Consider the following 72,089-nt stretch of genomic DNA (forward strand, 5'->3'; position numbering starts at 1 on the left):
AAATGAATAAAAATACGTGTGGAAATTTAGTAGGTGATAAAGACAGGATTTCAAACCAATGAGGAAAAATAAGAACTTTTAAAAACTTTGGCAGACAACTGGTTACCCATAAGTATAAACATAAAAATGTGTAAATGTTTCATACCATATAACAGAATAAATTCAAAATGGTTTAGATATTTGAATGTAAAACTAAAAGCTACATAAATACTCAAATAAAACATTGATCATTTCCTTTAAATCTTGGAGGTAGAAAAAAGATCTAGTATGACCAAAATCTAGTTCCCCTAAAGAAACATTTGATAAATTTGAGTCACAAGATTTAAAAATTAACTTTGTATGGAAAAAAAATGAATTAAAAAAAGTTTTAAAATGTCAATAGGGGAATAAATATATGCAACATATCAGAAAATGCTATTTCACTAATACATAAAAGGCTATTTCTAAATATTGAGGAGAAAAAAAACCCCAAAAATCTGATAGAAAATGAGCAAAGGATATAAATAGACATTTCACAGGAAAGACATCTAAGTGGGTCACAAATATTTGAAAAAATTCTATTTTATTCACAAAAAGAGAAATTCAGTTAAAACTACATAGAGACACCATTTGTTTCTCATCACACTGGCAAAAAAAAATTAAAATCTTGAAGATATAATATTTGTCAAGGCAGTAGAGTACAGGAACACTCATGCATTGCTGGTGGATTGCAAAATGACACAAGTCCAGCAGCCGAGAAGAATTCCATATGTATTTAAATTCTGACAGGGAATTTCCATTTCTTGGAACCTATCCCAAAGATACCTTGGCAAACCTATGAAAGGATGTGTGCCCAAGGATACGTGTTGCAATTATAGCACTAATTGCAAAAGAATGGAAATCACCCACATGTTCATCATGAATCGAACTGAATATACTATGTTATATCCACCATCTATAATATTCTGTTATATAAAGAAATAAAAGGTAAATTTTATTATACCTTTTATTATACCTTTATTATATTTTCACAAACATATATCATTCTTGGGAAAACAAAAGGCACAAAGAGCAGGTATGATATAGTAATTTTTATGTAAGGGGAAATATAACATAAATATATATTCATATAAATATACATGCATATGTATTTGTTTTTGTTTTTTAAAGGAAACAATGGAAGAATAAACCAAAACTTTATAAAAATGGTTACCTACTAGAGAAGATAGGAAAGAGAGGAAGGGCTAGGGAAGAAATACACACTTCTCTAAATTAATCTGGTTTTATAGCTCACTGTGAAAACATGGGTATATTTTACTAGTTAAATAAAGACAGTTTACATTAAAAAAAAATCTATCTCTGAAAACTGAAAGAAAAAAACCCAAAGCAAGCCCACTTATTTTATGTCTAATTACTCATATATCCAAATAAAAAATAATCATAGTGATTTAAAAAGACAATGTGACTGCACATCTCTGATGAGGTATATCTAAAGGACAGAAAAATACAACAAAGGAGTCATACATTGTACTCAGTAGTCTCATTGTTAGTAATAACATAGATAATGTTATTTTGAAACACACATAGACATAAAAAGTGAGTTAATGTATCAAGAATAGATTTTCAGTGGGAGAGAAAAGAGATACAAATGTAGAAGCAGAGCTTAAAAATTATATAATCTTTCATTTGAACTGGAAATTCTATGCGTTTATTTTTTCTCATTATGGAAAGGAATGCATTGATTCTGGGCTGTTTCTGTGGACAGAGTTAGAGAACTGTGGACTTTTTCAGCGCTCTCAAAGTGCCCACAAGCAAGGATAATATTTGGAAAAAGGCTGGAGTGCATGGATAAAAAGTGTGTTGAATTTTAACAGCTGAAAGTTAACAGCAACGTAAGAGAAGCGTAAAGTAAAAGTGAACACGCTGACACGCGGATGCTGTGGCTGCCTAACCCAACAGGAGACCAGCTTCCATGGTAGCCTGATGGAGGTCTAATGGAAAAGCTGCTATCAGACCATCCGATCACTGCCTCTGGCATTTCTACCTAGTAAGCCGATTTTCTAGCTCGTCTCTAAGAAGACAGTTGCAACTAAAATACTGCATACTTGGACATTTGCATATTGGATATTGCAGATTTGAATGTGCCCTTGTTCATCTTAGCCAAGATATCTATCTGTTCATCAGCCACCGAATAGTTCTTATTTTTTCACTTCACTAGTGTTAGGAAGTATGAAAATGGGCAAGACTGCTTTTACATAGAAGATAGAAGATATATCTTAGAGATGGTTATAATTCAGCAATGCCAAGTTACTAATCATAATCCAGTAGAGTGAGTACTCTCTAAGAGACTGTGCATCTGAATTAAAATGTAATCTCTTGAGCATCAACTGGGTAACTTTTCATTGAGTGCCCACTATCTGCTCAGCACTGCTCAAAGTGATAAAGATTAACTGTAGACAAGATCCCTGCTCTAACAGAGCTGACGTTCTGGTGTGGAGAGACAGAAAATAAGCATGCAACGCATAAATTAACATTTCTAATAAATGCAGGAGAAAATGAAAGCGAGTCACCAGAGTTGGAGAAAGAAGTGTTCATTGGATCCATTGGTCAGGGAAGACCTACCAAGGAGTAAATGACAAGGAACCAACTAAGGATGCATCTGGGAGCAGAAATCATTTTTGGCATGAGTAAATAATCTCTAAGTCTGGAATAAAACATTGGTATTGAGGAACAAAAAGGATAGTGTGATTGAAATGCAGCAAGCAAAAATATTAGTATTAGTAGATGATGTCAAGGAAGGAGGTAGGGGACAGATCCTGTAGGGCCTATAGTTTTGGATTTTGAAGGAAAAACTTTTGGTGGAGTTTAATGATAAAATCAGCATGCTGTGGTCACATTTTTTAAAAATCATCCTGAAGCTTCCAGATTGAACTGCATATAGGAAGACAAGGGTGGCTAACGTAGTGGATGGATTGAGAGCAGACAGTGGTTTGTACTAGAGCAGAGGTGGAGAGAAATGAACAAAGCATACAGGATAGATAGAGATGAAGCATTGGGGAGGGAGGTGAAGAAAAAAAGGAATCAAAACTGAATCCTAAATTAATGCGTCAAACAATTGGGTAAATAGTAGCAGAGAAGTCACGGACTTTCTATACCTTATTTTTTTTTCTTTTTGCAAAAGGAAGTTGAATTACATAACTAAAATGTGTAACTCCAGATCTAGAACTCCACATATAGACAAAGTGATGCCAGTTCCAATTTCAGAGGGAGGTGATAGTAAGGAGAAGTAACAATAAAATCTTTGTTTAAATTCATTGAATAATTTGTGTAAACTCTGTAGTATTTTTTTTTATTTTTTTTCAACGTTTTTTATTTATTTTTGGGACAGAGAGAGACAGAGCATGAACGGGGGAGGGGCAGAGAGAGAGGGAGACACAGAATCGGAAACAGGCTCCAGGCTCCCAGCCATCAGCCCAGAGCCTGACGCGGGGCTCGAACTCACGGACCGCGAGATCGTGACCTGGCTGAAGTCGGACGCTTAACCGACTGCGCCACTCAGGCGCCCCACTCTGTAGTATTTTTAAAGCATTTGCATATTTTAAAAACTCTGGATGTTTGGCAATATGAAGGCCAAAGGGTCTTAGATAAAATGAGTTCATAAAATCTTTTTCTGCCTTAGGACTTTGTTCTTTCTGTTTATTTCATTGGCTAGACATAACACCTGTTTTTTGCATGACTGGGTTCTGTTTGAATGAGTGAATGAATGAATGAATGAGGGAGGAAGGAAGGAAAGAAGGAGGGAAGGAAGGAAGGAAGGAAGGAAGGCAGGCTGGCCAAATATCTAATTTGCTATGGTTTATAAAGTAGGATGATAAGTCAAATGCAGGCTTGATCTAAGAGTCACAGAGATTGGGGATTTTTCTCCCACTTGTCTTCTCTCAATGATTCTTTTACATTTTTTGAGTGGAGGCTCAAATATGTTGTAGAGCATTCATTAAAATATGATCAATTGGAATGAAGGGACTTGTGAGTAAAATGGGCTCAGAAAAAGAAAGGGAAGGGTAGAGAACAGCCATTTCCAGAGGATTAGATACTTGGTCACAGCTTCAGTGGATGTTTGGTCTGTGAGGAAGAGCATTTGTCAATAGTTCTAGAAAAGCAAAGCCTCTCTTCACTGCTTCATAGTCATAACCTCTTGAGGAAATCCCTATCAGATAAAGGATACTCCAAAAGACACCTGGAATTTCCCATCTCCTTTCGTATTATCTACATATCTGAAAAATCTCTGAAACTTAGTAGCTGAGGTTTCCTAACTTCCAAAATTTGGACATGTTTTGATTATTCCCCGGAAGGTAACATTCCTCTTTGATTTATCATAGACATGACATACTTTCTTCATTTCCAGTCCTTGGTCTGGTGGTTGGCTGGTGATTGCAATGCATCATTAAAAATGCAGGAAGTCTCAGGGTACCCGGGTGGCTCAGTTGGGTAAGCATCTGACTTCAGCTCAGGTCTTAGGTCATGATCTCACTCTTCCTGAGTTCGACCCTGCATCAGGCCCTGCTGACAGCTCAGAGCCTAGAGCCTGTTTCATATTCTGTGTCTCCCTTTCTCTCTGTGTCCCTCCCTGACTTGTTCTCGGTCCCTCTGTCTCAAAAATAAATAAGCACTTAAAAAATAATAAAAATTTTAAAAATGCAGGAAGTCTTACTTTGGTTTTCTTCTCTCCGTGTTGTAAGAATTTTTATTTCTTCTTAAAGAGGAAAGAGTTCTCTAGGTGAAGGCCTATATCCACAAGAGATACCCCAACTTAAATCTTGGAAACATCCCAACGTGAACATAAACATCCTTTGCAGATAGCAACATCTAGTGCATGATGAAGGCAGTTAAAGCAAATCTTTTTTTGGCAGCCATATTTCATAATCATCCTGGGATACAACTGCTTACAAAATCGGGAGATTCTATTCTGCAATCCTTCCCAGTACAAATGATGGAGCCATCCACCATATCATAAGGACACGTGAAATATCACAGAAAATCACTTTTTTGGATCCAAAAAGATTTTAAAATCTTTCAATTGCTTTATTTCTATTTAATATATAACCATTCTTATTTTTAACTTTTTCCCAACACATCTGATGAGGTTTGACCTAAAAGAGAGCCTTCCAAAAACTGAGACTTGTTTTCAAATCATAAAAAGTTTATTTATAACTCGAAGACTGGACATATACTATCAAGATCAATGATTACTCATATGACTGGTTTTATATTTTCCACTTCTTACCTTTCACTGTCTCTTTGCCTCATCATAAACTATGCCTGTAACTTAGATACTGCCTTGGACCTTGTAAGAAAGACTATGCTCAGCATTACCTAGCTTAATGAACAATTATTCATTTTTTTTAACAAGATAGAACTGAAGTCAGAGCTATGCAGACCATCACTAGAAAACTCTTCCATTTGAAATTAATCCATTCTTTTAACTTCCATGATTTTCCTTTCTTCTAATTCATACTTTTTATCTAAAAGTATATTGTATTAGTTTTCTATTGCCGCTGCTGTAAAAATTTCACTAATTTGGTGCTTAAAGCTACATAAATCTATTATTTCACATTTCTGTAGATCAGAAGTCCATGTTTGCTTGGCTGGTCTCTCTGCTCTGGGTTTCACAAGACTGAAATCAAAGCGTCAGTCTGTTTTGCTCCAGTTTGGGAATTCTGGAAAAATCTGCCTCCACATTCATGTTGCCAGCAGAATCCAGCTCCTTACGGTTGTATGGAGGTATCACTTCCATGCTCACTGTTGGCTGAGGGCAGCACCTTTTGCTCCTAGAAGGCCCTTGTCAGTCCTTACATGCGGGACCCTATATCTTAGAAACAGCAATAGTGCCTTCTCACACTTGGAATCTCTCTAATTTCCTCTTTTTCTGCAGCTCTTCCTCCTTCCTCTTATGCCACATCTTTTTTACTCAAACCAGAGAAACTTGTCTGCTTTTAAGGTCTCGTGTGACTAGACAGTATGCACCTTGATAATCCGGGATATGCTCTCTATCTTAGGGTCTGTAACTTTTTTTTTTACTTTTTATTTTAGAGAGAGAGAGAGGGAATGCGCATGTGAATAGGGGAGAGGGACAAAGGTGGGGAGAGAGAGAGAGAGAGAGAGAGAGAGAGAGAGAGAGAATGAATCTTAAGCAGGCTTCACACTCAGTGCAGAGCCCAATGCAGGGCTCAATCTCATGACCCTGGGATCATGACCTAAGCCGAAATCAAGAGGCAGATGCTCAACCGACTGAACCACCCAGGCACCCCCAGTCTGTAACTTTATTTACATCTACACAGTTCCTTAACCATGTAAAGCAAGATATTCACAGTTTCTGGAAATTAGGATATGGACATCTTTGGCTAGTCAAGGTAGGGAAAGCATTATTCTGTCTACCACATGTGCCATTTTGGGAAATCCATTCCCATGCACTTACCCCTTTTGTACATTTATCCATCATGGATTAAAGGGACAAGATTCAATTCTGGGTCCTAAATATTCAAGGAGCAGCCAGAGCTTAGAACGTGTTTTAGTTTTAGAAAGAGCTAGAGACAAGGCAGAAATTGAGAGGAGGGAAATTGGGCAGATGCTCAGGATTATGGATGATGGATTTGGCCAATTTGGTCCTAAGATTAAGATGTTACACGGGCTCATCTTCACTGATGCTCGGAATTTCAGTCTGAATGACAGAAAAGGATAGTAGAGAAAGGGCAGCAGGAATGCATCAGATTTTATTTCTAGGGATCACAAGTTCTAAATGGTAATGTCAGTGTGGATGATATGCTTGCTTGAGTCATAACTAGTGCCTGAACTGAAAGGTAACTGAATTAAAGCTATGAGTGGTAGACATCATGGAGTCTATCTCTGAGAACATGAGACTAACTGCATAAGCTAGGGGATTTCTGTCTTTTCCACAGTCCTCTTGCCATCAGCTCTTACCTCATCATATGTTTCCCTGTGAAGTCTTGTTTATTTTATTTTAAATAAAATTTATGGTTGATGAATACTAAACTTGTTTGCACTGGATAGTCTGAAACTTACTTTTTTTACCTACCATCCGTTCCTCTAGAGACATACTTCTCCTTAGAATCATTCTCTTCTTAATTTTTCCCTGAGGAATTTAAAATCTAGCTATCTAAGATCTACAGCACATCTGACTCTGTCTTCACTTCTTCCTAATCTAGGAGATTTGTTCAATGCCTGACACCGTGGGTTCTAGAGAAATAATAAATGACGAGTTGGAAGATCTTTCCCAAAGTGAAATGGTCACAATTCCCTCACAACCAGATCTTCCTTCACAGCTAATGTTTCAGCCCAAAGTAACAGTCCCCTTCTTTCATCAGCCTTCTTGAAGGTACAGTTAGCAAAGATTTCTTACATTTTTTTGTTAGCAGGATGAAAATCCCAGTTGATGCCTCTGAGTCTTCTGTGTGGTGACAACTACATTTTCCCATGCAATGGCCATTTCCCCCATTTCTGATAATATTCATCTTGATTTTCTTCAAAGAAAAATACAGACCTACTCTTAACCTATAGAGTTAGGGCAAGGCTGACCCTACCCTGACCTCACAGTATGAGTATTTGACTGAAGTTGGTCAATCAGAGCCAATGATTCTTAATTCTCTAGTTTAGAAGTACGGGAAACAAAGAAGTTCTCTTTCTGCTGGACTTAAGAATTGTGAAGATATGAACTGGGGGATTAGCACGGGGGAAGGAGAATTTAGGATCTACTCCGTGAGGTAATCACAGTGGAGAATGAACACAGGTTAAGTTCCAGCCATGTAATTTGAGCTCATGGTTTTAGCCAGTCTGCATTTAAATTTTTTAGGTTTGTGAGCCAAAGAATTTTCTTTTATCCTTAAACCAGTTTTAACTGGGTTTCTGTCATTTTCAGCTAAAAGCATCCTGACCAATGCGCAATTATACATCTCATGATACTATATCTTATCCAAACTGTAATTAGATCATTATATTTATATCTGAATGCTCATTTCTACTGCCTGATCAGAAGCATTCTGCGGTCTCCAGCTTTGTTGAAAACACTGCATTAACCTTAACACCCAGCATCAATGCCTGACACATAGAACATCCCCCACCCCACACACATATTTCAAGAATGGATGGGAAATGATGTTTTCTTTCTCTTTTTTTTTCCTCAACTATATTTCTTACAGGTTGTGTTTTAATTGCCTCGATTGTTGCTTCTTACCACAGAGGGATTGAAATGGGAGTTCAAAGGTCACTTGAAGTCAGAGGCAGCTGAAGTGACGGCCATAGTTATTTAAGTCAACGCTGGTTATCTGCCAGCCACACCATCACCTTCATTTAGGCAAGACAACAGAATCAACTCTCAGGAAAGAAAATGAAAAAAAATAGTGATGCTTAAAATATCAGCATAATCCGGAAACTGTGTTCTAAGTCAGTTCAGATACTGCATACAAAACAGAGAGTAGAAAATATCTGGACAATTTGTATTAAAATTTCCCCATCTTTAAGACATTCAGATGGCCAATGGACACATGAAAATATGCTCGACATCACTCATCATCAGAGAAATGCGAATAAAAATTATAATGAGATATCACCTCACGCCTGTCAAAATGGCTAAAATCAAAAACATGAGAAACAACAAGAGTTAGCAAGGATGGGGGAAAAAAGGGACCCTCGTGCACTGTTGGTGGGAAAGCAAACTGGTGCAGCCACTGTGGAGAACAGTGTGGAGATTCCTCAAAATTTAAAAATAGAACTACCTTACAATCCAGTAGTGTGATTAATCCCCAAAATACAAAAACACTAATTCAAAAGGATACATGTAGCCCTATGTTTATAGCAGTGTTTATGATAGCTAAATTATGGAAGCAGCCCAAGTGTCTATTGGTAGATGAACGGATAAAGAATGATAGAAGAATGGAACATTACTCAGCCAGAAAAAAAGAATGAAATCTTGCCATTTGCAATGACATGGATGGAGCTAGAGAGTATAATGCTAAGTGAAACAAGTCAGTCAGAGAAAAACAAATACCATATGATTTCACTCATGTGTGGAATTTAAGAGAAAAACAAATGAGCAAAGGAAAAAGAGGGAGAGAGAGAGAGACCAAGAAACAGTTTCAACTATAGAGAAAAAACTGATGGTGAATGTGGGGCGAGGGGGGGGGCATGAATAGGCGATGGGGATTAAGGAGTACACTTGTCATGATGAGCAACAGGTGATGTATGGAAGTGTTGAGTCACAGTGTCATACACCTGAAGCCAATATAACATTGTATGTTAACTATACTAGAATTAAAACTCAAAAAAAGAGAAATTTCTCCATCTTTGAGAGAAGGATTTTTCAGACAGGTACTGCTTGAGAGCATTCATGCTTTGGTTCACATGCTGAATGCATTGTCTAATAAGTATTCAAATCTCCTTTGTATGTTGATGACAGATTTGCTAAAATGAAACTCTGGAAAGTTATCTTCAAAAAAAAAAAGTATCTGCCCACAACCTCTGCCGTAGAAATAGTAATGAAATCACAGGTTCCTGTTACCTCTTTGGACAGCGATGAGAACTCAGACATTCAAAACAACAGACATTATAAATCAGACATTCAAAAACAACCTACTTGAGATCCTTTATGGATGAACTTCCAAAATCACAACTGCTTATAATTGGAATTTTAAATTCTAAAGAAAAAAAGCTCTATTCCCATCATTAACTCATTAATTAAGCCCCACATTTCTAAAGTCAGCATGTTTTTAATCACTGGATTGTATGCCTTTAATCCTGAAGCACAAAACAGTGCCCAGTACTCACATTTTTGCCAGTAGCCTTTTCTTTAATGTTGGTTTTAATTTTATATGGGCAAAAGACATGTTTGGGGGTATTAACTTCAGGGCTTTAAAAAAAACCAAAATGGTTTATCAAGTTGACAAATTTTTGATTATGACTAATCTTCATAATTTTCCACCTATTTTGGCCACTTAATTCCAAAGACCAATGCAATTAGAAATGGAAGTTTTACTTATCAGATTGAAAGAGGAAGGAGACACCCTCTGGAAGCATTGTGCTAGCTCAGACCACCTCACACGCCCTTCAAAATCTGTCAATGCCCAGCCAATCAGAGCCCTACTGCAATGATTCCATGTGAGGAATGGCCAGTTAAAATCACGCCAGTCTTCTGTATTACATACAGAGTTCTCTTGTCTGCCAACATGAATGGTTGCTATCATTACATCAGCCTCCAGTGACTTCAATACATGAATGGCTAGCTTACGGTCCAAGAGTGGATGGGCTTTTCTGTCTTTTTTCAGAGGCATCTGCCAACCAACGGGAAAAAGAGACAAAGCTATCTTTAAGTATTGTGCCCCATGCAATGAATAGGCAATGTCTAAAAAGCAGCTCAAGATGAGACTGTGAGAACATGAAGGAGACCCACAGACTTCTGAAAACCTCCTTCCAGTAAGAGAGCTCTTCTCATATATAGGAATGAAAGTAAATCAAACTGAAGGCAGAGCTGTGTCTACTTGACTTTGAAGGAGAAGCTTAATAGAAAGGAGTGGTGGAAATAATTCAAGAAGCTATAAGGGCTCGAGGATGCCTGTGATCAGCGAATGGTCCAGTTTTTACTCAAAGTGAGGAGAGGACTCCTGATATATAGCTTTTTTACTTAGAAAGAATACGTGAGCTCCAGTTCTTCCTCAAGCACTCTTTTGTTTCATTTTATTCCATATTTAGTGTTTTTCCACTATCAAAACAATTGTAGCTCATTGCAGATAATTAGACAAATAAAGGAAAGCATAAAGAAGAGGAAACCCATCTATAATCCCAGTGAATGCAGGGAATGATCATTTCTGGCACATTTCTTTCCAGTTCTTTTCCTATTCCTTTATGTTTCTCTAGGTGACATCAGTCTGACAATATGAAAGTTCCTTTATTTTCCCTTTATTTTCTATCTATTTCTATATCCTGTTTTATCTTATTAGCCCTTTTTTCATGACACTAAAAGCACCTTTATAAGCATCATTTCAGTAGTAGAAAAGTAGTACAAACAATTGATAGAATTATGTAGATGTTCTGTAATTTGCTTAGTCACGTCCTTTTTTTACATTTATTTTTATTATTTTTTAATTTTTATTATTTATTTATTCTGAGAGAGAGCGCGTAAGCAGGGGAGGGACAGAGAGAGAGAGAGAGAGAAAGAATCCCAAGTCGGCTCCTCACTGACAGTGCATAGCTGCAGGGCTCGAACTCGCAAACCCATGAGATCATGGCCTGAGCTGAGATCAAGAGTCAGATGCTTAACTGACTGAGCCCCCCAGGTGCCCCTAGTCACATTCTTAGTAATGAACATTTTTTCATCTCCAAACATTCTAAATAATACAAAATATGGCAATAAACATCTTTCCCTAACTCCAACAGACTTTTCTGTGTCACCCGAAGTTCTGATACATCCTTCTAAGGATTATCTGCTTTGCTGACTCCATTGGAGACTCACTGCCATGATGAGCCATAGGCTGGTGGGGGAAGGAAGGGGAATTACATGATATATGTCAGATGTATTTGATTAGGAGAAAAGATGAAATCTACTGATCTCTTCAAAATGAGGAGCCCTAACAGTGCCTTTTTCTTTTTAATGTTTTATTTTTGAGAGAAGGAGCACAAACAGGGGAGGGGCAAAGACAGAGAGGTAGACACAGAGTCTGAAGCAGGCTCCAGGCTCCAAGGTGTCAGTGCAGAACCTGACGTGGGGCTCAAACCCACAAACTGTGAGATCATGACCTGAGCCAAAGTTGGACACTTAACCCAGGTGCCCCATCCTGTTTCTTAAGCAATGGAAGTATAGTTAAAACTAGCTTATAGCCTTTGAAAAAGTATATCATCGTTGAGGCGTATATATTAAAAGTTTGTTTGAAATAAAATCAGATTTATTCCTCTGGATTCAAAGACTGAAGACACTAAAATATTTCAAAATATTTAAAACATTAAACATGAAATAATGTGAAGATTTCATTTTATCTACTGTTTCTACTCATCGGGGCTATATGGTTTTGTAGGGTTTTTTGGAGTTTTTATACATCATATTTCAAAGGAAGTAAAAGCTAGTTATAGAAAGGACTAGGTAGAATTCTACTGACCTCTAGTAAGTTTTCCTTCATTCCGCCAAGTCCCCCACTGAATTTAGTACCACGGCAATCAGCAAGTGGCTAAGGATTCCTTTATACATTGTCTGTGTTCCCATTTGGGTAGGAAATGTACCTTGGAAGGAGTACGTTTAAATAATGTAGAAAGAGAAGCAAAATGCCTGGCTAATCGCCATGCACAATGAGTGACCCATTGCCTGAAAAATGGAAAGAGTGACCACAGGAATTTAGTTTGAGCTACTTGCTACTACCACTAAGCCATGTCAGATTCAGGGAAGCCAACAGGAAGAGGAAATTCTACTCAGACACACATTGACTCATTTGATAACTTACTTCCTCAGATCATTTTCTTGTCCAGTCAGAGTCTCTCATCTGTCTTAATGAAAAGATAGATAAAGATGGAACCAAAATCCTTGATATTGCAAAAGTGGTCAGATATGGCCCACAATGCCCACTTGACCAGAGAGAAGGGAAACCCAGGCTTATCATACTTATTAGCCATAAGGTAGGTGGACAAAGCAGTTTGTAGACACTCCTGCTCAAATGACCACATTTTTCTGACTATGCAGTAGGCCAAAGACACTTGTTATCTCCATCAGGAAGGAGGGTAGGTCCCTGAATTCACATCAAAAATATGAAAGCAGTCACATCTGGAGGACTTGGGCCCCACCCAAGGCTCATATTTACAGTCCTTTGACAATCCAGCCCTTCTCCGGAGCCCACATGGAAGCTGTCAGAGCAAACCCACAGAGGATTGGTGACGATGGGCTGGACACATCCAGGACTCTCCCAGATTTGTCCTAGTGATCAATACAAGGCAACCAGAGGTCTGATGCCAAGCAATCTGGAAATGAAAATACAAATTGTTTTCAGCCTACCCGTTACCAGAAAAGAGCTGACTTCCAAAGATGCTCAGTAGTTGATCTCTCGTTAAAAGAAAGAACAGAGATTTAAAAAAAAATGCTAAGGGCTATTTTATTCTGAAACATAGGGGGCTTTTGAATATTTGAACCATCTGCTTAGAGAGAACTGCCCTACATATTACCCAGAACTTTCCAGTATTTTTAAAAATCCAATGCAGCTAGATCCCAAACTGAGCATGATGTAATGTAATTTCTTTTTTCTTTTCTTCTCTTTTCTTTTCTTTTCTTTCCTTTCCTTTCATTTCATTTCCTTTTTTTCTTTTTTCTCTTTTTCTCTTCATTTCTTTTCTTTCTTCCTTCCTTCCTTCCTTCCTTCCTTCCTTCCTTCCTTCCTTTCGACAATTTAGAAAATACTCCAACACAATGGCTATTTTAATTGTATAAAACTATGTGTGAATCAATAACTCTGATTTATAGGTGAGCAAAGTATGGTGACTGTAATCAAATACAACCACAATCCAGTGAAACCAGAACTTTTATTTACTTTTTATGAGAGCGAGAGAGAGACAGAGACAGAGAGAAAGAGAGGGAGAATGTTAAGCAGTTTCCATGCTCAGCACGGAGCCCGATGTGGGGCTCAATCCCAAGACCCTGGGATCATGTCCTGAACCAAAATCAAGAATTGGACGCTTGGGGCGCCTGGGTGGCTCAGTCGGTTGGGTGTCCGACTTCGGCTCAGGTCATGATCTCGCGGTCCGTGAGTTCGAGCCCCGCGTCGGGCTCTGTGCTGACAGCTCAGAGCCTGGAGCCTGTTTCAGATTCTGTGTCTCCCTCTCTCTCTGACCCTCCCCCGTTCATGCTCTGTCTCTCTCTGTCTCAAAAATAAACATAAACATTAAGAAAAGAAAAAAAAAAAAAGAATTGGACGCTTAACCAACTGAGCCACATAGGAGCCCCTAAACCAGAACTTTTAAATGTTTTAAATGAATTATGCACTAGTTATGGTGCTACATATAGTCAATAAAACTGGTAAGCTCTTCACATTAATTGTTGTAATGAATGTAAAACAAATGAACCAAAGTCTTTATTTTCATTCCTTTTAATGTGTTGCATCTTCAAGATCTATAATTATGGTCCAAATTTCCCATTACATCATTTAGTTTTAGGATGAAAGGCACAAAATATAAAAATCAAAGTTTCAAGAATTCAGATTTGGAATTGGCAAGACTGAAATATAGAAAGTCTTCTATATGGCAGTCCCAGTGCCGGATGCTTTCCAACTCGTAATTTTCAGTACAACATTAAAAAGACAATTTTCATACCAGGTGTAGCCGGAGATGGGAAATGCTACCCCAAAAAGTTGTCTGTCACTAGAGACGCTGAACCAGGGAGGAAGGACAGTGTGTCAGGGTTCCCTTACGGGTGTTGATTTCTGCATTGATCAGAAATTGAACCAGACAGGGGCTCTAAGGGAACTGCCGATAGAAGATTATCTGATTTGACTCTTGAAACACTGTCAGCATGGACACATAAAGATATCACATTCACATTGAGAATATTCTATAATAATCATTTTTAAGCTAAGATCCCAGACTGTCTCTCAAGAGTGGAACCTCGTTCCCTACTAACCCTTTCCCTGCAAGCAACATCTCAAACATCAGCCAGCTCATCTCCATGTCTAAAGTTACTGAGTTCTACTTATGGACTCTTATCTCATTAACACTCTCTTCTGCAAAATCTCAGGATTTTCCCTGAGAATTCTATCTAGAGAAACAGAGAAAGGTCACTGCCTTGTGATGCATACCCCTTGCCTGAGCAGTCTGTGTGTTTTTCCCTCTGGGATTCCCCAGTTTCTGGAGGACTTGGGACAGTCACAAAGCATAAATTGCCTGTCCCATAGGTGAAATTACGATTTTCAGAGGAGGCAAGGGCAGGGTGTGGAGGGTATAGGTCATCCAACTCAAGGCAAGGTAATACAAAAGAAGGATATCACTATGAAGTATCACACCAGTATCTTGGGCCCAATAAGCATGCAGCTAGGACTTAGAGCCTGTGGTAAGGGGGAAGAAGAATGTTGTTGAGAAGTCAATCATCTTCAAATAAGCTCAACTGTTCAAATAAGTCTATTGTAGCCTAGTCTTGGGTTCCTTCTGTAGGCAATCTTATTTTACTTCCCATCTCCTAGAAACCTCCCAGAATGTTAAACCTACAAGCCTGGGTTTATGTTCAAATCTAACTGAAGATTAGTTTCTCTTTTTTATTTACTTTTTGAGAGACAGAGACAGACAGAGAGAGAGAGAGAGAGAGAGAGAGAGAATCTTAAGCAGACTCCATGCCCAGCATGGAACCCAACATGGGGCTCAATCCCACAACTGCGTGATCATGACCTGAGCCGAAATCAAGAGTCACTTGTGTAACCAACTGAGTCACCCAGGTTCCCCTAGTTTCTCTTTTAGAACTTAATACCAAACTACCTTTCCCACCTCTTTGACAATATTCCAAGATCTTTAACTTAAGATATACGAGGACAAAAGAGATGGCTCAAATACCGTTGAGACAAATAGTATGTGATTTAATCTTTTCTTAATATCCATGAAATCCCAAATGATACACTACAAATGCACAAGTGGCAGGAAGGCATGAGGAGGAGAGCAATCAGACTGGGTCCTCTTTGTATGGAATCGGGGGTCTTAATTAGACGATCAAAAAGGTAAGAGGAGATGTAGTGAGGGCAGTTTGGGCACTCAGAAACAAACTCCTATGATGTAATTTTTGTGAGATTAGGAAGAAATACCTTTACGTTAGACCAGACACATAGAAGTGCTCTATGAGGGAATTTCAGGCATCCTGGGAATTTTAAGATCTTATGCTAATAGTTAAGGTCTGAAGGATAAAATAGTGAATAAATGAATGAATAAGTAGGTGAATGTTAGAGTCCATGTGATCCACAGCTTCATGTATGTGTGTGTGGGTTTGTAAATTCATGCCAAAATCTTGTTTAGGAGTTCTTTCAGCAAAATATCACATTATTAGTGTTATTTTAGGAGGCCTATATAGTGGGTGGCCTTGGCTAGAGTGAACACTGAAGATTATGGTTACTACCTAGTAACTCATATGTCATGAACTGTTGGGTATTTTACTGGGGTACAAATTTGAATGAGGTGTCCTGTGAAGTAACTGTGAGTCAGGAGGGAGGCGGATGTGCAAGCATGAGTCACTTCGCTAGAGAGTGAGTCTCGCTAAGCCGGGGGTCCTCGCTTCTGAAGATGGTCTTATTTCCTCCATTCTCATTTCTAATGCCACAGGTCTGCTGAAGTTGGGAAAATATCATTTTCTGTGTAAACAAAAAAACTGTAAAAAAAAAAAAATCGACTCTGACAGTAAACAGGAAAAAACAAAGCAAAATTTCTACAGACATAAAGAATAAGTGAATATGATTTAATCAGGTTTCCTTGTGAGAAAAGTAGACATATTATATAAATTAAAGAGAGTGATGTCAAAGATAACGGTAGCTAGCATACCTAACATGTCCACTATATGCTCTTTCCAAAATTAAAAAAATACATTTGTGAAATTATTTGTAAATGCTCCATCCAATGCAAAAAAACTTCTTATTCAGGGAGGGATAAAATATTAGCAACAGGTAAAAATCGAATTACCTTGGATTATGAGGCCTTTAAATGAAAACATGATTTGAAAGAAATGGAATTTAACATGTTTGTAAATGGTTAAATGTAATTATTATATATAATTATTAAGAGTATAAAGAGCTCTTTTAATTTTTTCCATATGCTGCATTTTGTAGACAAAAATTTTTGCTAAGTTTTTTTGAGAATTTAGAGATTTTCAAGCCTTGTCAGTTTCCCTTCATGATTGTCACAGCTTTGGATAGTGCTATTAGTCTCTGAAAAGTTTACAAATATAAGGAGAATATCTACCAAGATAATCAGAACAAATTTAGGCTAGTTAATTAAGGGTATTTTATCTTCATTCACTATTTTTAATTTACTCACCAATCACAAAATACTCATTTATGTCAGTTACTGAATTTCCACAGTCCTTGTTTTTTTTTTTTGATGGTCAGAGTTAGGAGCAATTCAATACATTTTAACAAAAATGTATTCACCACCACCAATGTACCAAGTACTTTGCTAGGTGCTGGGGATTTTTTTATGCAGTGAATTTTTTTATGTCCCTTTATGGGCAATACTCTCAAAAATTATCTAGTTGGAACGATTGGGGTTGATCCACTACAGAGAAGATCGGCCACAGTATTTCCTTTGTGAATCACTATTGTCCATCAGTGGTGAAGAATCCTCATTCCACTAAACCTCATCTTCATTGGCAAGCACACTGACAGGCATTCTCTCTTACCACTATGGACACTGGTAACCGCAAGTGGAGATTTGGAATGTCTGGGACGACATCATCGACTGCTCATGCATGATGGCTGGGAGGTCATCCAACTGTACCATAGAGATAGCTTTGTATTTGTTGCTTTTGAACCACATGTAGAAGGTTATATCATTGCTCCCATCATTTGCCTCCTTCCTTTTAAGAAGTCTATGCCTCCCCTTCTCTTGCCATGAGACCTGCACGGACTCTCCATGGTGGGAACATACTGACGTATTTTGCTTAACATTATACTCTCTGGCTCCACCCGTCATCATTCCTATTTTATTTCACTTTTAGTGAATCCTTTGGTCACTCTGCCATGAATGATAAGATGCCTAGTCTCTTCCTCTTGAGACTTCCATCCTAACCCCATCTTTATTCTCTAAATTACAGGAAAATCCTGGGCAGTATAGTCTGCTCGGTACAAAGAGAACCAACTGGTCCTCTAAGCAGAGAGGGAAAAAAAATACGGAAAAACTCCAGTAAGTTCACTAACATCCGTGATTTCTTCACTGCCCCATGATGTAACTACTAAACACTAGTTCTGTCCAGTCTAATGGATATTTGCCCACAGATGCCATGTTGCAGTTGTTGTCCTAGATCTCTATCGTGAGTACTCTTTTCTTTCATACTCACTTACTCAGCCACAATTTCCTCAAAATATAATCACATGCTTCCTGGCCCTTGGCCTCATGCTGAATTTAGGCCACCAGGACACATAGCCCTTGCTTCGTGAGGAGTTCCCTCCACATCATGAGGTCCTTTTAATCAAGGGACCCCACCTCATCCACCATGAGAAGTTTCTCTAATATTGAATCACAGAGACGGTTTCAGATTAGCTCTATGACCCGCAAACAAATGGTCCTTTTGCAGACATTTTGAAGCCCCCAGTACGCACTGTCATTCATTCACATAACTAAAAGGCCACTCTGGGACATTCAGAGGACAAGGAGTATTACCACCAGATGCACAACTGTGTGTCTCCATATATACAGAGACAGATATGGAAGCTACCTTAAATTTTAAGAATTACCTTCTCTCACCAATACATGTCACTCCTGTTTTGTCATCCTGGATATATCACTGTTATATCTCCAGTGTTTAGCAGGAAACCTGGCATGTGTTAAATGTTCAATAAATAGTAAAGTGAAGGGGAGAAATATCAATTACAAAAGAAATCAATAAGATCAGAAATGGAGTAGAATTTCCGCACTACACATTTCCCCATATACAGTAATTTTCCCTGATTTTCTACTTCTTCAAGTGTCCCTAACTCTTGAAACCTAATACCTAGGATTTGGGGGGGGAGGCAGTGAAACTTATACCCAGTCTTAGAGTATTCATAAGGGCTCTTCAGATAAACTTTAATAAATGATACAAATGGAAGATAAAATATGTTTAAAAATTCTTATCCTATTTGTATGAAGTCATCCTGAAACTGAGAATGTCTTACTTTCTCATCCTATAATTTAAAAAAGGGATTTCTTCATTTCTACATATAATCAAAGAATGAAAAATATCTATCAGCCAGTTTTGTCATATGACAAAACGTGTGATGTTTCTTAGGGTTTGAAAACCTATATTTCTGTCTAACTACATCATTAAAATCAATAGATCATCATAAACTTTACAAGTGTTTCTGATATGTAAACAACAGTATGAGAAAGAATGCATTTCAGCCAGCATTTTTATTTCTTTGCTCCAAATCCAAATTGTATGACATTACATACGTGCTAAAAAAAATCCTTCAAAACTTTTAAAATGTTTATGATTACTTCATTTTATTCCATTCTCTGAACTTTGTATTTACACTAACCATTCCGAACGAAAGAATAGCTAGCCAGAAGTCCTGGATGAGCCACACGGAGCAAACAACGAACTATGAGCTACAATATACACATTGTCATATGGGTAAAATCCCTATTGTGATTCATGTCAGGACCTCTTAGGTGTTGACAAACAATTGTGTTTTATTATCATTATTAAAGGTTTTTCACTAAGAGTTATAGCAACTAGCTAATGTTTTTGAACTGAGAAAATTTAGAATCCAACATCTGCATCTTATTGGCTAATTGTGCAACCTTGACCCAATGACATCAGTTCTCTGGGCCTTGATTCTCATATTTGTAAAATACCAATAAGAATACCTAACTCAGGAGGTTTCTGCGTGAACTGGTAATAATATGTGTGTATTAGTCACAACACTTTGATTGCAAGATGCAGGAGGTTTAAGTAAGACAAGAAAAATTGATTTCAGTTCATCAAACCACAAAAACAAAACAAAACAAACAAGATGCCACAATAGAACCTATGGATTCAAACCATGAGATTATCGTTCTGACTTCTGTATTTGCCTCTTTTTACAGGGAGCTGTGTTCTTTCAGCTAACCGTCCCCATGGGGTTAAAAACAAAACTACAGCCAGGCACGAGTTTACATTCTCGGAAATTTAATGAATGAAAAAGAAGTTTGCTCCAACCAAATTCAGTTAGAAAATCTGGGGGAGAAATTGATTTGTCCCACTTATGTCACATGCCCATTTTTGGACCACTCAGCTGTTGCCTGGTGAATGAGATCCATCATGTGATTGACCCAATTTCTGTGATGGGTCCAGACCTCTGACATAGAAAACGTGATCTTCTACCAAAACAAGAGAGGAAAACGAATGAGGCAAACACCAACACCGAGTAGCAAAATAGCTTCTTCATCATTAGAGTATCTGACTCAGTATCAGCTAAGTTCTCAAAAATGAGAGCTACTAGTATTCATGAGATTAATGTTCATTTCCTGGATTGACCAATTAATTAGCTTAATTTTGGGCTATGAGCCACTCATTGTTCACGGTAGTAAGCTGAGAGGGACCCTCAATGGATCAGTGCAGGAGCCACTGCTGCTAGGTTAGAGCTCACCCTACTGATGATAGGTCATATTTACCTACAAATGGCAGAGGGTTACTTCTCTTTGAGATTCCAACGCATAGATTTGAAAACGAGGCATTTACAAAGGAAAGTGACTCCATTATCGACCCTCTAACTCAGAGTCAAAGTGAACTGCAATATGCTGGGAAATGCTGAGGTCATTTTGACACACCCAGCAGTAATGAAAAAAACCATTCCTGTTTTGTCACTTACTAGCTGTGTGCCCTTAACGAAGTTATAAACCTATCTGTGCCTCAGTTTCCCCAAGGGTTACATAGGGATAATAATAATGCCTAGATTTTCAGAGACTATTTTTGGGCAATTAAATGAGTAAATGTATACAGAGGACTTAAAAGAAAACGTTGAGATTGTTATTATGAAAAATATTAACCTCACAGATTTTTTTCTGAATAATAAATCTCATTCCCATATTTCATGTGCAAGGACTAACTGATTCTTCAGAAAGTCACCACAGTTCATTATTCTTCATTTTCCTGTCTTAAAGTAACAATCCACATCTGGATGAGAAAATAAAATCATAAGTTCATTATTGATCTGTGTCCTTCTAAGTGTCCATATGTTTGGGGTTGTTTAAGCAAAATGTTCAGCTATTTTAATTGTGTCTGTTATATCCAGAGGTTTGGCATAGTGTTGCCACAACCTTTTTTACCCCTTGGCAAAGTCAAGAACAAAAGCAAAATTGTTAGTTTTACAATGATCCTTCTTTGTTGATGTGTTTGAAAACATAAACAATGAATGCATAAACCCCACAAAGGTTAGATAGAAGAGATCTATAGTAAATACTGTGATGTCTCTCTCAGACCCCCCTTTCATCTGTTGGCATACCCCAGTCCCAACTTCTCTGAGAGTCAACTGCTAATGGCTCATAAATGCCCCCCTTTTCTTGAGAGTATGCCCCTATGCTCCAGCTAGAGAGTTATGCCCACCCCCTGGGGGCAACTCAAAGCCAATGACTGATGGTGTTGTATCTAAAGGGTCACCCCCTTGCCTCCAGCAGGACAACACAGATAAGTGGGTAAGGATTCAAAGACCTTCCTCTATGGATCAAGGCAAGGCTAGATTTTATCTGGTATCACTGTCTTTCTTTGTCAGCACTTTCCCTTTCTCTGTCCTACTTCAATCCATTCTTTTTTTTTTTTAATGTTTACTTATTTTTGAGAAAGAGCGAGAACAAGCAGGGGAGGGGCAGAAAGAGGGGGGGCACAGAGGGTCTGAAGTGGGTTTTGCACTGACAGCAGAGAGGCCTATGTGGGGCTCGAACTCACAAACTGTGAGATCATGAGCTGAGCCAAAGTCAGAGGCTCAACCAACTGAGCCACCCAGCCGCCACCCCAGTTCAATCCATTCTTTATGAGCTTTTCTTCCAATGCATCTCCTTCACCAGAATTAGGGTCTCTGATTCAGAACCCAGGGAACCTAGCCTAAGACAATATCACAACAACCTGTGCTGCTAAAGAAAGGAACCTACAGAATAATTCAAAGTTATCAGCCTAATACCTCTGAGATTTCAGAAATACAGATTCCTAAACAAACAAACACGTAATTAATAATATGGAGAGCAACATAGGAGATGATCATAAAGCAAGATAATGCTTCAACCATTAGGAACAGCATATCCTGAGCATAATAACTAAGGTTTAGCAGTTGGTGTTCTTTGGTTCCTCTGTTGGCTGGTTTGGTAGATTTGCTGCCGGAGAAATGCCCGTTATTCACCTTCTCTCCTTTTGGGGGGGAGGGAATAACTCATTACGTGAGGAGTTGCAGATGTCATGTTCTCTATTTCAAAATGCCTGTGCCCAAGGGGGGACATCCTTTGTCTGATCCAGAGAATGGGGCTCGTTTAGCTAATCAGTGCTTGGTCAAGCAGCCTTATAATCTTGGGCTTTGAAGCTTAAAACAGTTGCTAACAAATGAATGGTTGACTTCATTCATGACAGCTAATGTGGTGGCCCACAGTGGGAGCCAAAGACAGTACCTGGGAGTTCCAGCAGTGTCTGGGTGCAATGATATAGTGGGATCAGGTATCAGAAATCATCGCTCCTACTGCCTAGATTCTATGCTCTTTTAGTTTCTATCTGTGTACCATGCATACTCCTCCATTTTTTCATTAATTATACAAGCTCCCTATTTTCCCCCAAAACTCCCTTTTCAAGTAAAAATAGTACAGTGTCTCTCTCTTGCCTGAAATTAAAAAACAAAAACAAAAACAACACAAAACCTCACTGACACAATACCTGACATATAGTTTTGCACAATGTCAATTTTTTTTAAAACAATTTAATGTTTATTTTGAGGGAGAGAGAGAGACAGAGTGCAAGGAGGGGAGGGGCAGAGAGAGATTGGGAGACACAGAATTCAAAGTCTCTACGCTGCGAGCTGTCAGCACAGAGCCCAACACAGGTCTCAAACTCAGGAACCATGAGATGGTGACCTGAGCGGAAGTCAGATGCTAAACCGACTGAGCCACCAAGGCGCCCCCCACCCAATGCCAATTTTTTTATGCAAGCCAAACCTATATGTTTATAAGTATAAATAAAAATAACAGATTATATAGATTGAAACAATTAATTAATTATCAATAATGGGCTGACTGACTTTGCTAACTTTTGTTCTACTCTCTTACTTTTTGCTGCCACGGTTGAAGTGTTTACCTAACTGAGCACTCATAATGTACTAGGCACAAGCAGAAATGAACAATAATCATGGGCCTGTCTTCATGTCATAGAGTTTCACAAAGGTCGAATAATTTAGCAGTTAAGTAAAAATCTGCTCACGATTTTTGGGAAGGGCTATCCATGCAAATATAGGGCTAAATGATGGAGTACAGCAGCGGACCCAACTCAGTCCAGGGAAAGGTACTTAGGGACAATCTCTCTAAGTCCCACGTAAGCTGTGACTTGATGAGTAAGACGTGCAGATGACCCCTAAGTGAAACAGATGTCAGTGCTAGCACAGGAAAGGAACTAAGGAAAAGCCAGCATGGCTGGAGCAGAGCGAGAAGAAGGTGGATGGCATGAAATTGGGTTATGGTGCTAGCCAGGTACTTTGGTCAGGGCCATGGCCTGTGATCAAGCCAGGTGTACATTTGAGTGGACAGTCTTGACAACGAAATAATTGGAGATGTAGAGAAAAATTGGAGTTTGGGCAGGTGTCTGTACTGGATCATCAGGAAAGGGAGGGGCAGCAAGAGAGAACTTAGTCAGAGGGCAGGATCAAGAAAAAGGGGTTCCTCCCTTAGACCGGCAGTCCGAGAAGAGGTCATGAGGAGGAGAACGCATTTCTTTGGTAAACTGGACAGGCAAATGCGATCTGCTGGCCAAAATAAGGCCAGAGAATCAGAAGAGGGAGAAGAGGAAAGGCAGGAGCAAAGCCAGGTCCTTAGGCAATGAGGAAATGAAATCCCAGTAGGGCAAAGCCCCCTTCAGAGCGAGGCCTGCCACACTCAGGCACTGGGCAACTCCGACCCACAGTGGTTCACTGCAGCCTGAAAAGGGTCCATGTCTTCAGGGACTGAGGTTTCCCGGTGGGTGGCTGGGTTTCTTCGGTGCGTAAGTTCATTACTGTGGCATTCCTCTCCTCTTGCTTCTTATCTCTGCCTGCCTTATCTCAGCTGATCATCTGAGCCAAGGTTTCCACAGCAGAAAATATCACACACACATACACACACAAACACACACACAAACTGAAAAGCTGAGACATTAGAAATTGCTCATATCTCAAACCACTAACTGCTCTTCCAGAAACTTCTGGAAAATAGGAGCAAAATTTTGAGGAAGGCTGGATTTCATGAAAAAATTGAAGTGTCTGAACTCTCTTCCTTCCACTGCATACACACTTCTTAATGAGATGTGCCAAGTTGGGAAAACAAAAGCCTTCATTATCTTTGTATCAAAGACATCCAGAGCTGTGCAAAGAATAACAAATGTGAGCAAATAAACGAAAGATTCTAGGAAAAAATAAATGAAACAAATGAGTGTGTTTTGGGAGAAAGAAGGAAATAGACTTATCAGTGGATTAAAATTTGAAAACAGTAAGAGAAGGTAAACACTTAATTTGTGAGAATGGACTTAAGAAAAACAATGATATTAATTGGAAATTGAATGTCAGGGAAAATGTGTTGGCAGCATGGACTAATTGGATTGTAGAAGCTAATCTCCCAAGGGAAGGGGTGGACGCTCATCTTGCATATGAGAGGCGAAACTCTCGCTGGCAGGAGTTAGGATAAAATGACCTAATAGGTCTTTTCCAGCTCTGATTTCTATCACTTGGCAAGACAAAACCAAGTCAGGAGTTACACAATTAAGCATCCCTGCTGAAAAAATAAACACAGAACTATCAAATAATGCAGATGCTCACCCCCCGCCCCCTTTAAAAAAAAAAAAAGAAAGGCAAGAGAGACAACCACACCACCAATAAAGCTATAGGATCCAGCCCAAAACAATTCTTGACATGGACCAGAGCTAAATAGATGCTTTCTTTCCTCCAGTTTTCTTAATCCTCAAATCTGAATGGAGGGGGTGGCAGGTTTTCAGGGGTGCTGGAAGGCAGGGGCTTTGCATAATCTCCCCCTGAAGGTTTGCTCTGTTTGGAAGAGGTTATCCTTTGAAGATCACTGGATGGGATCCAGCAAGCTTTCTTCTGCTCTCACAATCTTTTGCCCACTTTCCTTCACCCCTTCCTCTTGGCTCTACCCGTCTCTGGGAAAGTGGGGGAAATGACAACAAAATTGAGATCCTTTCTTGGAGAATTGTGAGTGGCGTATTATATCCTAATAGCCCGTTGGCAAATTCAAGCCCTATTCAAAGAAAATCCACTTTGAAAACTGAGTCTGCAGAAATGTGGACATTCCTGGGAAAATACGTTTTCTCCTCTTTCTTGTTTTCTTCTTTTATCTGAGGGCTTAACTTTGCTGGTTTCGTTATTTGATTCAGTGTTTCCGTTACTCTGTGTTTCAGAAATAGCCACCAGTGTAGACGGTGCAGACTATATTGTACAGAAAATGCCTGTGACTGTTTTGACTGGCACAAGACTATCCCCTAGGCAAACTGGCAAAATTAGGAGAAAAATAGCTTATGGGTTTGTAGTTTGAGAACCAGCCGCAGTGAGTACCAACCCCAGTTCTGAGTCTTTTCTTCCTCTCATCCTTGCCTTTATAAATGCCTATTTTGGGATTTTATCTCTGAATCATTGAAGTTAGGCAATGCGAGAAACCTGGCATGGATAGGTCTTTGTGTTTTCTCAAGAGACTGTAACAGCTGCAAACTTTTGGATAAATAATGTTCATTTTCTAGCCATGAATGGACTGTTTTTAAGCCCATGGAGTCCAGGGTAATTATGTTTTAAAGGCTACCTCTATTTGGCCAGCTTCTGTTATCCTCTCTAGCTCTGCCCAGCTCCTTAGTGGACTTCAAAGAGGGACACAACAAGATTAAAAACGGCTTCAGGGCACTCACAAACCCAAGGGCAGGGTTTGCACAGATATTGAGAAGCCAGTGGAAGGTCCAGTGCATCAAACATCTGGCTTTTCTTCTTCCATATCCTTCGTCTGGAGGGTGGGGGGTATTTCTCACATTTTCCACAATTGGTGTGCATGATTTAATTTACTCATTTTCACTCAACAAGTATTCTTGAGCAGCTACGTGCACCGGGTAGGCTGGACCTCACAACACCGTAGAAATACCACGGTGAAATAAAACCAAAAATAAGACCTTATATTTTGGAAAGAGGAATAAAAATGAATTTAACAATAACACTTAAAAGTATAAAAAGCAAGCTTATCATGAAAGGAAGAAGAAAGGGAAGAAGGGAGAGAAGGAGGCGGGGAGAATAGTCTCTTAAATCATTTAGTTCTTAGTACAAAAGACTCAAAATATTGAAACTTAAGGTTTTGATTTTTTTACAAAAACTGAACCTGCATCTGTGTATTTCAACTACTGGCTAATCCACATAAACCAAACATTTTCTCTGGAATAATCTCATGGCCATGATTACTTTTGGGTTTCCCCAATACATGCTTCTCAGTCCATGATATCTTTTGTTTTGTTTTTTTTTAATGAATAGTGTTTGTTATCATTATAAATGGAAGACTGGAAAATGCTAACTAGTTTATGGAATCTTTACCATTAGTATTGCTGATTATGTTTGATGTCAGTCCATCTCTACCTAACAACTGCATATACTCTAAGGAAGAAAACCTATCCGTGTGAAATAGGCATGATGATATTCTTGAACGTTATAGTTTAAAGGAAAAAATCCGTTAATCATGAAAGACTTTTTTCAAACGAGGAAGCTGTTCAGTCTGACAGTCTTCTGTGTGTATCATTTTAGAGCCCAAATGGCAGAAGCATGTATATATGACCTAGTGCCTGAGTTTATCATGAATGAATTGGGTCACCGTATTTGAGTGCAATATTCAAAATAAATTTAGAAATCATGAATGAAATTAATTTTGAGTTCTTCACTTTGAGCGTATTTTCATGTCACTCTACAAAAATATGCAAGTGAGAGGTAGCAAGATTTTAAGAATATTTTAAGAGTCCAATGTGGCAGAAATACTGAGACAAATTAAGAATACCATCCTTGGGGTGCCTGGGTGGCTCAGTTGGTTGACTGTCCGACTTCGGCTCAGGTCATGATCACACAGTTCATGAGTTCAAGCCCCGTGTCAGGCTCTGTGCTGACAGCTCAGAGCCTGGAGCCTGCTTCAGATTCTATGTCTCCCTCTCTCTCTGCCCCTCCCCCCACTCACACTCGCACGTGCTCTCTCTCTCTCTCTCTCTCTCTCTGTCTGAAAAATAAATAAGCATTAAAAAAAATTTTTTAGGGCGCCTGGGTGGCGCAGTCGGTTAAGCGTCCGACTTCAGCCAGGTCACGATCTCGCGGTCTGTGAGTTCGAGCCCCGCGTCAGGCTCTGGGCTGATGGCTCGGAGCCTGGAGCCTGTTTCCGATTCTGTGTCTCCCTCTCTCTCTGCCCCTCCCCCGTTCATGCTCTGTCTCTCTCTCTGTCCCAAAAATAAATAAAAAACGTTGAAAAAAAAAATTAAAAAAAAAAAAAATTTTTTAAAGATATCCTTACGTTGACATCTTTACAGCAATTTGGAGAAACACTTAAAACTGGCATATGAATATTTTAAGGAGTTCTCAGTTATGTCATTTATTGAACTGTTATATTCAACAGTTCAAGGAAGATTTAATAAAACTCAGTTTCACTAGGCCATCAACATAGGGACATTTTCTTTAAGTGCTTTTTCTTTTCCAGAAATATATAGCCATTACAGTTCGACATAAGGATTTTTTTTTTAATTTTTAAGTGTTTATTTTTGAGGGAGAGAGAGTGAGCACGAGTTGGGGAGGGGCAGAGACAGAGACAGAGACACAGAATCCGAAGCAGGCTCCAGGCTCAGAGCTGTCAGCACAGAGCCCGATGCGGGGCTTGAACTCACGAACCACGAGATCATGATCTGGGCCACCCAGATGCCCCTACATAAGAGTATTTTGATAGATGTTATTTTGTGAATTCCATTCTAAGACACAAGCATAAAATATTGTTTTTTCTCTTTTCTTTCTTCTTTTTTTTAACTACAGTAGGTAAAATGTAAGCTACAAAACATTATAGTTTGTTTCTGTGCCTTCAGAAAATATATTTATCATTTATTAGTCAGACTCTACTTCATGACTCACTTCTCAAAGTCCTGAGAACTGAAAAGAGAAAGAAATAGCATATACTGCATATTTGTAAAGCTCAAAATCCATCCTGCTCATAACATTAAATGTGTTTGCCTGTAAGTCTTAGCAAGTAGGTCAATACTTACTCTCTTTAAGAATAACCCATAAAACATAACTTTTGATGTTTAATTTGAAATATATATATATAGTATATATAATATAATATATAATATTATATATATATATAATAGTATATATTAATATATACTATATATATATATATTATATATATAGCAAGCTAGTGATTAACTTATTACCATCTTAACCACTCATTTCGAGGTGTTGCTGAGCAAATTACTCTGAGGTATTTTGACCAAATTCCTCAGGTAAGTTATCTGCTTCTATTTTGCACAGATTAAAGGAATTAAGTAAAATGCATAGAAAGAGATTGCTTGAGGGAAAATTGGAAAGAGGCCGTTCTATCCTTTATCTGACATTTGTACAAAATAAGAGTAAGAATATCTAGATTTGTTCATTGTTGGCTAAGAGGGAGTTTAATGACCCTGCAGGAACCATAGTGCAACATTTCCACTCCATCACACATTTTCGTACAACCTTGGTCCCTGTGGCTGTGGCTGTGTCGGTATCTAATCTAGGTGCCATCTCTGAAGCAAAGCCTCTCCCAAGGATGCCATCCCCTTGCTCCACTGTCAGCCCTGTCGGGCTGGTAACTCTCCTGACGGAGTCCGGAGTCTTCATTTTCCAAGGGGAGTTTTCAGTGAACCGTAATCTATCTTTTCATTGGCTAAGCCTGTGAACCTTGGTGGGCCGGGTGGGTCCAAAGAGAAAAGAGGATGTTTTCTTTTTCCACTGTTTAAACCTCTTGTGAGTAATTCCCCACAGCTGTACATAAACACCCCTTTTCTGAGTGGGGGGAAAGAGGTCTCAGAACAGAACAGCTCTCTCTGTTTATCAAATTAAAACAAATCATGGCAACAGCTCCTTGCTTTAACCAAAAGGGAGCCTCCTCGCCCCGATTCGTTTTGTAGGGGGCTTAATTGTACTCTGGGGCTTCAGGCTAGACTTTTTCTGAGTTCTCTTTTAAAGAGGAAAAGGGATGAAGAGAAGAAAACAAGTTTTAAGTTGCTCCGTGTAAACAAACTGGGATTCTTTTGCAGCGATTATGAGATTGTTCAACAATTAAATAGCTACAATTATAACCCCAAACAATGTTTGACTGGGCTGGCTGCCTAATCAGTGAAGTTGTATTTTCACAGCAGACTAAGCATATTATTGTTAAAATAAATGTTATTGGAAAAACAGCTCTAGAGAATACATTTCTGCCTACAGAGAATTGGTGGTTATTCTCAAAGATGCCAAGAAATTCCGTGCTTACCATAAAGAGGGTATAAAATAACACCTGTTGCACTGAATAGAAAACATTTAGGTTTGTTTACAGATAAGCTCTTCCTGTTAGCAGTTTTACAGCCTCACGACTTAGAGTTATCTAGTTTTTAAATCCATTTGTTCTTCTAGTTCAATGTGGTTAAAACAAAGGCAAAATGATTTTATAAGGCCATGCATTAGTAGGAAACTGTAAAGTCACGGATTTTTCTGCATAACGTCATTACAGTCCTTATGGTGACAGTAATTGATCTACGTGTCTTACTTCACATAGACTGTGAGATCCCTGAGACTCTGAACACCCACAGCCTGGCACACTGCTAGTTAGGGTGTCTGGGCGTGGGGCGAGGGCAGAAGACATGGATGGCGGTAAGGGTGAGCACTGTCCTCAGTTTATAATCACTTATACGAGGTATTCATTAATGACTCAGAACATAAATGGATGAGTGCTAATACTAACCCTACATACTTAAACCTACATACATTTTGAAAGAGTCTTTGCCGAATGTCTCTCGTTTCTAGATTACTTTTACTGAATGAAAGGGAGGGAAGAACAAAATTCTCTAAGCCTTCTCTCTCGTCTTTTTCAATGATTTTACCCAACTTAAAAGCCTTCATCTTTCTGCTTCGGTGTTCCTCAAACTTACCTGATCATATAAGACTTATTTGGATTGCTTCGTAAAAATACAGCTTCTCTGGCATCAGCCTGACCTAAGGAATCAGAACATAATCTCTGGGCAGAGGGGTCTACTGATAGAACTAAGTTTGCAAATCTCTCTTCTAAATAATTTCTGACTAACCAAGGATATAGGGTTTGTCATCTAGGGTAATTCCTACTTCTTCCATAGAGGTAACTGGATAATTACAATCCAATGAAGTTTCCGTCCATTCAATTCTTTAATGATATATCTATAGCCTGTGTGTCTTTTTGGAGTCTAGAGACTTATTTCCTTTATCATAATCTTCTAACAGCATCATAAACTTATAAAGGAAAAGGACTGAACCTCATATTTTCCCCACATTTAATCTACATTTTTTGGGCACCGGCTATGATTAGACATGAGGGTGGGATAGAAGAGTGGTAAGTAAGACGTGGTTTCTGTACGACTGTGATCTGACAGATGATATTTATGTAAGGTACTACTACTTGTATTTCCTATAGGGTCTAACATAGTGCATCTCATATAATAGATACTTAAAACCCCAAACCCACTTGTGGAGCAAATGAATGGCTGAATTCAGACTTGAATGTGTAACACCCCAAAATTATAATCCAATGAGCTTCCCATTTGCCATAGTTTCCTGAAATTAAAAATGATTCTGAAAAATAACCATGGTGGCAGTTTAGATGTGCCTACGAGTTTACAGCTGACAAATAATTTTCATTGCATTATCTCATCTCTTCTCCATGTCAACTGACTGAGACAGAAAGTTCAGGTATTATTACTAGTGCCGTATTATAGATGAGCAAATTGCACCTCAACAAGCTCAGTTAACCTAGTTAGCCAGAGTCAGACCTTAAAACTGAATTAAAATTCTTGTAGATGCAAGGTCAAACGTGAAATGCAAGACTCGATAGCGAATGGCAAACCCAAGATTCTGATTTAGAAGATAAAACTCAGGAGACAGAGCGCAACACTTATACAATGGGTTGTCATGTTAACCCACAAATGGCATTGACGCCATTTTCTTATTTAACAAAATAAGGTTGATAACGTCCACTTCATAGGATTATTATAAACACTAAAACCTGTTGGAATGTTTTTAGAAATTTTAAGTGAGAATTTTGGTTAAACTCTAAACCAAAATGGATGTCTTCACTTTTGAATACATGCCTCTAATGAATCCCCGTAAATTATCAGAAGCAAGATAAGTTGGTGATCTAGCCACAGGCACTGGGATTGCTCTGGCTGTCCAGCTCAGCTGCCCCTAGCAGCTATGTGACCTGGGAAGTTGTTCAATTTTCCTATGCTTCAATGGACTCACCAATTAAATGGATGTTAAAAATACCATCTATTGTATAAAAGTACTTTTAAAGGAATGATTAGTATTTACGTATGTAAAGACAATATCTGATACATAGCATTTAACAGATAAATGATTAATTTTTTTTCCTAGTGTAACAGATAGGAGCTGTGAATTCGAGCTCCTCTCAAGGTTAATTTCAAATTAATATTTGTTCAAAATATATTGAGCCCCTATTACCTGCCAGCTACTGCTCCCGGTAAAGGAGGTTTATTCTTGGACGAGACGACACTTAGTGCTCTCTCTCTCGCTCTCTCTTTCTCTCTCTCTCGCTCTTTCCCTACACTAGAAATAAGAAGAAAGGGAGCTTTTCTCCCCTCTGGGTTTCAGAGGGCACAAGTTTAGTCAATAGAGGTAAGGGAAGAGGGGAGGTCCTTGTCAGCTGTGGAGTGCCGTGATTAACCTCTGGAAACTCAGGGATCAGCTAGGCCAGGACTCAACCGTGACAGTTCACATAGGTTAGAAGTTCACTTTTCCTTAATTGATCCCAGACTCTCATTATGGACAGTCGTCGTTGGTGGCAGGCTTGGTAGGCAGGCAGCTCAAGGTGTCACATCAGATAACAATGACTTCATTTTCCCCCGGGCGTGCTCAAGACGCTGTACTCACTCAAGCTGTTCCTATTCTTCCTGGAGAAGTTTTTCCTCATTTATCAAATGACAAATCTCATACAACCACATTTGCCTAACTTGTTTATCTCAGGATGCTGGAGTCAGCAGTTCTGTATTAATAACTGACCTTTTAAAAGGCAGAAGATTCTATCTGGAAGTCAGAGATCAAAATGTTATTAAAATGTATGTAAACGGCCTCGAAAAATATCTCTCCTCCAAGTCAAAAGGTTACAATCAACATCAAGGTGGATAAAAGATATTAAGTAATTTACCCAATTAACCTTTTTTATTTTGGGAAAATTATAAAGTCACACTCAGTTGAAAGTAATAATGCAAAGAGAGCCGAAATACCCTTTACCTGGTTTCCTCCAATGGTAACACCTTACAAAACTGTAGCACATTATTACAACCAGAAGAGTGAAATTGATAAAACCTACCAAATGTATTTAGATTGTATCAGTTTTACCTTCACTCACAGGTGTGGGTTCATGTATCTAGCACCACGCTGAAGGTATAAAACAATGCCATTACCATCATCACATGGTTCCTTCACCACTATCTGGCACTAACCTCTGGCAACTACTGAAATATTCTCCTCCATCTTCGTAATTTTCTCATTTAAAGAATGCTACACAAATGCAATCATACAGTAACTTTGAGTTGTCTGAAACTATAAAGAAGTGTCAGCTATTATTATTATTATTACTAATATTATTATTAGTAGTAATATTATTACCAGTAGTAGTAGTAATTGTACTAACAATTATATGCTGTTCTTTGCACCAACAATATTTCTTTGACAGTTATAATTTTCTGTTAACAGTAGGTTTTCTGGCTTATTTGGTGGCCCCACTAAAATGAAAATGGTATTAAACAGTAGCTGGGGCGAGATTGGGTTTTCTGACAGATTTTCCTGTGGGAAAAGACCTTGTTTTGACAAAACACTGCTAGGGAAAAGACTGGAATCTATAAAACAGGGCTTTTCACTCTTTCTAGAAGTTTTTATTATTAGCCTTATAAAAATAACCCGGTGGTTTTTCCCAAAGAGATATGCAGTTATCTAAAATGTGCTATACAATATACCTTGACAGTCTCTGAGATCAAAGTTAATGTTTTAAGACCAGATGCAGCAAAATCTTTTTGCAGTAATCATGAAACAGGACTCCCTAAGGGGGAAAAAAAAGATTACAACAATTGTTCTGATAATACAGGCAAATTAAGCTCATCAAACAAATTGTAATTATTAGACTAATTATCATAGTTTACTTTTAGCATATACTGAATTACAATTATAATATTTATGTTACATTAAATATTTTATTTAATTTTCACATGTTTTCATGATTAGTTGGTTGTCCTATTTTATTGGTGAAAATATCAAAACTTGGAAAGATTAAATGACCCTCTCAAATCCCATATCTGGTGAATGGCAAGCTGACATCCAAACCAAGTCTATCCAGCTACAAAGCCCAGGCTCTTTTTTGAAAAGAAGGTATTTTACTCTACTTTATTTTTTCTTTTATCTCCTGAATTTTTATTTTGATGAAATTTAAGCTAACAGAAAGATTGCAAGAATGGGACCAGAAACACCAATATACCATTTGCCGAGGCTCATCAATTGTTACAAATGTGCTGACTTTGGTTTTTGTTGAAAATAATTATTCCAGTGATAGTCCTTGGTTTTTTTTTTCTTTAAAAAAATTTTTTTTTAACATTTATTGATTTTTGAAGCAGAGAGAGAGAGAGCATGAACGGGGGAGGGTCAGAGAGAGAGGGAGACACAGAATCTGAAACAGGCTCCAGGCTCTGAGCTGTCAGCACAGAGCCTGACGTGGGGCTCGAACTCATGGACTGTGAGATCATGACCCGAGCTGAAGTCGGACCCTCAACCTACTGAGCCACCCAGGCACCCCTACAGTAATAGTCTTTGTAGACATATTTCCGCAATCCATGATCTAAAGATTTAGTTTTCATGTCTCTTTGTTCTGGAATAGTACTCAAAGACCATGTCCTTAGCCACTGAAGAGTATTGCCATGCACCTGTAGCATGACTTCAACGGTGAACCTTAAGACATTGTAAGGAGATATTTTTCATCTCTTCCTATCATGACTGAACAAATACTAAATTTTCCCTCTCGTCATGATAGATGGTACAAATGGGTATAGTGTTACCTTCTTTATGCAAGATTTTTCTACTTCACTGTAGAAATGCATTCAGATGATAAAATATGGGCATAGACTTTATTCCACCCAAGGATTAGGAGGCCAGATTTCCTGTAGCTTATCCAGCCTTCAAAGAATTTCTAAAATGTACATCTCAATTTGTCATGCTTCATGCCAGAGCAAATGGGTCAACTATAAATCACGCCTAGGATTTAAAATATTCTGACTTTGGAAATGGAGGACTTGGGTTGGACTCCCAGACCCAGTGTTCTCCAGATATATGACATTAACCTTCCCAAGGTTAATGTGAGGTCCGGTATCCCCATTTGTTAGATGGATACCTGTATGTATCTTACAGTGGCTTTATATGAATGTAACATAAGTGACACCCTAATGCCTGGCACTAGTAGCCACCAAGTAAGTATAAAGTATTCAGATGTGTTCAAGTCAAAATGATAGGATCTGTTGAAAAACATACCCCATGCTGCATTCATATCTATCGCATCTTTTCCATTAGGAGTTCCTTTATTTCTGTGGGAGAAAATTAAGTCATAACAATCCTTTGTGGTTTGTTTCAGTGCCTTTATCTGTTGTCCTACAGGAGTTGTTGAATATAGAGTCCACTGATAGATACAGCATCAAACACAAGATTTTTCCTTTCATTTCCATGTTGGATTACCACTAGAATTATGGCTCATCAGGCATCCCAGCTTGTGGTTAGAAAGTTGTCCTTTGGGCTGGCCACAAGCTGATTTTCTCATTCTGTGGTTTGCTGTGGTTGACTGTGTGCCATATTCACTCCTGTGAAAACTATGTCAGTGCTCTGTATTTCACAGTAAATTCCTAAGATTGCTTCCTCCTCACTCTCCTATCTCACTCTCCCAAAGTGATCCTTAACATGTATAGAAATAATTATTTCTGTGTTGCCAATTTTTTCCTGTTCCCTATTAAACAATGATTAAGAAAGCCATTTGCCTTTGTCTTTCTCATGGTTTTATTTACTCCTTCATTTATTTAACACTTTTATGGGACCTGTTTCAATCATTGTGCAAGGAACTTTATATGTTGTGATGGTTAATTGTATGTGCCAACTTTATTGGGCCACGGGGTGCCCAGAATAATGTTGGTCAAACATTATTCTGGGTGTTTGGGTGAGTGTGTGTTAGGATGAGATTAACAATTAAATCTGTAGACTGAGTAAAGCAGATTGCCCCCCACTAATGTGGCTGGGCCCATTCAATGAGTTGAAGGCATGAACAGGACAAAATGGCTGACCCTCCCTGAGTAAGAGCAAATTCCTCCTGCCTGACTACCTTCAAACTGGAGCTTATTTTTTAACTACCTTCAGATTTGAATTGAAACATTCGCTCCTGCTTGGTCTCAAACTACTAGCCCTTGAATCGGAACTACACCATTGGTTTTCTGGCTCTCAGGCCTTCTGACTTAGAATGGACTGTATCATTGGCTTTCCTGCGTCCTCACCTTGCAGACTCACCCTGCAGATCTTGGAACTTGCTAGCTTCCATGGTCTCATGAGCCAATTACTCATAATAAATCTCTGTGTATATACACGTACGTCCTATTGGCTCTGTTCCTTTGGAGAACTCTGACCGATGCAGATAGTTTATCTCATTTCATCCTCACTCTGAGCTAGTTATTCTTGGCCTTCTCCCAACTTTGGAGACCCCAGATCTCAGTGACTCTGAAGTACTTACCCACGATTACTCCCATGATAAACACCCACTATCTTTGCTGAGGATTGTCTGCCTTCAGTGTCCACACCCTTTGCACACAGGGAGATAACTAGGCAGAGATTTTTATAAGCATCTTTAAGTCTGTAGTACCAAGCCATGTGAATTCTATACATTCACACATCAACTCCAGGAAGGTCATAACTTTTGAGGAATATCTAAGGTACTGAAGACTTTATTTCTGCAGCAAAAGCTATGACATCAGCCCTGGGCCTTAATTGGCTGCCCAGTGAGTCACAACACCTTCAACGTGCTAGTCACTTCAATAAAGCAAATTATCACAATGGTATGATTATTTAATGTTTATAATGATTTTTAATGACTGTTGAAAAATATGTTGTTTACATTTTTGTACAGTGTTTAGACTCCCAGATATGTGCTCTATCTATAACTCTCTCCTCATTTTCTTTGCCTGGAAAACTACTATTTATCTTTTAAAACATTTACTACCCAGACCTAGATGTACACCTACCTCAATTAAGTCTAGGGTATCATTAGTTCAACACATATATTAGGCACTTTATCACAATGATTCCAATTGTCTCTCTCCCCCCACTTAGATTGTGAACATCTTGAGAGCAAAGACTGTGTTTTATTCATTTTTGTTTGCCAGTGCTTGGTATAATGGTGGACACATAGCAGATGCCTAATGTAGGGAGTGAAGAAGTATTTTTTTTCAATGAACAGTTATCCAGGATATATGTTGTTCAGAGGACTTTCAGGTTCCAGTGACAGATAAATAGACAGTGAGGGACAACAAACAGCTGAAAATTCAAACACATGTAATGTCTGAATATACATACATAACAAAATTTATGTGCATATAGACACATAGAATATCTTACTGAACTTCATTGATATGGCAGTCTTATTTGGGGAAGGCTATTTGCTGAATGGCATATATTTGATTGAAAAGTAATTTAGTTCAGATTAATATAGCTAATGGGTGCCTGGGTGGTTCAATAGGTTGTGTCCAACTCTTGATTTCAGCTCAGGTCACGATCTCAAGGTTTGTGAGTTCAAGTGTCGTGTCGGGCTCTGTTCCAATGGTGAGGAGCCTGCTTGGGATTCTCTTTCTCCATCTCTCTCTGCCCCTTTCCTGCTCATGCTCTCTATCTCTCAAAATAAATAAATAAACTTAAAAAAAAAGAATTAATACAACTAAATTCATTTTAAGATAGATACCAGTAGCGCTCGCCAAATCTAACAATGTTGCTAGATTTACAAAGAGACAACAATTTTTAGAGGTTCTATATGTCCCCTTTGAAACTGTTAAAGACATTCTAACCTTTTGAAAAAATGTTTATTTTGAAAGAGAGAGTGTGCACACACACACACGTGGGGGTGGGACAGAGAGACGGAGAGAGAGAATTCCAAGCAGGCCTGGCACTGCCATCGTGGAGCCCAACACTGGTTCAGTCCCACAAACATGAGATCATGACCTGAGCCAAAATCAAGCGTCAGATACTTCACCGACTGAGCCACTCAGGTGCCCTGAAACTGTTACAGACATTCTAAGTACTTTTAGCTCTACTTGTTAAATAGAATTATTATAAACAAGCTGCAATATATCAATTTCTCTGGACCTATATATAACATGATAATACACAAAAGGGTAAGGAACATGAGAGCTCATCCTGAAAGTCATTTGGTTTGAGGTCAGAATATTCATTGAAAGACATTTCATTACACTGTAGCTGAGAAAACAAAGGCAGAATTTTGGGACAAAAAAGCGCAAACCAGTGGTGACTGGGGAGGGGGAGGAGAAATGAGAGAAAGATACCATTTCTGAAAAATGAAAGGAAAGAAAAAGTAAGACAGCTTGCCAGGGAAACGAAAATTAAAAACAGACAAAGCTGTGTTTTGTTTTGTTTTTTTTTTTAAGAGATTGAAATTTCAGAAAAAGAGAGGAAAGTACAATAAATCAACAGACAAGCTTATTTGGTTGGGAGTGGAGAGCAGCCTCTTTTAAGTTCTTATAAACTGCTTCAGGAAGGTAAGACGCTTCCTGTAAACTTTACTTGAGTTGCAACCTTGCTAAGATCCAGCTGGAAATGAGGACAAATGCAGCAGATATTATTAAAATATCTTTTATTAAAAACCTTTTATATCATAAACAACTATGTATCTTGACCTTAAATTTCCAAAGCATTGCTATTTGCTATTTAAATAACAGTGCTTTTATATTTCCCAGGGAATCAAGAATATACCTAGTATGGGAATAAATACATTTGAATACATGTGAAGTACATATGGAAAGGGGGGGACATCTATGTTTCTGTCATCACTCATTGCCATCTAACAGCATCCCATAAAATGTACTCAATGAATGAATCAACTCAACCGTTTAAGAAATATATATATATATATATATATATATATATATATATATTACAGTGTATTTATTCACATACTCAATATTAATCTTCTAATATATACAGACTCATGCTAGACCCTTGAGATATTAAGGTATGTAAGACAGTATTTCTACCTATGTGAAGGAGAGCATCTAGGAAAGAAGACAAGCATATAAATATTTTATGAAATAAAATATTAATGATTCATAAGAATAGAGGAGAGACAAAATAGTTATATTGGCAATAGTAGAAGAGGTGTTCTAGGAGATCCTATTCAAGCTGTGTCTTAAAGTGGTGCCTGCTGTAGACTTCAAATATTGCCAAGTCTGTATGTAACCTTGCTAGTCAATTCACTCAATCTCATAAGAGGAAAACCAACCAAATTATATGGAAGTGAATGATACATTTTCTGGAACTTAAAAACAGCATTACATTTCCCCAGTCGTAATTACTTTTCCTCTCTCCTCAAATTGTCCTGCGTAGATAAGAGTTTTATCCGGGCATGAGCATCCAAGTAGAAACTACAACCGTCAGCCTCCTTTGCCATGGAATGCAGGTGGATGTGTTGTTTGCGGATTCCACGTTGATTGCTGAAAGGATGTTGCCGCCCCTCTACTTACCCTCTTCTTGGCCTTCCTATAGGATGAAATCTACAGCAGGGTCCAGCTTTGGCCTGGGTTTTCTAAATGGCCTGTGGAGCAGTGGCTTCCCCAACCAGAACATTCATTTCTACACTATTACAGGAGAGAGAGAGGGGTAAGTTTCTATCTCATTTAAGCCAGTGTGCTTTGGACCTGTTTGTTAGAGTAATATTGCCTGTATCCTAATTCATACAGACATTTCTTTTCCCCCTTGCCAGAATTGAAAGTTGAGTTTCAAAAGCAAAAACACACGGTAGAATCATTAGAGGGGAATGTTAAACACACACACACACACACACACACACACACACACACACACACTTACGTTGCAGAAAACCCATATGTAAAACCGACTTTTAAAGCTTTTCTAAGTAAATGTTCCATTAGCTCACTTACTTACAAGTTACTATCGTAGGAGAGTATGTTTTAGAGTTTTGGAGTCAGACAGACCTACATTCAAATGTCAATTCTCACGACATAATGATAATATTATTTAGTGCCATTTGTGTGTTGGAAACTGGGTTTAGTACTGGGTATTTGATTCCATTTAGTCTTCAGAAAAACCCAATGGACTAGCTATTATTCCCATTTTATAGTAAAATAGTGAGACGCTTAGAGTACCTTGAGAGGTCACACTAGTTAACATACTTATTTGTGATAGGAGACATGGGATTTTATTCTAGGTCATTCTGGCTTGTAAACCTGTTTTTTACACTGCTTCATCACATACAGCTGAGGGCCAGGCTCTGGTTCCTGATCTATAAACTGGCAATAATATTTAGCCACTTATGATGTTCCTGTGAGCATTGGGTAAGGCTGTATATGATGTCTTTTCAGATCCTGACACATAGTAGGTACACATAAGTGTCGGGTGCCATTCCTCTTTCCTTGAAGGTCTCAGAGCTCTTAGAGTAAAGGAGCATATTCCTCTCACCTCCATAATCTTCAGTGTCCTGTAAAATGTCTGGGAAGAAGGACGTGCTTAATAAATATGAGGACCAACCAGGAGAATGAGGAAAGTAGGTATAGAAACTGGCAAAATAAAAAAAATTTTTTTAAAAGGAATAAAAATGAGAACCAAATAAAAATAAAGAGCACTGAACTTTACTATATTCCAGGAAATGTTATAATTACTTGACATGCATTTTCTCCTTTACACTTTGTGATAGCCCTGAGGTTGGTTTTATTATTTTCCCTACTTTACAGATGAGGCCACTGAGCTCCAGAGAAATTAAGCCTACTTATAGTCACACAGATGTTAAGCTACGGCTATAGCTTCTATTTGAACTAAGCTTTATGTTTGTCCAGACCCATCTCTTACTCTCCTCCCGTGCCCAACAGCGGAAATCAGGAAGCTAAATGCCAGCCTTAGCTCATAACAGTTTGTTTGGGCTCCAGGATGCCCCCCGAGTGCCCCATTCTGCACTGTTCAGCGGTGAAGGTGGTGGCTTGTCTCCAGGCCCTTCCCAGCTTGACCTCTCCACGTCCTGTGGTCAGCAGGTGGGCCGTAGCTCCGGCTTCTCCCTCTGGGGAGAGCTCCTGGGTGGCCAGACGAGGCCTGTGGGCTTGCACAGCTGCCTTCCATGTCCTCGTCCAAGCAGCTGGGCACGTGAGCTGCTCCAGCAGCCTGGAGTCTGATTGTGTAAACTGCCGTTTGCTGCTGGCAGCTTTGGGACTGGCTGAGTCCCTTCAGGAAATGAAGGGAAAGCTCCAACTGAGCTTGACAAGGGCTGTTCTGGGGCAGGAAGCAACAGACACTTGACCTGGTTGAATTTCCAATGCAGTTCCTTTCAAAGGCACATGCTGGGTCTTAATCCTCTACCAGTGTAAGCTTTTGCCAACCACGGTGCTTGACGCACTGTATGTGCTCAATGAAATTTTTGCTGAGTGAATGGATGATTGCACGAAAAAGGCGCAATTCTGTTTGCTGTCGGTAGGGGCAATAAGAAAATCTGAGATGTGTTTTGGGTCCTTTAACAAGCTCCTTGCAACCATAACTGCCACTTTCACAGCCCCTCACCTGCCTCTCCCTCTCTGCCACCACTCCACCCTCCCTCTTCAATTCCCTTTTAAATCCCCTCCTCACCCTGTACAATTAACCTCTTTTTGATTCATTGTTTCAAGACCATGCTAGAAAATAGCTACTCTGATCAGAATGAAATGTAGTTCGTTTCATTTTTTCCAGTATTCGTCTTCCCAGAACACATGGATTAATGCTAACGGTAGTCTTGCAGACAATGTCTTAGTTCTACTTATTTGAGATACTACAACCACGACCCGCCAGTAAAAACATACTTTGCCAAAGGTTGACTCTTAGGAAATCTTCCATCTATTTTTTTTTTTTAATTCCTACATTTAAGGCTGACTCTTTTAGAAAAAGAATCATGGGTAAACCCACAGTCTGATGGGCTTTACAAATATAAATACATCATGTGCAAAAGTCCACACGGACCTCCAAGCCTTTTGAGCCATACCATGTTGAAGTATAGTTTTGCGGGTTTTTCCTATAGCATACAGTATAGCATCATCAGAAATTATGAGTAAAGGCAGTCTTAATAGTGGGTGGCCCTAAAACCTCCAGTCTGCATTTTAACTGCTCTGCTTAACTCATGGTTTAACATACGTTAAGACTTTTCTTCAAAAAAAGAAAGAGTCTTTTCTTCGTAGTAAAATGAAATTTGGAACAGTATATTAGAATCAAGTTCCCAAAAGGATGTAGCTGCAAAGGTATTTTAATCCCAGTTTATTTACAAGTCCATTTTATTAAATGGAAAAAATCAGTACTGAATGTGTTAGTAGATTAAAAGATCACTTTTTCTGGGGCGCTTGGGTGGCTCAGTTGGTTAAACGTCTGACTTTGGCTCAGGTCATGATCTCAGTGTTCGTGGGTTCAAGCCCCGAGCTGGGCCCTGTGCTGACAGCTCAGAGCCTGGAGGCTGCTTCAGATTCTGTGTCTCCCTCTCTCTCTGCCCCTTCCTCACTCATGTTCTGTCTGTCTGTCTCTCTCTCAAAAGTAAATAAACATTTTTTAAAAAGATGACTTTTCCCCCTTTTTTTGTTTGTAGATATGGATTATTATTTAAAAAAAGGGGTGCTGTCTAAAAAATTCTAACATAAGAATATATGGAAGATAAAAGGTAAAAATTCTATCCACCCTCCATATTTTTCAGTCGTAATCTTCACTAACAGTTGACGTATATTTCTTGAGAGTAGGTTCTATGTTATTTAAAAATAAAATAAACTTTCTTCCACAAATATTTAAGTATATTCTATATGCCAGGCAGTGCTGTAGATACTTGGAATGTAGTAAAGGAGATGGGCAGAGACACATCCTCTTATAGAGCTTTTTTTCTTTGGAGAGAAACAAATAATAAATAATAACTATAATGAATAGGTAACAAATAAATATTAGGAAGTATTAAAGGCTATGAGAAAAAGAATACATAGAATAGAGAGTATAAGGCAAGGGGACTGGAGAATGCTAGAGATTAAGCTGGGAATGTGCTTTGCAATTTTAAACAGGGTGGTTGCAGTAGGTCTCATTGAGAAGATGACATTTGAGAAAAGACTCCAAGTAAGTCAGCCATGTGGATATCTGGAGGAAGTCATTCCAGGGGTGTGAGAAAGACTTTTAAGATGGAAAGCCCGGTGTGTTCCAGGACCGGCAAGGAAGTTAATGGAGCAGAGTAGGTGGGAAGTAAGCAGTAGAGGAGGCGTTGATGAGGACAGGGAGGTGATAGGAGAGGAGATCACAGAAGCCCCCTAAGTCCATTGTAAGGAGTTTGGCTTTCATTCTGCATGAGGCGGGAGCCCTGGAGGGTTTGAACAACACCGGAAGTATGATCTGACTTCCCTTGTAAAGAAATTACTCTGCTATGTTGAGAATAGACTGAAGGAAGGCACAGGGAAGAGGCTGGAGAGCTACTGTGAGCCTGTTGCATGGGAGAGATGGTGTCATATTCTGAAGGTAGAACCAAAAAGATGTCCTGAGGAACTGGAAGCAGAGTGTGAGATAAAGAGAAGCGTCAAGGACGTTTTCAAGGTTTTAGTCTAGGACATAGATGGAGGGGCATTCACACTAAGCATGCATTTCTGAAACTTAATTGTTTCTTATACACAATATATTATGAACATCATTCCATGTCAAAGTATGTGGAACTACCTCATTTTTCACAATTTTCTAGGAGTCTTTTGCATGTTTACACTATAACTTATTAAATCAACGTATGATTGCTTTCTTTTTATCCACTCCCCCCAACTAAGTTGCCTTCTAAAGTTCCTAAAGTAATGTTTTAAAGTTACTTTTTAAAAATCGGATCTGGATACTTTTTATGAACAGGTCAGATGTCATGTCCTAAACCTATATTTAAAGACCTAGTAGTGAATCTTTCTGAAATCTAGTTAATTAGCAAAATGAGATACTCATATGTTTTCTTGCTATTGTATGATGTCTTTTAAATTTTTCATTGTTAGAACCATGTGTTCAGTAATTTTCTCCTTTATTACATCTACTCTAGTTAGAAGACTGGAGAGAATTGTGAGTTGGAATAATTTTAATTCTATTTTGGGGGAAGTTCTGAACCCAGAAAATGAAACACAGAGAGAGGTGTCACGTTTTTTTTTTAATTTATTTATTTAAATCCAAGTTAGTTAACTATAGTGTAGAAATGCTTTCAGGAGTAGAATTTAGAGATTCCTCACTTACATGGAACACCCAATGCTCATCCCACCAAGTGTCCTCCTTAATGCCCATCGCCCACTTAGCCCATCCCCCCACCCATTACCCCTCCATCAACCCTCAGTTTGTTCTCTGTATTTAAGAGTCTCTTACAGTTTGCCTCCTTCTCTGTTTTTATCTTATTTTTCCTTCCCTACCCATATGTTCATCTGTTTGTTTTTAAATTCCACATATGAGTGAAATCGTATGATATTTGCCTTTCTCTGACTGACTTATTTCGTTTAACAAAGTACACACAGAGAGCTTTATACAGAAAAAGGCCATGACTTAAGACAAGACCTATAAGAGGAGTTCATGGTGATTCTTGTCTTATTTATTACATAAATGCATCCTTAGCTTGGCTAGAAGCCATGGGCTTATGCTATTTATCACTTATTGAATCAAAAAAATTCTCATTTAAAAATTTATTTATAAATTCATTTTGTAGAAATGGTAGGATTATCCCATAACTTTCCTTTTTGTATTTTTAGTTGTTCTTATAATTATTCAAGAAAAATGTTTGTCTGTCACCTAAAAATAATTGTGTGCCTAGAAAAAAAATTATTTAAATAATTTAATTATTTACTTCCTTAGGAAAGAGAGAACAGACCACATAGCTTATAGCTCCAGTCACTATCAGCCCCAAACCACTATCATGCCAAGTGGCTTGACTGGGTCTATTATTAGATTATGAACAGAAGGACACTTCTCTAAATTTTGAGTAACTAAAGGCAGAAGACCTGGCTATGCAAAAATTGTTTGTACAAAGCTGCCATACAGCCACAGAGATAACCCAAGGATCATATAGTTCAAGGGTTATGTGTATGTATTAGAAGCTTTTGAACTTAAAAAATAATATTTTAGTTAGCAAAGTGGTTACATTTATTTATTTAATCTCCAATTTAGGTAAAAGGAAACATTTAGTAGTAGTCGGTAAAAAGAAGCATCTATGAGAAAAGTACCAGACTCAAACTTAAAATTTAACTTTTTAAATTCTTACTAGAGTGACTGTATATTATATATATTTTTCACTACAGTAATAGTATATATATATATATATATATATATATATATATATATATACACACACACATACACACACATATATGTTTTTACTTGGACTAAGTAATTATATATTATATATTTGTTTTAACTTTCTTAAGTGTACGCTGTAAATTATATATTCTGTATGTATGCTAAAGGAAATTAGCTAACACTTCTTGTTTGATTTTAGAAATATGTAGAATTGTGTATGAAAGTATTTGAAACCTAATCAAGTTTAAGGGAGGACTTCCATTTGACTTTATATTAAAAAGTGCAGAATGGTTAAGTTTATTTCACAATGGTAAAATGCTTGAAATTAAAGAAAATCAGATATATTCCAAATAGATAGATAGATAGATAGATAGATACAGATATAGATATATTAACATTTATTTCTTTTCTGAGAGAGAGAGAGACAGAAGGCGAGTGGGGGGTGGGGGAGCAGAGAGAGGGGGAGACACAGAATCTGAAGCAGGCTCCAGGCTCTGAGCTGTCAGCACAGAGCCCAATGCAGGGCTTGAACTCACAAACCACGAGATCATGACCTGAGCTGAAGTTGGATGCTTGACTGACTGAGCCACCCAGGTGCCCTGGCTCTGTTTTAGAGCTCAGCCTCGAAATGTTCCTGTGCCACCTGTCTCTTCAGTAAAAATAAGAATAATATTCAGTGGGAGACAACCACCTTTGTGGTAGTTATGTTTTGTTTGTTTGTTTTGTTTTTTGGATTCTTTTTTTTTTTTTTTGAGAGAGAGCAAGTCCAAGCTGGAGAGAGGGTCAGAGGGAGAGAAAGAGAGAGAATCCCAAGCAGCCTTCACATTCAGCACAGAGCCTGACACGGGCTCGATCCCATGACCCTGGGATCATGACCTGAGCCAAAATCAAGAGTCAGGTGCTCAAGTGACTGAGCCACCCAAGCACCCCTGTGGTGGTTATGTTTTAAATATTTCTTTTAAAAATTCTGTTGGCCAGAATATGTAACAAATAGATGATAAGTAAAAAAAAAAAAATTAAGAGACATACTTAAATATTTGGGCAAAATATAGCAAACTTTATCATGGGATTACATGTTGTGAAATTTTTCTTGGTTTATGTTACTACAAAATTTATAACTGAGAGACTTATGGCAGCATCAGCTATCTTTCCTAAAATGCCTAGCTGGAGTCTACTCAGTAGAATCAAATATTATCCTGTAATCCAACGAAGGATATGCTGGAGCACACACACAATGGGTAATTATTTATTATCTAGTCTTTTAGGTTACAGGTAAACAGTATATTATACTGTAAAAAGTATAGGCCATGAAGCAAGATGGACCTTGATTCCAATTCCACTTACCAGCTTTCTAACCTCAGCTGAGTCCACTTCCCCTCTTGGAGCAAAGGTCCCTCCTATGTAAAGTAGAGGGAAAGATATGTATTGTAAGAGTTGTGAGGATGTATGTAAGAAGTCTAACACATGGTCCTGTACAAAGGTGCTCCATAAATAGTGACAATTTGGGTCAGTGGTTTTGTTATTGAAAAAGCTAATCGTCACCTGAAAATTAAGCTAGGAAATCCATTTTCCCAGCAGATACATGTAATAAAGAAAGAAATAAAGAAAACCTTGTTGTCCTGGTTGGAACATAAATGTTTTATTTTAAGAAAAAAATGATACCCTGGAATAGGTGTATTTCTTAAAATAAGCTAGGTATAAAGTTTATTAAAGAGAAATATCTAGGAAAAAGGAAGAGCACAAGAAATAAGGGAGGACCACTTTGGGCTGTATCTTTGTGTACAGAAAAAGTATAAAAACCATCTCTCTCTAAAAATAATAATAATAATAGTAATGAAGGAGTGTATCAGGAGAATGACTATAATTTATTAATAAATGTAACAGGTCTGCATTTAACTATAATAATGTATGATTTTAATAATAAAATTATTTATTGAAGTGATAAAATCACTGTCTACCTTCAAAGAAACGCTCTATTGCCACATGTTCTTTTGAGCTAAATATCAAAGCTTTTGGTAGGTCCCTGAAGGTATAATGGAGAAAAGGACCACACTTTTTGTATGTTCCTGGATTGTTTTCAAATGCTGGGGTTTGAGTAGCATACATAGAGAGATTTAAAGCTGAAAATCAGCAACAACAAAAAACCAGTATCTATAAAAGTATTCATTTGTTCACTTGATCACTGTTGAATATACCTCACAGCTTGGGCAAAATTTGTGCTGATTTGGCAGATGATACTCTTACATGCTCATGAACTCAAATTTAAAAAAAATTTTTTAAATATGTTTGTTCATATATTAGAATATTCAAATTAGAAAAGTGAACTTAAGAACCGAAGCAATTTCTTTATAATTTAGACCAACATTGTTCAGTAAAAAGAGACAAGGTTTTTATGTACGTTTTAAATGGAAAAACAAACTATATAAGAAATAGAAATCAATAGGGGCGCCTGGGTGGCTCGGTCGGTTAAGCGTCCGACTTCAGCTCAGGTCATGATCTCACGGTCCGTGAGTTCGAGCCCCGCGTCGGGCTCTGTGCTGACCGCTCAGAGCCTGGAGCCTGTTTCAGATTCTGTGTCTCCCTCTCTCTCTGCCCCTCCCCTGTTCATGCTCTGTCTCTCTCTGTCTCAAAAATAAATAAACGTTAAAAAAAATTAAAAAAAAAAGAAAGAAATAGAAATCAACTAAGTTAAAACATAAAACATCAATTTGCTACACAGAAACCAGTTAGGAAGAGGACTTCATTTAATTTTACTATACTGAAGTCTGATGACATTGTTTTCAATTTCTTTTTCTTTACATAGTTTTCAACTTCTACTTAGTTATGTTTGTCTTGAAAGTAATTGCTACAAGAAATTAGAAAATAAGTTGTAAATGAATAAATTTCAAGTTTTGCTCACAAATAAAGCACAAGTAATGAGAAAAGTTGGATGGACTACTTGATTCAAAAGAAAAAAAAAATTCCAGGCAGACAAAGATAACATGTGGTAGGTAGCTTGTGAGCAGGCAGAGTTACCAAACAGTGCCAGTGTATCAATAATCCTTTTGAATCTAAGTGCTAAAATACAAGTTCAGGCCGATCTGTGTACGTCATACTCCATGGTTTTCCAAATGATTACACAAGAAAGGAGGGAAGCTAACGTTTGCTACATGTGTGTCATTTACCATGAACTTTCACAGACTTCTCTTAGTTAATAATGAAATGGATGATGATAGTGGCAATGTAAATGTAGGCCAAAAAAACTACTTAACAGGAACCACTTAAATTTTTAAAATCTGAAATTACTTAAGAGGAATCAGAAGCGAGATCACTTTATATCTGAAGATCCCACAGCTTATTCTACTCTGTATATATGCCTATTCATTTAAAATATTTCTTGTCCTGGAAACCCAGGGTCTTTAACTCTATAAAAGTTATGGAGTGTATACAGCTTATTTCACAGTATCTGCTTGATTGGTGTTACATTGATTAAACATCTGTACATTGAGCCAAATTTTTCTTTTTCCATCCAACTATTTGTCCTTAACTCAGGGACACTTATTTGACTTGCTCTGCAGAGGTCATTCAACCATAATGACCAATTATTTGGCCCAATATCATGATAAACTCACTCATCTTGTCATTTCGGGAAAATCCCTGTCAATGACAGCGTTGTCTTAATATGGCTGCTCATTGCTTTTTAAGGTTGTTACTTCCAATTCTGTCATATAACTGTGATTCCATGAAGAGTCACCATTTATGTGCTGTGATCCCCATGCATCAGTTTTTTTTCTAATTCTTTTCCTTTCATTCAGTACTTATGTATAAACATAAAAATAGACCTTTGTCTTCCATTTTAAAGTTCTTAGTTCAAAGTCATGAACCTTACTTACATACTTAATCTGTTCCCTTATATATCAACGGAGGACTACATTTCAGAGTAATGTCCTATGAGACTCCTCATGATGATGACAACACAGCATCATTATTTATAATTGAAAACCTTCCAGGCTTTTCAAGATAAATGCATATCACTATCCTCACAAGGGTCTAAGTGACCTGGCCCCTGCTTCTGCCTTCATGTCACACCCCTCCCCTTCTCCAGTGCGCTCCCAACCATTGGTCTTCTTTCATTTAGGCCACCAAGTCAAGTCCACTTCTGCTTTAAGTTATTTGTTACAGCAAGAATGTTCTTCCCATGACTCTGACTCTTGGCATTCTGATCTCAGAGAGGTGTTCCTTGACCGCTCAGTGTAAGCTTGTTGTCTACCTCACATCACCATTTCAAGCTTGTGCATCCAGAATTTAAATTTCACCACTCACTATAGCCCTAGTTTCTAAAATATTCTTAACACATAGCAGACACTGAATTAATGGATGCTGAAGAAATATATGTATAAATGAATATTAATTTGGCTATAATTTTTATTCAAACCAGACCAAGGAAAGTGTAAATGGGAGTTATCTTTTAGATTATTAATTAGAGTGAGAAATTTATACATGTGCTACTTAAACATGTTGTAATGTGCTGTCTGGGGCCTACACAGAAATGACCTAGACCCATCAATATGTTAAGGAAAATAAGGTAGACTGGTAGAGAAACATGTATTTTCTCAAAGGCTAGGGAAATCCTGACAGTCTGTATCAAAGGCTAAAGGTCTAGCTGTGAATGTGTTATTCAAGCTTCCCCTGGGAAACGAAAGTTATTGACCCTGATAAAGTTCATGCTGACCAAAATGTTGGTTTATTTTGTATGTGTCATCTTAAAGATCAAGAACAACAGACATGTTGCCTCTCACTTCCATATTATTTATTTGCCGCCTAAGATCAAACTGCCACAAAACGACCCAGAATGTGACTTGACTTGAAATTTTATTTTTCACCAGTCCCAAGTTGGCTATGAAATTCTGGTGAAATAAAATGTCAGGGTGTGGTCCCTTTGCTGTTGTTACGCGTTTTTTTTCTTTCTTTCTACAAGAGTCAGCCAGCAAGAGGAAGAGGACTCTGTTCTATAAGGAAACTTAGATACACTTCCCCACTTTGCCTATCAATCCCATTGTGCCTGACAGTGAATTCTCAAAGGGTAGCTAGGGACCCTATTTCTCTGGACTTTTCTTCTGTGCTAAGTGTTTACAATCTGACCATGCCCCTGCTTCTGCTTCAGTCAGGGAGTGAACATTCAGTTGGGATAGTTCATCCAATCCAGACGTCACCATGATGGTGTCTCATCCCGAGAAGAGGTACCCTCCCATTCATTCGTTCCGTGGTTTCGCAACTGCAAGCACATGGAGGGGGGTGGGTTACAAAGCCTTTCTTTTCTGCCAAATATATTTGAATCAACTCCTTTACTATCTGTCTGGTGATTCAAATCTCTTAAGAATAAATTGGAGCTTGAAATTTTATCTCTCATTTCCTCTACAAGAGTAATAAGTTTGATACCATTTAGGGTGAACAGAACATATTAAGTATTTTTAAAAGAAAAACCCTACACAAATTAATTCATTTGGAACGTTTCAAAGTAAGTTTGAGTCATCCAAATGCAGTAAGTTTTATTTTTGTTTACCTCTCAGATTCTATCCAACTGAATGAGGGTGCTCTCTGCTGACATTTGTTAATAATTTTGATGATTACAGAGCAGAGAAGTTAGGGTGTAGGGACAGTTTATTTCTTGACAATATCAGGAGCCTGATTGGAATAAGTCTTCATCCCTCTCAACACATTCAGTACAAAGAATGTTTTTATAAAACATAGTGCCAAAAAATTGCAAAAATGGAAGGGTAAGAGCAGAGAAGAAAGCAAGGATGAGGTGCAAAGATTTAAGATCTTGACTTGGGCTAATTTACATCAGTATAAGTGATCTTACATGATATACTCTTTTTTTTTTCCAGAAAAAAATCCCTTCCTTGGCATGGTAGTAAATGTCTACAAAGGTAGATGGAGTTCCAAAGCAATGAAGGCCTCAGGTCACAGTACAGAACATAGGGACAGGGCCAAGTTTACTGAAGGCAGAATGTAGACCTACGAATTTTATTGTTTGATGTTACCAAATATTACCCCACAGATTATAACCATGATTTTTTCTCATTAAAATGCTGTCGACGGGTACCTGTGTGGCTGAGTCGGTTAAGCATCTGACTTTGGCTCAGTCCATGATCTCTCGGTGTGTGAGTTCAAGCCCCATGTTGGGCTGTCTGCTGTCAGCACAGAGCTGCTTCAGATCCTCTCTCTTTCTCTCTCTGTCTCTCTCTCTCTCTCTCTCTGCCCCTCCCCTGCTTGTACTTTCTCTCTCTCTCTCTCAAAAATAAATTTTAAAAAATTGAAAAACATGCTGTTGGTATTTAAGAAATGTGATGCTTCTAGTCTTATCTGCTATTGATAATTTAACCTCAACTAGCTTATTCATATAGCAGAGTACAGACAGAGTAGAGTTCAAAGCTGGAATTTGATGAGAGTCTCGCAGGGGGTGGGGGTGGTACCATTTCTGGGACCACTTCTGGGACTTTGGAAGGAGACAGAAAGTGTAAAATCAGAGAAAGGTCAGGAACGGCATCCCCTAAGTAAAAGAAGAAATGGGCTGATTATAAGAGTTCAATTAAATAAACACGCAACTGTCATCTCCTTTAATTTATGAGTACTTTTCTACCATGCTTAGGCTTCTGGGGCCCACGATTAAGGGGTGAGGAGCAAGGAACACTGTATTCAGCATGAAAAAGGGGATCTCTATTAAACTCATTCGAGCCCATTTTCTGGAACTGACTCCTACCAGTGGCTTGTCATTATATAGATCATCCTTGGACAACTGCTTTATAGCAGTCTCCCAGTTACAGAAGCCCCGCAGGCTAATTTGCAATGAACAAGTTGTTCCAAAAGAGCCAGAAACAAGGTCTAGGAGACATTCTTCTGAGGAGTGCTTACAACAGATCCTGTCCTGTAGTTGTTTAAGGGAATGAAACATATCCAAATTAAAATTTTAGAAAGTGTGTGTTCTGGAGAATGCCTGCCCAGTTCCCAGGGCCTTCTTTATGCTTCTTTTGGGCTTTTTTTTTTAAATGCTATCTATTTATTTTGAAAGAGAGAGCACAAGCAGAGAAGGAGGAGAGAGAGAAGGAGAGAGAGAATCCCACGCAGGCTCTGTGCTGACAGAGTGTCAGCACAGAGCCCAACGCGGGGCTCGAACCCTCAGACCGTGAGATCAAGACCAGAGCCAAAACCAAGAGTCCGATGCTTAACTGATTCAGCCACCCAGATGCCCCTCTTATGGGCTTTTTAAAACTAGAAACAATCCTGTTTGCTGAAGTGCTCTCCCTCCAAGTCACTACTCCACAGACTTCCCAAGGGGAACGGTCCCCCACAGATGCAGGGTAGGAACATGGGACTTAGCTTGGGAAAGCATATCAGATCTCAGCATAACCAACTCTCCTGTACAAATGCAAAACCTGGGTATAAAAGGATGACATTGCGCAGCTGAAACAGCTGGGAAATGGGCACATCAAGACAAGAACCCAGTTTTATAACTCTCGGTCCAGTTACGCTTCATTCTAACGCACAGACGTTCCCACTTTCATGCAGGTCACACCAGTTACAAATATGACCTGTCGGTGTTACAGGAACAAGTGTGTGTTTGCTGGTTTAATTTTATATTCGTATCACCTCATTTGTAACTCTTGCTGCCTCTGGGCTGTCTCCCGATAAAATGATCGAGGCATCCCAAGAAGCAGTTGTACCCAGAAGCTATCTTACGCCTACATTTCCTCGGCTCCTCTTGAGTATCTTGTGACATAAACCCAGGCATGTGACATAACTGAATGAAATAATCAGGGAAAGAACAGGACCAAATGTAGTGAGGCAAGAATCTAAGTACAGGAATCCTGAACAGGTTGTACAGCCAGCACATGGTAAACTGCCAGTCTCCTCCTGGCTGGGGCGTTTCTTTTGCCCTCGATTAAGTGTATTAAGACTAAGCGAGAAAAAGAAAGTCTCTCCAAGCTTTCTCTACAATTCTAATTTGATCTGTCATTTTTAATTTTTTTTTTTTTTACTGGTCAATTATGTTAAAAAGGTTCACTTCTTACTTCTGACCTAACATTAAGCTAAGGGATTCAAGCTAAGGAAAAACAGCCCTTTGCTGTGAAGAAGTAGCACCATGGAAACCTTGAGAGCAGATAAACCGGCAACACAACATAAGTGCTCGAGAAGAAGTCAGCACACAGCCCAGAGACATCAGACTTGGGGAATCTGATGAATGGGGAACAAAGAGTGAAGGCTGGGATGCCTTCCTCAAAGAGAAGCTATCTAAGCATCTAGGAATTTGGTTTTCAGGCAAGTCGAAGAGAGAGAAGTGGGTTTCCAAGCGGATGGAATACTATATGTATGAAGGCACAGAAATGGGAGATTGTAGCCTTTTGAGATCAAAGTTAATCATCTCTGTGATTTAGACTATAGGATTTGAGTAAAAAAGCAGTAAGAGTTAAGCAGAAGCTGATTTTCCAAGGGCTAATATGCATCCCAGCAGAATGTACTCAGTGGGTAGAATTCAGGTAATACACACATTGATATTTGGGACAGTAATAAGAAATGAGGCAAACCATGCAAAGAAACGTGCATTCATTTGTTTTCAGAATAGCCTGCTATTAATACCCCATTCTACAGATGAGGAAACTGAGGCACACAGGGAGAAGAAGAAACCTTTTTTGAATCAAACCAGGCACTGTAGCTCTGACGTCCATATGATATAGAAATCTACAACCCTCCACTTCAGCGAAAAGCAAATGACTCTACATGGAATAGAGCAGGGGTCAGTAAACTATAGTCCACAGGCTAATTATGGCCTTCTGCTTATTTTTATGGCCCATTAACTAAGAATGGATTTTACAATTTTTAACTATTTTCAAACCAATAATTTATACCTGGGCTTTTTCCACATTAAAGAAAAAAGATTCAACTGTGCATTAGAGTTCCTTGTTTGCTGAAATCACCTTATTCTGTTTGAAGCGGGATAAAATAACCCTATTCCCTTCTCTTCCCGACCAGCCCTTATAAAGCAGCATAGATTTGCAGACGGCTCAATTTTCAGACAGGGATGCATGGGAGAACTTCAGTTATCTAGTGTGGAAAGAGCGGTTAGCTATGGAAGGAGAGGATGAAAAAATGTCCTCAAATCGCTGTTTGGTTGGCCAGTCTCCAGTTCAGAATGAAGTACTCGTTTTCCTGAAGAACAGGGATTGCTCACACCCAATTACTTACACCTTGTGGGATCTCTTTTTCTTTTTCTTTTTTTTTTCAGACATGAAATCAATCACTCAATGAAACCTTTGTAAGTTAGAGGCATAAACTGTCCAACCTTGTGGCTGTTTGTGATTATAGCTGGCAAAATGAAAGATCGTTCAGTAGATATTAATAGTTAAAACGACAGAGGAAAAGAAAGAAGCAAGTTAATCTCTTTTCGGATTTCCAAAACGAGGAAACCAGCTCATGGGGAAGTCTTTGGATCTCAATGGGGATGCCCAGTGCTCTGTTCTATTTGACCCTCAAAGCACTACCTTCATCTGGAACAGGTGTTGATGAATGGAGGTGAAAAACCTGACCCTGCCTGGTATTTCTCTGCTAGAGAGGAAATGAAATTTCCCTTGGTTTAGTTTCTTCTCTGATTTGGTTACCTTTTTCTCCAGTAAGTTAGTGTGCAGCACTGCTGAGAATATCTCCTGGAGAATAAAGGGCATCTTCTTTTCTAAGAACAGAACCTGCTGAATATTAGAATATTGGTATTCTGATATTGTGGCGGCCTTCCCAAATAGGCATTTAAAGTTGTAGGATTCTGGGAAGTTTAAACTTGAAAGATTCTCTCGACTCTTCCATTGAGCCTAATGCTTCACGGACCCCAAAGAATATTACGAAGAGTTTTCCTAAACATTTTGGCACCTGTGCTTCCTGAGGCAGCAGGAACAAAACAACCACAGGCTAATTTTGACTCTCTGCGTGCTGTTATATGGTGCATTAACTAAGGGGTGGATTTTACATTTTTTAACAATTGGAAAAATTATCAAAATATAAAATACCAAAATATTTTCATTCAAATTTCAGTGTGAATAAATAGTTTTATTGGAACCCACCATGCTCACTCACATGTCGTCTATGGTTTATTTGTGCTATAATGGCAGAGTTGAGTAATCACTACAGAGAAAATATGACCTATAAATCTAAAATATATGCTATCTGGTATAGAGTATTAGGAATACTGATCTAGAGTATTAGGGAACTTAATTAAATGAGAAGGATGTCTTCTTTTGCTAAAACTGCAGGCTAATGGAAGTTGAATATTTCTTAGAGGTGTTTGCAAAAATCCAGTGTAGTCTCTATGTACCTCTGAGGAAAAAATAGAACCACTCGTTTCTGGTGAGTGTGATTGAAACAAACTGAAAACTGGCCCAAATAAACTTACCAGATTTGGCACACTACACTAAGTCCAAATGAATTCACCTGTGAGCTGCCAAGTCTCCACTAATTATTGTACTGAACAATATGAAATCCCAGTTTTTGTAGGTCAAAAATAATTCAATATTCACTATTTCTTATGGTTCATGTGATTTCATAAGATGCTCTACAAAGGAAGGAGTCTGTTTTAATATCCATCTTCTTCATCAGGCTTCTTTTGTCAGGCTTTGCACCTGATTTTGCTTTATTTTCCAACGCTTAACAAATGGCTAGTACATGTCTGTTGACAGCCTCATAATGAAACAGTAAATTAAAGTTCTTTCTAAACATTCTACACTAGGAATAGTGTTACAAAGAAAGGATGCTGGTAATGAAACTTACTTAAAGCAAGAAGTAAATTCTAAGGCGTCCCTTAGCACTTGCTATGTTACTCTGGAAAGACTTGACAAGTTTGGCATGAGGGAATGGAATTTTAATTTTTGCCTTCAAATTGTACAATTGCTAGCACTTTTAATGCCGGAGCACTAGAAATGTGAATTTATAGTCCTGTAACCAAGTTTCTTTTTCTTCTTTTCAGTGAAAGAACAAAAAAAAATTATATTAAGAATCCAAGCTACATGTTTGTGTTTATATGTATACACACACACACACACACACACACACACACACACACGAGGGTTATATGCATGGATTCCAGTCAATACCCTCTTTGCATTAAACTTTTGAAAGAATTCTGTAAAATAATTACTATTATAAAACTTGATCAGAATAACACAGCTTCATATACAGTGGATAAACATTTTCTCACTGGATTGCAAATTTTCTTTTTATTTTTCTCTTTCACTGGTCTGCACACTCCACAAAGGCAAGGGACATGCCTAATTTATTAATTAATCATGTTTCTTGCAAGGCTTAATATTATTTCTGAGGCATAAACATATATATGATGAATGGAAATAGAGAAAGAGAATATCCAGGAACTCCGATGACCAGAGAAACTTTGAATTTGAGCCACAGGCTCAGATTCATCCAAGTAACTCAGACCTATACCTCATTTATGGCCATAACTGGAAGAAATGCTTCAAGAATAATGTAACATGGGATTGGGGACCAAAATGGATTAAGGATGAATTTAACCTAGAGAAAGCCCTAAAAATAAAGACCAATCAACAATTCTTAGAGGCTGGAAGGTGCTTTTGCATTTCACATAAAACTTCCCTTGGGTAGCTTCGTTTCTTTTTTCTTTTTTTTTTTTTTAAGTAACTATATTTGTTCCCTGTGACTGATACAACGATGAGCACAAACTTGGTGTTTTAGAACAGAAGAAATTCATTCTCTCACAACTGTGAAGGCCAGAAGCCTGAAATCAGGAGTTTGGCAGGACTCCCCTCCCTCCAGAAGCCCCGGGAGAGAATCCTTTTCTTGCCCCTTCAGCTTCTGCTGCCTGTTAGCTTTCCTTGGCTTGGGGATGCATCTCTGTCTGCTGCGTCTTGAGATCACTTTCTCCTCTGTGGATCTTTATCTAATATCCCTCCACTTCTTTCTTATAAAGACAGGAGTGATGGCCTTGATGGTTTGCCAGATAATCCTACCTATGTGCTTCTTCTCGAAGATCCTTAACTTAATCACATCTTTTGCTACAAAAAGGAACATTTGCTCTTCTTTCCATACAAAGTGGATAGTCACAGATTCCAGAGGTGAGGAAGTAAATATGTCTCTCGAGGACCATTTTGACATTGTACTGAAGTATATCCTAAAGAATTGCTTGTGAATGTCCTGAAAATAAATGGAAGTGAGCCCAAAATACCCTTTACCTTTGAGCTAATTGAGATCATTTTAATATAAGATAGATGATAGTCTTCTCCAAAAGAACTGCTTTTTCTGAGCTCCATTGCGATGAACAGGTATGTAGGGCACTTCTGAATAAACAGCCTCTAAACGTACATTACCAAAGCCATGTTTTCAAAATGAAGGAAAACTAAGTGAATTATCAAAGAAGTTTCTGTTATTAATTTTTCAATGGGTTCACTTTCTTACCCACAAGAAATAGGCTCCGGTAAAGACCTTTCATTTGATTAAAAACAGACTCTAATAAAAGTGGGTTGGGATCACAGTGATAACCTATATTCAAGAACATGAATAAAAAGTGCCCTTGAAGGGAAAGGCTCACATGTGTTCGCATTTGATACCGGAAAATAACTGTATGATGTTGAGGGGTGATTACTACCAGCTGTAAGAGTGTGCACCACACAATAATAGCTCAACCGTGCAACCACTTGGAAACTTGCTTGCTTGCTCTCTCTCTCACCCGCGAGTTCCATAAAATATGGCCAAATCTTTCCCCTCTTACTGAATACTGACCTTTTCAAATCCCTAAATATGAAACGAGAAACTTCAAATCTTGAAAGAACGGCAAGAAGAAAGGCAGTTAACATGTTCTTCCCCAAGAATAAGATTGGTGAGACCATGCCATCGTACCCTTTCGTCGGGAAACGTTTTATATCATTTTCCAGTGGCACTGGCATGTTTTCAGTCTCCATGACCTAGGAAACATCACTGAAATACAAGAAAAACTGATCTGAATAAAAGGTGTTCATATCTCAGTAAAGCATCATTTATCTGTAAACTCTTACTATTAGAAATCATTTCAAACGTCATCCTGACCTTCTTCCTGAATTTCAGATATGGCAAATTCTGAATCACTTCTTTACCATAATTCCCTTGCAGAAAGCCTGGTGTCTCCCTAGACCTGTCATACTTTATCCTGGCTAAACTAGGGCTCTGTCTGGGGATTTCTGGAGTGTTAGGTAAGAATAGTAGGACGAGGGCGGAGAAAATCTGAGAAGCTCCTGATTAACAGGAACACATCTGGGTTTTTTTTTGTTTTAAATATGTAATACCAAAGTAAGGCTTTTGTTTAAAGAAAATATACCCAGTTTAAACTGGGTATATTATAATCTGGGTATATTATAAGCAAGAAAAAAATCACTTCTTTAATCTTTTTAATAGGCAAGTTAAGAGAAGGAAGGCTATGAGACACTATCAATGTGGATATCAGAGCCTTTTTCTTTTCTTTTCTTTTTTCTTTTCTTTTCTACCTGAACAACTAAATGTAAATTAATCAAAGGATACAATTTTGACAAAAGCAATTATTCATTCTAAAGTGTGACCCAAGTAACTGTGAGACATTGTGCCCCTTGAAAGAAAGCTAAGTAAAAAATAGTCTATTAATTCATAAGGTAGAAGGTGGTGATCTCTTGGTCTAGATATCACATCTCTCCATCACTCAGGCTTGGGCTGCTGTCCCTGTGCATACAAGGTTCCCTCTACAACATCTGTCTTAGCAGTCAACATACTTCATTGTTACTGGCTGCCGTCCCCTGCCACACACACACACCTCAATGTAAAGTCTGTGATGGGTTGTATTAGCTTATATTATTAAAATCTAGAATATAGCAAAGGATATGGTTTATCTTAAGTAATAGACATTTGTTGAATAAAAGAATAGAAAAATGATATCTCATGAGGTGGGGGAATTAGATTCATACACTCAAAAGCATGGAGCTCTGTTGGTTAAGAGTATCATCTAAAGACTCATATAAGCTTATTTCTTGTTCATAATGGTCCACCCAGCTTCATGTCAACCATTAGTAACCTAATAATGAGAGAGCAATTGTTCTAGGCCAGGTGTATTACATACATTACCTCTGTCACAACATTACCTCTAGAGCAGGTGGGTATTAGTGTTCTAACTTTAGAAATGAGAGAATTATACTCAGACACACCCTTGCTTGTGAGTGGCCATTTCCAATTTTAAGCCCCATTGTGTACAGCTCTCAAGCCGATGTTCTTTCCATTACACTGCTCTGTCCTTTGTTTCCTTTTCCTTAACAATGAAAAGGCAGACGAAAGCTGTTTTAATCTTATTTGTACACAGATTTCATACCACATCATGAGGGTAAGAAATGTCCAGGGATGGCAGATGAATGGGTGGAAGGATGAATGATCAGAGAATAAGAACAGGGAGATTACCTGAAATTGTGGAAGGAGAGTCGTTGGCAGAATCTGGGCAGCCGCTCCAAGTCCTGTTCTCTGGCTGAGGCTTAGAGCTTGATAAGGAGACATACCCTCAGAGAGGGGCTTGGTGCACATTAGGCATGGAACTTCCAGGCAAAGCCGAGAATCCAATGCTCAAAAGTGCAGAGGGAGCCAGAGTGCTTTCTGATGCACAGTCACTATGAGGACTAGAATGGAGAACCCATTACTGATGACCCACAAGGACCAAGAATGGAGGGGCCATCCAGAATATTCTACTCTGTGTCAGATCATATGAGGCCTTGTATAACTCTTGAGGAAGAGGCAGGGAATAATTCCCAATAACAGAAACTGATGTTTTGGGCAGACTGACAAGATAAGAGCTCAAAGTAAAATCCAGTTTGATCAATCTTTAAAAAACATGTGTCATTTCTCACATTCCTAAGACTGCCGGCAAAAATTCATACCTGGTATTTTGGTCATTTGTCATTTTGATCATATGGTCCTTTAGCCTTCATTTTCTCTTTTTTGGGGAAAAAAAAGGCATTCCTTTCTTACTCCCTTCCTTAGTATCACATCTTAAACATTGTTATTTTCCATTGCTAAGATGCTGGTTTTTGTCCAGTGGCTCCCATACCTAACTAAGGTTCACTGTTGCCTGGGGTGAATATTTTTTAAGTATATAATCCTGTTTTCTAGCCTTCGATATTCTGTTTATTAGATTTTTTTGAACTCAGAAATAGTGGTAAAGAGAAGGACACTGAAATCCATGATGCAACGTGGCTAAAAAATGGGGTTGCCAGAATTCTGATTCCATTGCTCATTGGTTAATTTGATATAATCCACATGTGTGGAGACCTTTTGAAAGAAATTCTTAAAAGAGGCAGCAAACAGATCAATCACTAATTCAGCCTTTAAGTATGACTAAAATCCAGTTTTTTTGGCTTAATGAAATGGTTTAGGAAAAAGATTATTCCATCAAAAGAAAATTATTTTCATAAAATGGAAATTGGCAATTTACCCATTGAAGTCTGGAAGAAACTCAAATGTCTACATTTCCACTGGGAATGAATTCCGACAGCCAGGGGTAGGGAGCGCTGACGGTACAAAAATAACCACCTGTTGCCCAACAGGAGAGGAAGAAGCCAGGTGGGACACATCCCCCAAAAAGGAAATTTGAGCAGTCTCTTGGCTTCCTCTGGGATAGAGGCGAGTAGGGAAACTGGCAGCAGGGAGGTTGAAGAAAGGAAATCTGAGCAGATTTCTTAGCCGTCTTCCATGTGGGGAAGGCAGGACTGAATTGGAAAGACTGAAAAGCAGGAAGATTGACAAGGAAAGCTTATGCATTTGAGGCATATTTAAACGATTAGAATGCTGAGAAATATATAATAACTTCTCTGAAATTATAGGTAATGTCTAAATGGATATGAAATCAGGAGTTATCTTAGTCACTATCATTCTAGAAAATTTAAATGTCCAGTAAAATGATCATCTATAGTATTTGCAGGAGAATAAAGTTTTAAACACAGAGGAAGCACAAGAACAAAGGAATATACTACTGAAAATCCAAACTCTTAAGCCTCATCGAAACAAAAGGCTTTAGCCTTTTTTGACATGCATGTCTAATACTAGGCAACAAAGAGTAATATTTATTTACACTTTTCCCCTTTCTGACCCTCTCTGCTGTGAAGTAAACAAAGAAAGTGAAATAACCTAAAATAAACATTTAGTAAGGAAAAAAAAATCTATGTACAGAATGCCTGGGTCAATAATCATTTGGATAGCTGGAAGTATCCCATCAACTTAGAAATTAACTTAAAAGTTTGTAGCAGATTTATCAAGCAGCCACCATATGCCATGCCCTGTTCTAAGTGCTTTCCCTGTACTCCTCATTTCAACCAAGTGAGGTATTACTATCTCCACTCTGCAAAATAAGAAACTGATAGAAATAGTAGGTAACTTTCTCGAATATATAGCACTCTTCAGGGATAAGTCTGAGAGATTCGATGCTAGGCTCTACAGAGCTACAGACGTTCTACAGCAGTATGTTATGATCAAGCAGCATGAACTATCCCAAAATAAAGCCAAGATTCTGAAAAAAAAAAAAAAAAAAAAAGAAAGAAAAAAGGATGTTTCTAAGAAATTAAATACACATGCTGCAAAACTCTGTCAAGACTTCTCAGAGCATATTGATTTATGTTAGGATAAAATATTAACAAATAGATTATTTCATTTCTAAGCCTAGAGCTGATTAATAATAGCAAATTAGTGGGGTGTTTCGAGGACTGTTGGGGAGACACCAGGACACTGATAAAATAAGAAAGAATAATGGTAAACTAATTATAGGTAGATTATCACTTTACTTTCTCTTGGTTCCAAGTGACAGAAAAATTAATTAAATTCCCTTAAACGAAGAGAACCTATTGGTTTATGACTCACCTACTTGTGGACCTGAGTCATAGGGACTCTGGGGGCTCAAATATGAGACCAGGACTCAGTTTCTCCCATCCATCTTCTGCTTCCACGTACCTCCAACACCTCTGGAATCACATTTTTTTCAATTTCAATAAAAGCAGAAAGAAAAAGTACACACTTTGCTCCTACAAGCCCCTCTCCCCCAAATAGCACAGACGATTGTTCTTAATTCTAGTTGGCCCTGGGCACAGATATGAAACAACCACGGTGGCCAAAGGGAAAGGAAGTTTGGAGTCAGGCAGGATGGATCCTTACTTGATATGTACAGATAGAGATTGCAAAAGAATTGGCTTCTTTAAAAACTTCATGGTGTCACAAAAGAAGAAATGAATAATTGGTGCTGAGAAGGAAATAAAAAAAGAAAACTACAGGTGAAGACAGACAAATGTACTTTAAAAATGCAAACTTAGAGGTGCCGGGGTGGGTCAGTCGGTTGGGTGTCCAACTCTTGATTTCAGGTCAGGGCACCATCTCACGGTTCATGGGATCGAGCTCCACCTCCGGTTCTGTGCTGACAGCATGGAATCTGCTTGGGATTTTCTCCCTCTCTCTCCCTCTGCCACTCCCCCCACTTGCACGTGCATGCATGTGCTCTCGCTCTCTCTCGCTCTCTCTCAAAATAAATGAACATTTAAAAATAGATGATAGATGATGATAATAGATGGTAGATAGATAGATAGATAGATAGATAATGCAAGCATAAGAACACGAAAGTTCAGCTAAGCTTCAGTTATTATTTAGAGCTAAGCAGCCTCAAATAATTCAATGCATGGAGTAGATATCCTTAAAAGCGTAGTTTACCTGGAGTTTTCAAAAAGTTTAATGTTCAAAAAAGCTGATATCAAACAAGAAGGTAGAAACAGTATAAAATTAAATAGGTTAGTATCTATATATTGTTGCCTATGTGCCAGCCATTGGAACATATCCTAACAACTCTATGAAGAAGTATTATGACAATCTCCACTTTATAGTGAAGATGATGTGAGGCCCAGAGCAATTTCCCAATGAGACTCAATTGTTGCACAATTTAACAATGTAAGAGAATGGTGATTCAAATCCATACAATATCACACACTTTGACAAAATATTCAGTGTGAGAGCTTACCATGGACCCTTTCGAATATAGTTTGTTACTCTTTGTAATAGTCCTTTTGATTTTGAGTGACATGACTATTGAGCATCTAGCACGTGCCGGGCATTCTACTACACACTCAGGATATTTGGGTTTGCAATTGATACTTACATCTCATTCTTGAGTTTGTCTGGCACGCATTTCTTATTCAAATTTAATATTTATATAGTTCTATGAACTTTTTTATTAAATATCTAATACTAAATATTAAAATAATAACTATACCTTATTTTATGACTGCTGAATGGGAAAGAAGAGAATTAGTAGCAGTAACAAAGAATTCATATTTGTGCCAGATAAAATATTGGATGCCAAAATATGTTAACACTTCAAGCTGTTAAATATCCATCCATTAGTTACTCAATAGAGATTGGCAGGCATTTTTATTAGGCATTATTAAACAATTCTCTGAGTTTCTGTGTTTGTGGTTAAGTGTCTACTCATACAGTGTAGAAAATAAAGAGTAGAAAGATTTCACAAATATCTTCTGAACAACTAAATAGCACTGAAAGTTCTAATTCATACTGTACGCATTTTCCTTTATCTTGGACTTGTCAGCAACTGATTTATAGAAATTTCTTTATATGTATTTAATCCATTATTTTTAAAACAAGAAATCAGATAGACCAAAGGGAAATACTAACTGGTAAAGATTGAAGCAGCAAAAATAGTTTTCTGTGATTTAAGTATTTAAGAAGTGTACCTGTATATGTGTATATGGCAAATTTGGGGTGGGGGTGGGGGTGGGGCATGAGGGAGGAAGGGAGGGAAATTTCATTGAGATTAATTTCACTGTTGATTTCCTTTGACTTTCTTCTGTCCCTGAAGTCTAGGCTATGTTCTGACCAAGGGCATTTTCTTTCAAAGTTGAGTAACAATTTCATTATCATTTTCATGTTTCTGTTTTCATGCTGAATACATCTTAATTTTGTAATCCAACCTCTATGAGTCTGATGGCTCAAAAATTATTTCTTCTGCTTCATGGAAAGCTCAAGGTAAAACCCTTACCCTAGCTTTAATATATATAGCAACCCTAGGGAAATATAAATCTCCCCAAGCTTCCTACAAATAAATGTTGAATGCACTGAGTGTATTGATTCACCCATTGGCCTGTGGTAGGTAAGAATCTGGACTCCAAAGACAGACTCCTGGGTTCAACCCCACTATCTTACTGTCATAGTCACTTCCGTCTGCTATAACAAAACTATGCAGATTAAGTGGCTTATTAAAACCAGAAATTTATTTCTCCCAGTTCTGGAGGCTGGAAAGTCCAAGATTAGGGTGCCAGTATGGTCGGAATCTGGTGAAAGCCCTCTTCTCTCCTGTGGCAGACTCCCAACTTCTTGGTGTATCTTCACACGGCAGAGGGAGTTCTTTCATAAAAACACTAATCTCATTAGGGCTCTGCCCTCATGTTCTAATCACATCCCCAAAGCCCCACTTCTTAGTACCATCCCATTGGACATTAAGTTGTCAACATATGAATTTGGAGGGGACATGAACATGCAGACCAAAGCTGTTATTTAATAACTGGATGACCTTGGGCTTTATTTAACATGCCTAATCCTTAATACACTCATCTGTATGCCGACCTCATGGGGTACCCTGTGCATCAAATATTCCACTTAACACATTGCCTAGTACAGGAGAAATGTTAATAAATGTGTATTATCACGGCTATCCTTAGTATCAAAAATGATCAAATGTGGAGGGTTTTTTTAACAAGAAGATTTGGATAAGTTACATTACCCACAAAGAATGGATAGGATTTCCACAATGGAAAAGGGATTGTTTTGAGGAGGAGGAGGTGTTGAACAAAAGAAAAAAAGAAACAACACCAGCAGAGGCATGGTGGCTAGAAAATAACTAATGCAATAACTAATCCATTGAAGCTGGAATGGGAAAACACGAATCTTACTAATGTTAGAAAGAAGACTAAAAACACATTTTCCCCCCTACCTGGCCCTTCTGTCAGTGCTCAAGGAAACCTCGGTTTCTTTCAGTGCATCACAGATACACAGCAGCAACTTCAGACTTGGAAGAGCTTGGATTTAATGATCTGCATCAAAATCCTGGTCTTCCTACTTACTTTTGTGCAATCTAGAGAAAAAAAAAATAAGATTTAACGTTTCTGAGTCCCAGCTTTTAACAAGGAAACTGGGAAAGATACCAGTTTGCACAGTCATTGTCATGATTAAAAATAATAAAAATGTTAATAGCATCAACTACTACCCTTGAATGAGTGTCGGGTGCTGTGCTAATGTCTTTGCATCCATATTGTATTTACTCCTCTCAACTTCTGCAGGATAATGAATGAAGAACTGCCAACAAAAGCTATTAATTATAAGAAATAAGATGAACACCTTTGAGTTTTTAATAGATTACAGAAGGTGGGACTGAAGACAAATTTTAATTAAATTTATGAGCAAAGAGATTCCACTTTACCGTAAATTACAATAACTTTGTTATTGTATTGTATTGTGCGTTCCTCACAGCATTGTTGTTAGGATAAAAGTTAGGAGTACTACATGATAGAAGACTCCTTAAAATGCATAAGCCAATTAATTAAGTCAGTTAGAGGGGTGCCTGGCTGGCTCAAGTCAGTGGTGCACTCTTGATCTCGGGGTTGTGAGTTTGAGTCCCGTCTTGGGTGTAGAGTTTACTTAAAAATAAAATATTTGGGGGGCACCTGGGTGGCTCAGTCCATTAAGCGTCCAACTTCAGCTCAGGTCATGATCTCATGGTTTGTGGGTTCAAGCCCCATGTCAGGCTCTGTGCTGACAGCTCAGAGTCTGGAGCTTCCTTCAGATTCTGTCTCCCTCTCTCTCTGCCCCTCCCCCACTCACGCTCCCCGTCTCTCTCTCTCTCTCAAAAACAAATAAACATTTTAAAAAATTAAAAATTAAAAATTAAATATTTTGAAATAAAACCAGTTAAAGAGAAAAACAATACAGAAGATACATGAATACTTAATCCGAAAAAAACTTTTTAGGGGTACCTGGGTGGCTCAGTTGGTTAAGCCTCCGACTTCTACTCAGGACATGATCTCCCGGTTTGTGAGTTCAAGCCCCGCATTAGGCTCTCTGCTGTCAGCACGGATCCCATTTTGGATCCTTGGTCTTTTTCTCTCTCTTCCCCTCCCACTCTTGCACTCTCTCTCAAAAATAAAGAAACATTTTTTTTAATCAAAAATAAATAAAAGTAACTTTTTAAAAGTATATTTTTTTAGCCAAACTTCTGATGTAAGGCCGAGACATTTCTTTGAATACAGGTCCGCTGATTTGAAATCTGCATCACCTCTCTTATGAAAACCACACCAAAATGCATCTGTGAGATTTCCACATTTGCTTTCTTCAAGTGGGATCAGAATCTGAGGGAAGACATTGTAAAGCAACCTAAACGCAGGGACATTATAGACCATTACGGTTTCTCCCCCCTCCTTTTTCACAGTTGTCTTGTCCCTCTATATGCTGCAGCATTTTCTTAATGGTGCAGAATATTCATGCCTTGCAAAGCACAGAGCTTATTTTTCTTAGGAACGATCTCTTCTTTTGCACTCATATTTAATTGGTTTTATTGATGTTTAATTAAATTACATAATGACTATAAAGGGTTGGCATAAGCTAGTTTGGGAACCACCATGCTTGACAGTTGGTGAGCATTCGGTTCATTTGATAGGCATAGAAATGTATAGACATCTAGAGAAGAACCTGCCAGTCATGAGCTTTCAGTACATGTAGGCTTCAGCCATATGACTAATAGAAGGAAATATTTAATCTAGCAGCTCTACTAAGAAGATATTAATTAAGAACATGTCTACCCTTTGTTATAGTGTAGAACAAGTTCTTAAATTAATTTGCAAAAAGATACCATGTTTCTTTAGATCACTCTTCTATGACATAAATACACCTCAGCATATTTGATTTTACACAGAGAAAAAAGTTCCTAGGCATACAAAAAAATCATTTAGGTCTTAGCAGCCAACAAGACAGAAGCAACTCTTCAAGATGGAGACTTTCCTGAAAATGTTCATCTTTGGGCATTCATCTCATTGGTGGCATGACACCGTCAATCAGAGAGATGTCTTATTTCTACACTTCTTTCCACTTTTCATTTCAAATCCCCATTTGTCAAGTTGCACAAGGACTCTTACACACATACAACAACAACAACAAACAAAACAAAACAAAAAGAATTATTCCCATTAAAATCAAAGGCCTGACAGAGGGGTCCCAAGTGAGTCTTCCCAGGCCCCATGCCATCATTTGTGGGTTAACCAGGTCTTGTGTCCATTCTGCAGGCAAATACATGGCAGGGTATCACTAGACACAGACATCTGGGGACACTATTGGTCAACCCATCAAATCTTTTCTGTATTTATACACATTTAAAATCCGTTAGAAAAAATCCTGAAATTTCTTTTGTTTTCAGCAGTGGAGAAATGATGTTTAGATTGATGAAAAATCAAACACTAAGATAGAATTTCCTTTCCTATCAATGAAGAATTTGTGGACATAAGGGTAGGAAATATTTTAGTCCCTCAAAAAATGACAGAGTGTAATAACCCCAAAACTCAACATTCATATCTGTTATCTTCCCCCCAAGAAATCTGATTGCCTGTATGTTCTTGTTTTCTTACCATCCACGTAGAAGCCTTTCATCAAACTGGCATTCAAATATGTTCCTCAGAACTGGGATTCACAGGCAAAGAAAATGAGTCACATTGCTTGTGGGTTGTAAATCCAAGCCTTTTGTTGTGCAGTAAATAAGCTCGATTCACCTCCCTTTTGTAGAACTGACCACCTGTTTTGTCAGCTCTGTGCATTACTTCTTCAACCTGAGTATAGTGAGAAATATCTTGATTCCCACCGCATGCATGTCCTATGTGCATGTCCCCTGGTCCTGAACTCTGCCTTTGCATTTCGCAGAAGGAAGAAGAAAGCAAAGTAATATTGACCAAGTACCAACCAAGGCTAGTGTTTTTACACATAAAGTGTTCTTTCTAGACTAAAGCATTTTGAAGAGGTAGTAAGGTCAAGAATCTGAACAATACATATTTTAGAAATTAACTACTACATGCTCACAACAAAAAGAAAAATATTTTTTGGTTTGAAACAGCAACAGAGGCTTGAATTACAAAGCTCTCTGGGGACAGTAACTTGAGAGTGGCATAGGGGGGAGAAGTAGGAATGATGACCCAGTAAAATAGAGATTTTTCAGCATTAACACATCACACAACATACAAAAAAGATCTCAGTGCCCCTTCTCCCTCTAGCTTACTTTGTCATCAGGGTTATCTTCCTAGTCTTCAGGTTATAGTGTTGGAAGAAAACTCGGCTGAAAGTCTAAGAGTATTTGTGCAGTTTACTGCTCTGGTTTAAAGAGTAATGTCCCTACAAAGAAACCTGTTGCTAGGGAGTTGCTAAAATAAATCCAGAAAGAGATTCTGATAGTGAGCTCTAGTAGCTTTCGACCAAGCAGGCAAAAAACAAACAAAGGGGCACCCGGATGGCTCAGTCGGTTGAGTGTCCGACTTTGGCTCAGGTCATGATCTCATGGTTTGCGGGTTCCAGCCCTGCGTCAGGCTCTGTGCTGACAGGTCAGAGCCTGGAGCCTGCTTTGAATACTGTGTCCTTCTCTCTCTGCCCCTCCCCGTACTCATGTTCAGTCTGTCTCTCTCAAAAATAAACATTAAAAAAATTAATAAATAAAAATAAAAATAAACAAAAAGACAAACCACAAGCTTTGCTGGATTGAGAGACACATAGAATTGAATAAGTGAAAACAACCCAAAAGTTTATCTCTAGGAGAATGGGTAAACATTATTATCATTTTGCCACACAATGATGCATTACTCAGCAATGAAAGGAACAGATACACAAAAATGTAGATTTCAAAAACATTATGTTGAGCAAGAGAAGTCAGACCGAAAGAAATGTATGTGAATTTATGTACATGAAGTCTAAGACAGACATGAAGTGCAGTGACAGAAATCAGAAGAGTGGCTTATGACGAGGTAAGACCTGACAGAAGAAGGGTATGAGGAAATTTTCAAGGTGAGGGAAATGTTCTGTATTTTTCTATCAGTTTATTTTCACTGTGTAACAAACCACTGCAACACCTCATAGCTTAAAGCAAACCTCACTTTATTTAGCTCACGATTTTGTTGGTCAGCTGCATAGTTTTTGTCCTCTGGATGAGCTCAGCCGATCTACATCTCTCATACATACTTCTATATAACCTGGATCATGTAGGGGGGCCCCCCATCCGTGTGTCTGGTTGTTGGCCAGTTCCAAGCTGCATTACCTTGGTTTCCCTCCAGGTGTCCTCTTATCGTCCTGGGGGATAGCTCAGGTCCACTCACATGGCCATCTTGGAATTTCAGGAGTTTGCAGCCATTCTTTCAATCTATGTCAATCTTGATTTAAATGTTATTTACATGGGTGTATACACATTGTCCAAATGTATACTCAAAACCAGTATGTTTTACTGTATGTAAGATTTATCTTAAAGGAAAAAGAAAAAAATACATATGGACCTTTGTGGTGGAATTATCAATATATTATGATATATGGCTCATCATTTAGCATGATTTTTGTAGTAAGAAGTAAAAGGATCTGACTTAAATAGATTTAAACAATAAAGAGGATTCATTGTTTTTTTTTTTAATAAAAAGACCAATTATAGCTGCAGGTATGGTTTGATCAAGGCTCTAGTTCCACTGTTCTGTAATTACCTCTTCTTTGCTATCCTTCTTATATAAAAGTAGACTTTGTTTCCAAGTTGACACTTTTTATTGTAGCAAAATGGCTATAGCCATCCCAGGCCTTATATCTGCACACTGTCCAGAAAAAGAGGATGATTCTCTACCATCAACCAATGAACAAAAGTAAAGGGATAACTAGACCTACTTAGATCCTAAGCCTAGACAGAAACTGAAATAAGCCTGAGTCAGATACTTATCTCTGAGGCAATCATTACAGAAGGGAGGAGTGGACATATTCAAAGTCATGTTGACCGGGACTCACCCCTGAAGGTAGGAGTGAATTAATCCTATCCTGATCCTGATCCCCCTGAGCACACAAGGGGTGGAGTAGATGCCGTGGAGGCGAATGCGTTTGGGGGAACATGGAAGTGAGGAAAGATAATCTAAGTTGAGTAGCCAACTGAAAAACTAACAAAGGATTTTCTGGAGTTGGGTACAATTCTCAATCAGGAAGTGTTGATGGATTTACTTTGCTTTTAGTCCTAAGTAAAATGGCTTCATAAGGGAACGTAGAAAAGGCTGCCATGATGTGAGTTGTTGTTTTCATTTGTATCTTTTAACACCTCCATACGGCTCCCTAGCTGAGGCAGTCTTTATCCCACCACACCTGCCCTGCACCTGTTTGTTTCACTGTTACCATAGAGTTGCTCTGAGGGGAGCATCTGGACTTTGGATTATACCCACCTGGGGACGCTAACCTGGTTTACTCCGAACCCGTAGGTTGGATTACCGTGCAGTCCTTTGCACAGGCTACTGCTGTGGCAGAATGATCCAGAGACCTAGAAAACCAGGACATGATTTTGGAAATCTGCCTCGGGGACAGTGTGCTCCTCCCAGATATTTATTTTTATCTTGTGGCTCTTTGTGAGGGAAAATAACGGGCAGGGGATGCTTTTTGACACCCCCACATTCTCCGGTGTTTCTCTGAACTTTTACCGATCAAAAATCGTGTCTTTTGTTTGCATTCTCCACCTGAGAATTGCAGACGACTCTAGAAGAAGAAATACGCTTTAGCCTTCACTTGTACTTCAACATCAGTGTGGTTCCAGGGCTCTGTGTCTGCGGGTGGGAGGCACAGGAGGGGAAGGTGAGAGCGTGAGGGCATCGGGAAATCCTGAGTGTTTTCAGACAAGAGAAATCACTAAGGGGGAAATTCCTGAAAGTAAAATCAGTAGTTAAAATCATTAGTAGCCAACCTAAATGACATCTGCTTTATAATTGTGTCCTGTCTACACCTGGGCTTTACCTCAGCATTTTTTTTTAACGTTTTATTTATTTTTGAGACAGGGAGAGACAGAGCATGAACAGGGGAGGGTCAGAGAGAGGGAGACACAGAATCTGAAACAGGCTCCAGGCTCTGAGCTGTCAGCACAGAGCCCGACTCGGGGCTCGAACTCACGGACCGCGAGATCATGACCTGAGCCGAAACCGGCCGCTTAACCGACTGAGCCACCCAGGTGCCCCCACCTCAGCATTTTTAACAGAGCACTTTGTGTAAGGTAACACTGTCACATTATCTTAGGGAGGACAAGGAGACATCAAGGAGTAGGGCAAGCGTCCTCATATAGAGCTCTACATCCTGTCTTGGATGCCCACTTTGCCATTTGCTGCCAATATGACCCCAGGAAAGTTATTTTAGCCCCTTTGAGCCTCCACCTCCTCATTTGAAAACTGAGGGTAATAACATCTCTCTTCCAGTGTAATTTTGAGAATGAAACTTCAAGGTATATGAGTAAACCAGTGTAAAGTTATTCCAGTATTAGTCACACTCAGGCAACCATTGGCACATTGGGTGGGGAGGGGCTGAATAAGAGGATAAAACTGAGAGAGAAGTTTTTCCTTGTACCTACAGCTTTTGAAGCAGAGACACAATGGGGCGCCTGGGTGGCGCAGTCGGTTAAGCGTCCGACTTCAGCCAGGTCACGATCTCGCGGTCCGTGAGTTCGAGCCCCGAGTCGGGCTCTGGGCTGACGGCTCGGAGCCTGGAGCCTGTTTCCGATTCTGTGTCTCCCTCTCTCTCTGCCCCTCCCCCGTTCATGCTCTGTCTCTCTCTGTCCCAAAAATAAATTAAAAAAAACGTTGAAAAAAAAAAAATGAAGCAGAGACACATTTAATGTATTCTGTGCGCATCTACTTTTCTATCCAGCAGCACAGGAGACACTGACAGTGATGCAAGAGACTTAGTTCCCTTCTTTTTACAGCTTCACAGAGTCATTGAGGAGGTAAGACAGGTGCAAAAGACCACACACACACACACAAATAATCAATACAAGAGCCAATGTCAAAAAAGCAATGAGATCGGAGCTATCATTGGTCAGAAGCAGCTTAGAGAGGTCAGGTAGGGCTTCATAGAGGAAATGAACTCACACCGTTTCTGAGAGAATGGCTAGGTATAAAAGAATGTTGTGGCTTTTTCCTTGGGATCCCAGGAACCGGTCGAGCTGGGTAACCAGCTATCCACAGCAACGAGTACTTTCTGGCCTTCCTCCACTATGTGCCCAAAGAGTACCTGAAAGCTTAAAGATGCAACCAGTGTAACAACCGAGGTGATGTGTAAAAAAGC

Source organism: Panthera uncia, chromosome F2, assembly GCF_023721935.1.
Source record: "Panthera uncia isolate 11264 chromosome F2, Puncia_PCG_1.0, whole genome shotgun sequence".
In the NCBI taxonomy this organism is placed as follows: Eukaryota; Metazoa; Chordata; class Mammalia; order Carnivora; family Felidae; genus Panthera; species Panthera uncia.